At 36.7% G+C, this 65,540-nt stretch overlaps 4 protein-coding genes, 1 long non-coding RNA gene and 1 pseudogene across 6 annotated transcripts in view; 3 read left to right on the forward strand and 3 right to left on the reverse strand.

Moving 5' to 3' along the window:
• The window catches only part of LOC148848481 (filament-like plant protein 7), a 17,346-nt pseudogene extending 9,694 nt beyond the window's left edge, over positions 1-7,652 (forward strand). Inside the window, exons 2-4 of the transcript XR_016100446.1 lie at positions 3,212-3,324; positions 5,054-5,195; positions 5,336-7,652. The product of XR_016100446.1 is annotated as a filament-like plant protein 7 (transcript). The remainder of the gene's footprint in view (positions 1-3,211; positions 3,325-5,053; positions 5,196-5,335) is intronic.
• An 8,503-nt stretch (positions 7,653-16,155) lies between these two features.
• On the forward strand, positions 16,156-21,824 carry LOC148848482 (ent-kaurenoic acid oxidase 2-like). The gene is made up of 8 exons (XM_088949282.1): positions 16,156-17,036; positions 19,227-19,704; positions 19,832-20,095; positions 20,308-20,397; positions 20,505-20,583; positions 20,681-20,787; positions 20,903-21,024; positions 21,566-21,824. Exons 1-8 carry the CDS (start codon positions 16,795-16,797, stop codon positions 21,669-21,671), a joined length of 1,488 nt encoding a protein of 495 aa, XP_088805408.1. The 5' UTR covers positions 16,156-16,794; the 3' UTR covers positions 21,672-21,824.
• A 649-nt stretch (positions 21,825-22,473) lies between these two features.
• Positions 22,474-24,519, reverse strand: LOC148848483 (glycine cleavage system H protein 3, mitochondrial). The gene is made up of 4 exons (XM_088949283.1): positions 24,403-24,519; positions 24,062-24,150; positions 23,068-23,238; positions 22,474-22,959 (listed from the first exon to the last, which is right to left on the reverse strand). Exons 1-4 carry the CDS (start codon positions 24,509-24,511, stop codon positions 22,831-22,833), a joined length of 498 nt encoding a protein of 165 aa, XP_088805409.1. The 5' UTR covers positions 24,512-24,519; the 3' UTR covers positions 22,474-22,830.
• Positions 24,520-25,750: 1,231 nt separating this feature from the next.
• On the forward strand, positions 25,751-27,676 carry LOC148848484 (uncharacterized). The gene is made up of 2 exons (XR_016101381.1): positions 25,751-25,854; positions 27,444-27,676. It is a non-coding gene; the product is annotated as an uncharacterized LOC148848484 (long non-coding RNA).
• A 3,668-nt stretch (positions 27,677-31,344) lies between these two features.
• LOC148848485 (disease resistance RPP13-like protein 4) lies at positions 31,345-36,807 on the reverse strand. The gene is made up of 2 exons (XM_088952408.1): positions 36,734-36,807; positions 31,345-34,093 (listed from the first exon to the last, which is right to left on the reverse strand). The coding sequence occupies exon 2, from the start codon at positions 34,087-34,089 to the stop codon at positions 32,590-32,592; it is 1,500 nt and encodes a 499-aa protein (XP_088808534.1). The 5' UTR covers positions 34,090-34,093; positions 36,734-36,807; the 3' UTR covers positions 31,345-32,589.
• LOC148848486 (disease resistance RPP13-like protein 4) lies at positions 31,359-32,550 on the reverse strand. Its single transcript, XM_088951327.1, has 2 exons — positions 31,501-32,550; positions 31,359-31,409 (listed from the first exon to the last, which is right to left on the reverse strand). The coding sequence occupies exons 1-2, from the start codon at positions 32,548-32,550 to the stop codon at positions 31,359-31,361; spliced, it is 1,101 nt and encodes a 366-aa protein (XP_088807453.1).
• Positions 36,808-65,540: the final 28,733 nt, after the last annotated feature.

Below are 65,540 nucleotides of genomic sequence, written 5' to 3' on the forward strand. Positions count from 1 at the left end.
GTAGTGGCACGCTTTTTTCAAGTTTGAATGACCCGCTGTCACGTCCCAGCGGTGCGAATTTTTGAAATTTAAAACGCGCGCTGTCACAACCATCAACATTTATGAGGAGTAGGCACGTTTCCCGCCTTCTCGGAAACCGAAGAACCCTGGCAAAAGCGACTCGCACAGTCAAGATTCGAAGGATGGGACAAATCCACCTACCACCTCATGAAACTCCCCGCACCAGGGCAAGACCCTTGGCGCGAGGAGTGGGGGGCAATTGATGAAGGAAGATTTGGCCCGACCTCACAGTTATGTGACACGTGGCAAAAACAACAGCTCGGCAAAAAAGCAAGCCTAAGGCGTGAACACCAAGGGGAGACACCAGCGGACCGAACTCCCTACTGGGGGCCCGAACTCACCCTTGGCCCAAAACCAGAAAGTAATCCGAACGGGCCTACCTTCAGTTCGGGATATACCTCGTTGAACTGGCCAACCTTGTAACAGTTCGGGATATACCTCGCCGAATTGGCCAACCTTGTAACAGTTCGGGATATACCTCGCCGAACTGGCCTGCCTTGTAACAGTTCGGGATACACCTCGCCGAACTGACCTGCCCTATAGATACCTCCGAGCTCAAGACTTCGCCTCACTCACCACTCTGCATCACCTTTTGGGCACCAAAACCAAACAAGTCGTACCATGCCTGACACTGAGGAAGTCCGTGCCCGAGGGCGCCGCACCTGACTGACTTGGGATCTGACGCTTGGCGGCCGCACTCTAAATGGCCACCTACCACCACCACTGACACCGCCATCTCCAGTTAGAGAGACGGTTAGGCAGTGACAGTTCTGTCCCAACAGAAAGGACGACGGCCGAATTGACAAACGCAAGGGTAATCATACCCGACCTGACAAGGGCCTCGGAGCGAGTGCACGAAGTGATTATAAGAGCCCCCTGCCCCCAACAAACAAGGTATGCAAACTTTGCGCTATCTGGTTTTATCTTGCTTTTGAAGGATTCTAACTTAAACTTCGGAGCCGTTACACCGGATTCCCCCCGGAGCTTCCTCATCTCCTCAATTTCAGGTTCCCTGCTATTCAGTTCAGAAGCAAGGTCGTTGACAGCTAAGACCGGCCAGATCGCGATTCATCAATTGCTGCTTCATAACCTTGCATATTATGTCATTGTGTAGAATCTTGAAATCCAGACTCCAGATTCAGAGCAGAATGTTTATAAATTTTTCATACTTATACTTTTATCTTGTGGATGAGAGCTTGTGTGCACATGTATCATATCTGTTGCTGTGCACTAGCATATTGATGTTTTGCGTCTTTTCTCATAAACTAGCATGCAAGTCTAGACTTGTGAGATTGTGGTTTTCGTATTGAAATATGTATACTATATAAATTTGACATGGGTGCTGTATTCTTTCTCTTTGTCATATGATGATCCGTCTCAAAATGTTTGGGTCTTAAGTAGAGAGTAGAAATTTTAGCTTCTTAATTGGTTTGCTGGTTGTAGACAATTCTTGCTTTTCGATTCATTTCTTGAACTGAAGACAAGATTGTGGGCTTCCTCTTCCATGAGAATATGAGATGAGTTTCGACTAAGAAAAATATAGATAGAAGTCATTGATTTATGTTCGTATAGTCTATCACAAGAAGAATTAAAGCCATCGTTTTCCATAGACAAGCTTTTATGTATCTCATGAGTTCTCAAACTGCAGAGAGAAGTTTCCTTCGTCCTTTCTCCATTGCCTAATCGGATTCTTCATGTAATAAATATATCATAAGGAACATAGACTTGCCAAAAGTTACCTCGGCAACCCACATCAACTGATTCTTACTTTATATTACTTAGATGGTGTCAAATCAACTCCTACCAGTTTCTTAGTGAAGAAGGTAGAAGATTGAGTCTTTGATATACCGCAGGAAATACACATACTGTTATTAGAAATATATTCCTCCTACAAATCAGTTTTGCTTGGACTCTTCTAAATGGATGAAGTGTCCAGGTCAAAAACTTTTCAGATTTCAAATTCTCTGTATTCTCAAGGGATACTTCTGCATAATTTTTTCCTTTTTCTCCTAGTTATACAACATAAATAAATAGTTAATGTACATGATGGGTGCTATTTTCTCTATGAAATGTTACTTGGTAACACAGAAAACATTTTAGACCTTTATATAGTAGGCATTTAATGTCAGAATTGAGGAAAAAAAATATTGGCTAATTTTAATTGTGTGTGTATGTTTGTTTGCTTTGTGAAGTCAGACTTGAACATGTGCCTTAAAAATGGACCAATTGGACTTAAGTGTCCATCAAGAAATGTGATTTGTCAGAAATAGAAGGCACAATTCCTTCATTAGTGTTGTTAGGCATAAATAAGGACACGCCTATTAAGGGCATAGAAAAAATATGTCGTGCTTATGGAAAACAAGTTGGATGTACTATAAAGGAAAATGTAATTATTTATGACTGTAGAGGTAATTGCTTAATCCAATGGTAGACATGTCGGACTGAAAAGCATGAGAATGTGGATTCAAGTTTGAGAGCAGCCATTTCATGCAAGAAAATGCTGAAGGTTAAGTCCATATAAAGTCCACCTCTCCCAGACCAGAATAGCAGGGATCATTATTGGGTCATGGCCCTTTTATTTATGACTCTCTTTCATAGAGATATACATTCACCAAAAAGTCAGTGTTGCATATACATGGACACGTGAGTTGGGATCCAACGCATGTCTAAGAGTCTGACCCAGCAAGATGATAAACATGGACTCATAGACACCTCTATTGAAAATTACATACTACTAAACAATTCATAGTTTTTGAGTTCTAATATTATATACCTACACAAACTGTTGCCTTTGTTGCTAAAGCTGAGTTTGGGAAGAGTGTAAATGCAGATACGTTCAGTGTAAAGCCTTGCAAACAGTATTTCTAAACCTTGTATTTGCACTGTACATATTTGTATCCATACTCTTCCCAAACTGAGCCTAAGTGCTGTTTGATATAAAAAAAAAATCGCATTCGTCTTGTTAGACTCGGACACATTTCGGCACAACACAACATCCATTTAGTAGAGACCATGTAATACCAAAAAAAGTTCCAGAAAAATACATTCATCAAAAATATGCTTAACTAAAAATATAATGATGTTCATTTTTTTCTTTTAGGCTTAGTTTTGTTTTTCTCATGAAAATTTTCCTGTTTTATTTGTATGGCAGGACTTGGTGAAACCATGGACCAGAAGACATGGCTTTGGAGGAAAAAAACATCAGAGAAGACAATTGTTGTAAGTGACAAAGCCAACCTCTTGTCAAAAGGAAAAGATGAGGAGGTAATTGGTGACCTTTTATTCAATTTATATATTGATGGTTAAACTGTTCCCTTTCTGCCTTTCAACAAAAGAAAATGTTGGAAATGCAAGCAGAGCATTTTTTGCATCACATGTTATATTTTAATGGTGTTAGCGTTATACTTATATTGTTATCAATTAATAAAATTTCAACTGTTACTGATAAAAAATGGTGTTATCAGTAAACTATATTGCATCCAACTATTTGATGGATTGAAGTGAAATTTGTTCCTAAAAACCCTATGCAATCACTAAGCAAACCATTGTTACACCTCAGTAAGAAAACTACAGTTTGACTTAATTGTATTCCATTCATCAATAGAGTTAAGTAAATAGTGAGATACAGAACCAGGAGAACAACATGGTTCTTTTACTGGGAGATATCAAAACCAACATTACATGGGGGCTCAAGAGAAGGGGGAAGAAGTGTAACTTATGCAACCATTTATGTATTAAACAAGAGTTAAAGATCTAGATCTTGATTCTTCAAATCAATTAGATGCTTCCAACTACATTTTCTTTTTATTTTGTTTCTTACTTTTTTTGTCAATTAGTTGATCATACTTGGACCAATTCCTTCTTTGGTAATTGTACCAACTTTATTAATCATAATATAGTTTACCAGATAGCATCTCTAAATATGCATCTTTCTGTTATCTTGGAGAGTCATAAGGGAGGTTAGATCCCAAATGCCAACTTGCAATAGAATTGTCCATGATGATGGACGGAGGTTTTAATGTTTGAAAATCATATAGCTCTATACGCTTAAAACATATGTTTTTTAAGATTTCTCTCTTTTAATTTTTTGAAGGATTTTAAAAACATTATTTGATTTCAAATATAGTTAATGGCTTCATTTTGTGAGATATTTTGGATAAGGTCAAGGGCTCAAGACACTTCACGAATACATGCATGAGAGAGTTATCAAAGCCCATGAGTCATTGATGGACCTGTTATGATTATTTGGATCAAGGAATACCAATGACCACGTCTATATAGAACCCACTAAGAGGGCTAGTGGAGAAGTGTGTCAAATGGAGAATGATGCAGCGAATCCAGACTCCTGAAACCACCAGGAGACTGAAGTTTTTTGCTTTTCCACAATATATCTATTATTTAACAGATACATCAGTCATCTTGGGGAACTTGTTTCATCCACTCTTTGAATCCAGCAGTTCAATTCAGGAACTTGTTCCATCTCTGCATATGGCAATTCTTTTTAAAAAAAATGACTCTATGTTTTCGAATAACTTCCTGACAAAATTATTTTGACAACCTGGAGTATTTTGGACCAGAATATCATTGATTCAAAAATTCCTTGGTTTAAGTATATTTTGACAACCTATAAAAAAAGAGTATATTTTGACATATTAACTTCAACCAATTTGTCAGGAAATTGTGTTTCACATGTGATGAAAATTTTTGTTTTTTGGCTAGTTTCAAAATTCTTAAGAAATGAAATTTTATAATCTTCAGAAATTTTAAGGACAACCAAATGTTGTTAAAGAATGCACTCTCTTAGGGCCTAGATTCTTTGGGCATTGGTTGAATCTCTACATATGGATGACCATTGATTTTTGCTTACACTTGTGAGAGGATCGGATTATCTTGAAGAAGCGTCTCCATGCCATTAAGCCTTAATACTTGTAATTCCTATCAATCATTAATTTTGGAAAATTATTTATTCTATATTTTGTTTGATTGAGGACAGGCACCTGTGACAGATAAAGAAGTAGATCTTTCTAGATCTGTAAAAGATCTGAATGAGAAACTTTCATCTGCCCTCTCTGAGTGTAATGCAAAAGATGATCTTGTCACAAAGCACGCAAAAACTGTAGCAGAAGCCATTGCAGGTTATCTACTGTTGCTAATTTTTCCTTCCCAAAACTTTCTTACTTATATTCCAGTGTGTGCACTTTTTTTTCCTTAAGCATTGTTGTTGAAGGATTTTTCAGATTTTATCTTGGTCTATCTAATTGATAAATCATTCTAGGCTGGGAGAAGGCAGAAGCAGAAGCATTGTCTCTCAGGAAAGAACTGGATGAAGCTTTACAGCAGAGGATGGCTACAGAAGAAAGGTTAGCTCACTTGGATGGAGCTTTGAAGGAATGTATGCAGCGGCTACGATTTGTTCGAGAAGAACAGGAGAAAAGGATTCATGATGCTATAACAAAGACAACAAAAGAATTTGAAAAAACACGGATAACTTTAGAGGAGAAGTTAGCTGAAACAAGTAAAAGGGTTACCATGTTAGGTGCTGAGAATACTCAGTTGAGTAGGACCCTCCTGGGAAAGGAGAAGTTCATTGATGACTTGAGTGCAAGCAAGACTCAGGTGGAAGCTGATTTTAATGCACTAATGACTAGATTAAATTCTATCGAGAAGGATAATTCTTCTCTCAAATATGAGGTCCGCATGCTTGAGAAAGAAGTTGAGATCCGGAATGAGGAGAGGGAATTCACCGTCAATCAGCTGATGCATCACACAAGCAACACTTGGAGAGTGTGAAGAAGATTGCAAAATTAGAAACGGAATGTCAGAGATTGCGGCTCTTGGTTCGAAAGAGATTGCCAGGTCCAGCTGCTTTGGCTAAAATGAAAAATGAAGTTGAGATGCTTGGAAAGGATCCAACTGATTTCAGGAGAAGAAAGTCAGGTTCTTCAGTGGCAGCTCAAACAATAGACTTTGTGCAAGACAATACTCCTGAAACTCCTACTAAAAGGATCAATTTCTTAATTGAACGGTTATGTGGCATGGAAGAAGAAAATAAGATTCTCAAAGAAGCTTTAAGCAAGAAAGAGAGCGAACTCCAATCCTCAAGGATCATGGGTGCACGAACAGCCTTTAAGTTATCACAAGTTGAGGCTCAACTTGGAGTATTGATGATGAAAGGTCATAAAACCATGGAGTTGGCAAGGAGTAGTCCTAGATCAAATGGACTCTCCCTTGAGTCAGTATCTGGTGTTGGCAATGAAGATGAGTTAAGCTGTGCTGAATCATGGGCTTCTGCTTTGATTTTAGAATTGGAAAACTTCAGAAATGGAAAGCCAAAGACACCATTGTCATGTAAATCTATAGGAATTTCAGACTTCAGTCTGATGGATGACTTTGTTGAGATGGAAAAATTGGCAATTGTTTCTATGGATACGCCTTATGAAAGTTCCCTTCTTTCTTCAGATGAAAGTAGTGCACTTGTGGGACCCTTAGAAACTGAATCAGGTATTTATCCTTCAGATACTACCGGTAAGGAACTAGTTCCAGTCATGGATAGTCAGTCATTCAGGCTCTGGTCACATAAATCAAAAAATCCAATCAAAGGATGTATTAATTGGAAAATATCCTCGTTGGCTTCAGGATATCCTCAAGGTAGTCTTGGAGCAAAACCAGGTTATACAGAGAAGCCTTAGTGAGATTCTTGAGGAAGTTAAAATTGCTTTGATAAATGTGAGTCATTCAAACAATGGTGAAGTTGTTGATGCAGGAAAAAACTTGAGCAATGCAGTAGCATCAGATCACCTACATATTAGTGCCTCTCCACCAGTGCATTCATTTGATGGACCATATGGAATGAGCAAGTCATCAAAGGAGGTCACCAACCACCAGCTTCAATCATATCTTAACAAGTCAATCTCTAGACTTATTGAACTTATTGAAGGGATTAATCAACCTTCTTTAATGGATTGTGGTACCCCTCAGACCTTAACAGAAAATGATGGGAATTCTTTGCCATATAAGAACCCAGCAACACCTACAGGCTACATAGTTTGTCTCTTTCAATGGAAAAGTTCTGAACTTGGTGTTGTTCTGCAGCAGTTTGTCCACACTTGTAATGATCTGTTGAATGGAAAAATTAGTCTTGAAAATTTTGCCGGAGAATTAACTTCAGCTTTCGAGTGGGTGACAAGCCACTGTTTCTCCCTTCAAGATGTTTCAAGCATGAGGGATATAATTAGGAAAAAATTTGATTGGGATGATACCCGAAGTGAAATTGAAAATGAAATTACTCTGAACGGTTCACTTCCAGAAGCAGATAAATCCCATTCATCTGAAGAACATCTATCAAATGGCCACAGTAATTTATCCCAAATGGAAAAAATTCAGGGTGTTCTCAAAGAAGAAAATAGGATGGTTAGTGATCTTGGAGGTTGTCATTCTTTGGTTTTGGAAAATCTAATTAGTTAGAAATAATATCATTATGTGAGAATTCATTCTGAAGGCACATGAGTAGCTGGGCAAGTGTTGCCAATAGTTTGTATTGACTCCAGATTTGCCACAAATAAGGTGTTTACAAATTGGTAATTGAGTGGATGCAATCAGGGCAGTTGGGAATTTGGTAGTATAGACAACTGATAAGGAGTGGGTAAGGAGATCGACAAATGGTTTTTCTGACCTCCTAGCAAAACAAGAGACCGTAAGGGAGAGAGACTTTACTGGGCAGTGCTATAATGTTTGATGTTTTTTGGATCAACCATTTCTAATAAGGGTTGACTTCTTTATTTCAGTTTAATTTATCTCTAATGAAAGTTATTGTTTCTGACAAAAAAAAAAAAAAGGGTGTCTACAAGGGGCTACTTAACCCAATCAAGAGTAGCCAAATCTGAATCGTCCAGAATATAGTTAAAAGCAATGCTTTGTTCAAGAACAAGGTTGAACCAAGGTTAAACTATGAATTACTCAAACCAGTTATTTGGTTCCTTCCTAGTTTTCATATTTTGAGTGTATCTATTAATGATGCCATAACTATTCAAACCATGATCAGGGGACCTTTGTGGTTTGATGCATGGTCTAGTTTTCAAAATATTGGTGAGTTTGAAAAAAGGCTTATTGATTTTAGAAGCTTGATAGTATTGAATCATTGTACGATAGTGTTATGTTTTAGCCAATTCATCTTGATCTGTCATATTTCTTGTAAGTTAACATCTCAAGTTTGTATTGGGGAGGTCATCTAGCCTTTCTCAAATGGCAAACATGAGATGTGGTCTATAGCTTCCGAGATACTTTCAAGGCCACTCAGTTCTTGCACAGTTCATTGTAGAGGGGAAAATGAAAAAAGTCCTTTTCTTCTCCATCTCTATAATGTTTGAGAAATGTATGGCTGATAGTCCAAGAAGAGAATCTCAATATTACTGGCCCGACACAATTAATTGTACATTGAAAAGATGTGCTTTTTTGCTCCATCTCTTTTGTGTTTGAGAAAAAGGTATGGCTAATGATTCAAAAAGAGAATCTCAATGTATGGATGCTTAGATTATGAGATCAGGTTAGATTTTGGCATGGGACTAGGAGATCACTAAGTGGGAGACCCATTCAAATGGTGGGGTCCAACTTCCAACGTAATGAGTGTTACAGATGAATGAAACTGTCCTTCCATCTTAGTTGTATACTTGTATATTCTGGAAAATCTACAAGGATGATGTTGAATTGAGCCTACATTTTGTCTTGCTTCAGGTGTTTCCTTTCATTGAAGAGTGGAGACAGACCAAACTACAACTTTGATACATCATAGCTCTGTGATTTCTTGGCTTTCATTGAAGAGTGGAGACGGACCAAACTACAACTTTGATACATTATAGCTTTGTGGTTTCTTGGTTGGATCTCCAGTAGAGATGGCACAGCGGGTTGGATTTTCAGAATCCAAATCCTACTCGCACATGAAAATGCAAAACCCTTCCCCATCCTATCCTTTCCACATTTAAGAGTGGGGCAGGTTCGATTGGCGGATCGGGTTTAGAACCCACATCCAATAAAGTTAACAACATTTAAATTTGCAAAAATTAATAAATTTATTAAACTTAATAAAAGTTTCTTGTTATATGTAAATCAATAAACAACCAAACTAACATAAATAAATATCAAAATTTTCAATAATTGAAACGATTTCATAATATCATTCTAAATCATTTACAAAATTTTCAATAACTGAAATGATTTTTAATGAGTAATATCATTTTAAATCATCCACATAACAACATCAAAATTTTCAATAACCACATGATTTCCATTGGAAAGAAAGGAAGAGAGAAACCTATGAGCATAACATAGGGTCAAGAAGGGTTGGGTATTTTAGTAAATTTAAATATTAGGGGCATTTTAGTAATTTTAATGCATGGGTTGGGTTTAGCTAAAATCCATACCCCTACGGGTTGTAAAATCCCAAAACTCGTTCCCGACCCAAAACCCATTTTCCAACCAAAAAAACCCACCCGTCGGGTGGAAATTGCCATCCCTAATCTCCACTTTCTCTCTTTTTAGTTTCACTTTCATATAGCAAGTGCTGTGATGAGCTGCTTGGATACATGTTGCCACTTGTCGCATGTCATAAGATGTATTGAATCTGGATCCGTTTTGTCATCTTCCATGAACAGATCTTGTCACAACTGTCAATGAAATTTCATCATGTTCATTGTCCTAATTGGAAAGGTTTCCAATTCCTATAACTATAGGTGCATGTTTTCTAAAAACGTTTTGTTACAGTGATATGATAGAACAATCCATGTTCTATAAAGAAAACATTGTTTTAAAATCGGGATTCTTATAACACTTCTGTACTCTGATAATGCTACTCATGCAGCCATCGAAATGAGTATAGTTCATTTCAAGTCTGAAACTTTCAAAATTTCAAGATCAAAGAAAAAAGAGTAAAATTCCTACATCTGAACAATTATACTGAGAATCCACATCAAAGTTTTATTGGGAGCTGATATCTTGACTCCTGTCATGCCCCACTGAGAGATTTGCTGTTTATTTGATAGCGATGTTAATGAATTGGGTGCCCGTGGGTAGGATAAAAGGCACCGTGGGCCACATTGAAAACAACTGTTCTAATCCCAGAATACTTTATCTAGAAGTGGTCCACCTGTTAATTATATAACATACATTTTATTCCAATGACTCCCTCTTCCCGAGCTTACTCTTCTGAACTTCCATTCAGTGTACTATTGAAGATTCTGAATTATCACATTTGACTACAGATTAGTTATTCTGAATGTTTCCAACTTCTACCTCGGAACAGTCTTGGTGAAATGATCCCTCTTCTGCATATCCTATTTCAAAATGTAGACTAATTCATCCCCTTCCTACTGGAATTATACAAAACAATGATCATTAAATGGCACAACCGTAACTCTGATTTGACTAGTTAGATTATTGGCATGTGAACCTTCTGTAAGTGTGGTTGTTTGAGAATCAAATCCATAGGGTTGATTGGTGTCTGCCATCTAGAGCTGTAGGTTTGATTAGAAATGACTTTGGCTTAATAATTATGCTTGCTTTTAGCTCAAGGTTGGCCCTATCCCAGCTGGTCAGACCAACCTGACACAAATGACAGATTCCTGGTTTCATGTGATATACTGGAGTAACAAACAAAGTAGTTGCCAATAAAGTTACGTCAGCTTGTTTGTGGGACTCAATTTGCAATATCAGGGCTTTTTTACATGGATCCTTTCTATCTTGTCATGTTATTTGATTAGTAGAATGAAATATAGAGTAGTTGAGAGCTTGAAAAGTACTCTAATTATGTTATCCACTACATTCAAAAGTAGCCAATTGACATGGATTTAGTGAGATTATATCTTCTTGTGTTCTATATCTGCTCAGAATTAAGAAGTTTTGTTGAGGATTACATGATCAACTTTGGGCAATTGATCACTCAATTGGAAATGGGTTTTCAGCTTCCAAGAAATGAAAATAATGACCCAGCACAAAGCTCCTGGAGACATCAATCGTTCACAATTGTTTGGTCTCTTAGTTCAGTTAACCACAAACAATTCACATGATCTGAGCGGACAATCATGAAAAAGGCAATATAGGGTTGGAGACTTCTCATTTGTTGTCAACCTTATAAGTTGTGGGGTGATTAGGAAGGAATCTAGAAATTAATCATTCATTTCAACCATAGACATAATTGGAGCAATTATCTATATGTCTCATGCGGGATAAAGCACTAGAAAATGAATCCATCTATTTGTTGTTATTTTAGGAAATTAAACAAATAGGATGATATATACTAAAATATCACTCAAAAGTAATAAGCTCCACTGATTAGTTATATCAATCATATCATATTGCACATTGGAGGTTGAGAAAATAGAAACCCTTGAATCCCCCCATAAATAGAATGATACTTATAAGGTCTGTCACTGCTAGGAACCATTCTGGTGGCCACCGGTTTCCGGGTTGATGGCTCGACCATCCAATTCAAAGAGATGGTCCGTTCTTATAAAAAAAAATAATTAAAATAGAAAAATGGTCAAAAACTATTGAATGAATCGAATGGATAAACGGCTTACAAGGTTCATCCAGTGTGGCAAAACCAGGGCATCCTCTTTTCATAAAGAATGAATCAATGTTTCTTTCTACATTTCTTGATTCAGATACCTTCCTGTTTTTTCTTCACTGCCTTGGACTACTTGCATCCAGTCAGACATGGTCATCAGTTAAATTCATTCATTAGTCTGGGCTCACGATGTTTCTTTTCCTTTATACTTTTTTTTTTTTCTGTGGTCGTGGCTCACTTGATCAAACCATCGTAGTCTACTGTTTCTTATCTGGTCGCTAGTTGGTTTTGCCCCCATTTTAAATAGAATAATATCTAAATATGTCTCATGAAAATTTTCCAATAATCCATCTCAACATCTCAATCTGTCCTTCACTTTATATATATGCCTTTAATAAACTTGATTTTACAATTATGCACGGCTCTTAGAATTTAGTTCCATAACCATAATATATTCTTGTTATTTTTGGACATTGACTAATACATTCCCTTTACCCATGAAATCAAAAAAGCATTTCTCGTTTGGGTGCATGGATGGAATTGGCTCAAAACCATTATTGTATGGCAAGTTGGCAATTACGTAAAAGAAGAAAAGAAAAAAAAAGATAATTGATGTTGTATGATCTGGGCACTCCTATATGGCTCCTAGCTGGCTGTAACATGGTTCCTAGCAGTGACAGACGGCACATGAGACAGAGAGGAACGTGAAGGATTCCTAGGAATCTCTCCGTCGGGAATACTCCGATGGTTAAGTTAGAAATTTGAGGAAAACTCAAGTAAAGCACAGAGAGAGTTAAGAGTGCTGAAAGTGCTAGTTTCAATACCTTTGCTTCGCGAGGTCGAGGTCCTCTTATACCGGAGCTCAGTCACATTAGGCGTAACCGCCACTGCCCTAGCCGTTACTGACAGGGCTGAGATGGCGGGTGCAGGCTGCTGCTGCAGGGTATGGATCCGTCAGGCGTGCCATGCTTTTCAGAGATGGCAGGCACAACGCCGCCTGGCGAGAGACGTGGGCGCTACCACCAGATCCGACAGGTACGGATATCAGGAGGATCTTCCTTGTAGGCTTCCGAGCTGCTTTGCACTGAATCGCCTGGGGCTAAGTTACCTTGCACCGAGATACCGAGGTACCCCGAGGTGCTCACACTGGAGGCGAACTTTAAGCAAGTAAGAACGGGAGTGTCGGCGGTGCTCTCCTTAAGTGTTTCTCCCTCGGTATACTTGGCCAAAAGTCGGGGTGCTCTCTTCTTATGAAGGAAGAGCTCGGAACCTCTTAGGAGGAGCTCAGGCTTCAAGGGTAGCTCGGGTCCCTTTGCACGGAAGGAGCTCAGGGTGCTCCACCCTTAGGGCTTGGGGTGAGTTGGGCCTTGCTTCCCGGCGAGTTGTCACACGCACCGAGTCGTTCAGCCGAACTTCGGCGAGCTTGCTATGCCGAGTTGTGGCTAAGCTATCATGCTGAGTTGCCACTTATGCTAGATCATGTCCACATATCCACGTGCTACGAGGTCGGGCCAAATCACCCTACATCAATAATGGTTAAAAAAATCTTTGAAGAATTAAAATTTTAAAATTTTTAGCTTAAAACCTCCAGGCTGTCAATGAGTCGATTCTACCCGACTAAACCAATTATATTGGTTCTGGTTCTGAGATTTTCTCATGATTAATAATTGGTGCTGGTTTTTGTTCTTGCTTGTTCTGAATGGATTAAAACCTGAACTAATTATTGAGTTAGTAATATATACAGGTTTTACAATTTTGTTTTTTGTTTTTTGTAATTTTTGTTATAATATATATTGTTAAAGCGTTTGATTTATGAACATATAAACAATTTACCCTGCTACTATCATTTTTATTAGGATTCGACTATGATACCAGAAGAATTCTTAATGAATCAGTTGGTATAAAAAATGGTACAAGTGGTAACTGGTAACCGATCAGGTGGTATCTATCAAAAATCAACGGGAGGGTTTTGATTGGTCAAAACTGTTCTGTTATCATAGATTTTCCTTTTTATTAAGGTTATATTATCAAAAGTGAATTTTTAAGTTGTTATTAACATAGATAATTATAGATGTCAGGATAACTGGGTCTACCTGGCCCAATTAATAAACAGGGATGATTTTGAGTCTATGATTGTTTCCCGATTAATAATCAGTTTAGGACTAATACACCCTATCCTGACCTAAACCCAACCTGTTGATAGCCTAAAACCATGTTCATGTTGCTAATTTACACATAATTAAGATGTCACTAAAAGTAGTACTAAACTGTCATATTTATTTAGGGCCCATTGGGTTTGTAAGAATAGAGGTTTGGAATTGGAATCGAAATAGGCCATTTTGATTCTAAATTTCTAACTATTTGGTTGGGCAGAATTGAAATCCCATTTCAATCTTGGTGGAATGAAATGGGATAGCCCTATCCTGACCAATACCCAACCTGTTGATAGCCCTAAAACCATATTCGTGTTGCTAATTTACACATAATTAAGATGTCACTAAAAGTAGTACTAAACTATCCTGACTATTGGGAATGAAATTCCATTTTAGTTGATTTCAATTTCCATTCCGATTCCTATCTAAACCAAACAGACTATTTTAATTGACCATTCCGATTCTAACTATGAACCAAATGGACCCTTAGATATTTTACTTACATCCTCAAATTAAAGAAAAATAAATTAAATTTTAAGTTATATAAAATGAAATAGGATAAGTTGCTGAAATCTCCCCTGAAGTTTTTTATCATTGCTGAAACCTCCCTTGCAGTTTGGTAATTGCAATCACCTCTCCTGAACTTTGTAACATAGTGTTGCAAGTAGACCCCTTTTGTTAGAATTCTCTAAAAAGAGGCATGGAAATGTCCAAAATACCCATGTAGTTATTTTTAACCAAAATGTTTGTTTTCCAAATTTTCTCCTCATATGAATGGCTATCCCAAACCCTTCCAATCTCTTTTCTAAAATTGTTTTTTTTTTTTCTAAATTTGTCTTTATATCAATTACTCAAAGGTAAAGCTGCAACGTTAATTCTCTTTTTTTTTGTTTATATAGTTTGCATTGTTTTTCATTTTTAATTTTTTTTGTAGAAACCAGTCTCAGTAGAAATTACATTGACATTTTGGACATTTTCATGCTACTTGTTAGAGGATTCTAATAGAGATAATCTACTTGTAACTGTATTAGAAAATTTAGGGAAAGTGATTACAATTACCAAACTTTAGAAGATGTCTCAGCTACAGTCAAAATCATCATCGACAATCTTCTTCCCTTATCGTTTCCCTTATAAAGGAATTAGGCAAAACTGTTAGCAAATCTTTTTTCTTTTCTAATTTAGTAAGAAGTACGCATGCTTTTTTTTTCTCTTGTTTTTCTTTTCTATATTTGAAAAGAGTTCAAAAGCTTTAAGCATATGGTATGTATAAACATTTCACTATCAACTGATAATTAATAAATAAATAAGCTTTTCACTTCTCCAAAATATGGCCAATATTAAATAAAACTTTCATCAAATTAAATGACCAAGTGGCCGTTTGGAAAGTCTTTCTAAAAGGGTTTTGCAAAAGCTTAGCATGGAAACTGGTCTTTGAAAATCAAGACTATTGGTAATATGTGTTTTTAATTATTTTATAATTATTAATTATTGATCAATTTGTTTATAATATTCTATTATAATCCATTAATATTTTAATTTTTTTTCATTATTTTAAACAGATTTTATCAACTATTAAATGATTTCTTATGTTTTGATAATTATTTAATTAGTTATAAATATGTTACTAATTTAAATTATGTTTATTATTTTATTTAATTTTAAATGAACCATTTATTATTTTCAATAATGTAATATGTATTACATTTGAGCAATGCATTTTACATGTTTTATAATAATTTATTGTTAATTATTTAATTAATTTGTTATTTTTACTTTGCATTTAATAAATTATGAATTTATTATAACTCAGATGGATTTACAACCCTATTCACAAAGTTTTCCATATAACTCATCAATCATTGTGGGCCATACACAGTATCTTGGACCTGCATATGGTTCCTCCACTGCATTATATATCGGTTCATATTGTCGGGTTGATTTGAGTTTGACAACCCTAACTAGTTAACTGCTAATAGTAGTAATATCCATGGCCGGACTGGGCTGCAAACGGATTAAATTGGATCGGGTATAGGTAAATCCGAATTCGATTTGTTTCTATTTAAATTCGAAAATAGATTTTATTTATCATATTGCAATCAAATATTGAATAATAGTACAAATAGTTTAAACTTAAAATGATCAAAATATTATACAATATTAATTATTAAAGCAATGAAATAAAAATGACTTTAATATTATATTTTACAAGGGTTTTGGAATTGGAACTGCTCCAGTCACTGGTTTTTGGGTTGATGGTTTGATCGCCCAGTTTGAACCGGATGATTTGTTTCAACTAAAAAATTAAAATAAAAAACAACAAAAAATTATTGAAACCGCCTGGATCAACAAATCGTTGACCAATTCAACAGTTTTTGGCCAAAGATTGGGTTTGGGCTAAAAAGGAATCGATTGCCTGAATGGTTCCTACCAAATGCTCCGGCCGTTCTATCAAACTATGAACAGATTGGATTCGGTTCATCCTTAATGGGATGGAATTCAAATTCGAATTTTGGACAAACGCACACTGTTAGCAGCCCTGGCGAGTGAGGGCAGTCACAACAATTCACTATTTCATTATGAAAAGAAAAAAGGAGCTCAGTGTTTTCATGACTCATCCTTGCTAGCTTAGCTATGTCCTCAACTCAGTGTCTTGAATCTGTGACTGTGAGCACAGAGAACAGATTTCCTTCATTTAAATTTTTTTTTAAACTAGGAGAGAATCGAGGCTTTTGAGAAAAGGACAAGGCAAGTAAAGTGAGAGAGAGAGAGAGAGGCGGGCAAATTCCCTTGGCCCATTAAGGATAAATGGGGAGAGATTATACTTGGTTTTATTATTTTTCAATTTCATATCAGCAGACAAAGATTACAACAATACTGGACCCCATCCTCTTTCTCTTTTGCTATATATCCATATAGAGTTGAACGTTGGAGGTAAAGTGTGATAGAAGATAAACAGATCGAGCTTTGATAAAATTATAGCAGCCAAGAGGAAAAACAAGCAGCAATCAGTCAGTCAGCCTTTTAATGGAGGTGGGTTTTATTTGGGAGGTGTACTTGGTGCTGCTCTTGGTCTTGGCTGCTTCATTTGCTCTCTACATTTTGCTCAAGAGAGCAAATGCTTGGTTTTATGAGCGTAGATTGGGTGAAAAGCGACTGTCTCTCCCTCCAGGCGATCTGGGTTTGCCTTTAATTGGAAACATGTGGTCCTTCCTCAGAGCTTACAAGTCTGGTGATCCCGATTCCTTCATCTCCACCTTTCTTCAGAGGTCAGTTTCTCTCTCTCCTCTCTCTAGTTTTAAACATCAAGCTGTTGTTGTAGAGTGAGTATTCTTTAGAATGAATGATATAGCTACTTACTGACTTACTGGAATGAGAGAGAGAGAGAAGATGCCGGCGCCGGCGGTGGTTCTTGTCATTCTTGTTGGCATTACTTCTCCGTTTTTTAATTAATTAATCTTTTATGAAATGTTCATAAACAGTAAGTGATGGTCCATGAAAACCGCTACCCGATTGGCTGATCTGATCATCAGGCATTGATCGTTTTCTTTTTTATTCACATGTCCATGCGAAGTTGAGAACCAGAACCTGATCTGATCTTACCGGGATCTGCTCCTCACAAATGGGCGCCTCACAGGCACATCCACCATGCATTGAGAACATCTTTCGTGAATAATAACTAATATACGGGAGATGCTCTCAATGCATGGTAGGATGTGCGTGTGAAGTGTGAAGCGCCAGGTGTGAGGAGCAGATCCAGTCTCGATCTGATCATCAAATACTGTTAATAACATTAATAGCAAGGTTCTAATGTTACAAATTGTCCAAAATCTGATCTGATTAATCCAGATTTGCATCTCAATATATGATATTGAATCTGCATCCATCTCCTCCTCTCATCTTTTCCTTTAGTAACACAGTTAATTTATGGGAGTTATTTTTAATTAGTCTAGTAATTATTTAATACTTACATGATTTTAGATACATTTTATTATAAAATGGCAGATGAGAATTGAGATCTGCTCCTCACTAAGTGCCTCACAGTCACATTTCACCCTGTATTGGAAACATCTCTTATGAATAATAAATATAAATTTGGGAGATGTTCCTGGTGCAGCCAAAACACAATGTAACGTCCGTGTGAGGAGCAGACCTGGGCTCGGTAAATGAGGCTTTAGCTGTCAGTGAGGCAGTCCCACGTGAACAGTATAAAACAACGAGACTGGATTTATTCCTCACAGAGCATGCCTCACACTGATCTCACAAGCACATCCCATCGTGCATCAGGAACATCTTCCATACCTATATATGTTATTATTCATGGCAGATGTTTCCGGTGCATGGATAGAAATGGGTCTGATAGAATTAATTCCACAAATGTCAATTTCAATTTCAGAAAAAGAAAGAAAATATAGTATAAAATATAAAAAATACAATAATTTTTCAATTATTTTTATCATATATATGTCTTTTTATAAAAAAATTATGAAAATGTAATTTAAAGATATTTATAATTAAATAAATGAAAAAATCTATGATACAGAAAAAAAATGATATGAAAAGAATTTTGATCAATCAAAACCTATCATTGAATTTTGATAAATAACACCTGATTCACTACCACTTATGATTTTAATTTATTGGACAGTTGTTTTTCCTATATCATATCTTTTCCATATGATGGTCGATAAATTATATATGTATGTTTATACATATAGAGAAATATCCAAGTCTAACAACAATCGGATTTAAATTTGAATTGGCCTACCAATCTTGCTGCCACACGTGCTATCCATTCTAAACCATTATTTAAATTTTTTTTCTTACGTGTAAGGGCAATTCTGTCATTTAGCAACAACCAGAGGAATATGGAATGGGGCCCAGGGCCTAAAGGATGTTTCATTTGTCGTGGTATCATGTCTTTCCTGGACGTCCCCGCCCAGAGTGGACTGTCATTTATCTTCTGGACATATCCGCAGAAGAAATCTGAATGGACCCACCGGCAAAAAAACAGGAAAAAAAAATCTTATCCTATTAAAAAACAAAATCAAAAGATGCCTAACTACCTTAACTGACCACAAAGGCAAGTATTAATTGGAATTTCCATGGTCAAAGAAAACCGTGTTGACCACTTCAAATTCAAACTCTGAGTATCAGTCGGGTGGGCGGTCTATACCCGAGACTCGAGAAGGGATAATTAACCAAGTAGGTTATATACGTCTGGTGTAGTGGAACCTGTCCGAATTGTTGCCAGGTGGCAAGACCTTAGGCCTGCTGAACCCGTTCAGCATTCAGTCCTTGGTGACACGGAAAAGGTTGGAACTTTGGTGGTCCATCAAGGACCAGCCCATTAAGTCCTGATAGGAGTTGTAGCCACTGAAGGAAATCGTAGCTATTCAACTGTTAATGTTTTTCCTGATCACACTGTGAATTGTGACATCGTTTGATTTGCAATGCAGATATGGTCGAACTGGAGTATACAAGGCCTTCATGTTCGGAAGCCCAAGTATAATGGTTACATTACCAGAATCCTGCAGGCAGGTTCTAATGGATGATGAAACATTTGGACCCGGTTGGCCTAGGGCCACTTGTGATCTCATCGGAAGGAAGTCTTTTATAGGCATTTCCGACGAAGAACACCGGCGTCTGCGGCATCTAACAGCTGCTCCAGTTAATGGGCAAGAGGCATTATCTATGTATCTTGGGTATATTGAGGACTGTGTAAAATCTGCATTGGAGAAATGGGCTGTTATGGAGACAATTGAGTTCTTAACTGAGCTGAGGAAGCTTACTTTTAAGATAATCATGTACATATTTCTCAGTTCTGAGAGTGAGAATATAATGGAGGCTCTGGAGAAGGAATATACAACTCTAAATTATGGAGTAAGAGCAATGGCCATTAATCTCCCCGGATTTGCATATCACAAAGCTCTCAAGGTGACGGTGTGAAGCCTTGTTCTTCCTTATATAACAGTTGTTGTCTCTATAAGCTTCTTTTTGTTATGTTTATGGAACAATGGCTTTTTTCATTATCAAATCTGCCAACTGGTTTTCTTGGTTTCAGTCTCGGAAAAACCTTGTAGCAATTCTTGATTCGGTTGTGAAAGAGAGAAGGCAGAGGATGATGAGTTGTCCACCTCCGGCGAAGAAAGACATGATGGATGTTCTCATGTATGTCGAAGATGAGAATGGCAGAAGGCTGAGCGACGACGAGATCATCGATGTTCTAGTCATGTACTTGAATGCTGGCCATGAATCTTCTGGCCACATTACAATGTGGGCCACTGTCTTACTACAGAAACATCCAGAGTTATTCCAAAAGGCAAAGGTGAAACCAGAGAATCTAGTTTTAGAGGTTTTTCTATATGCAGAAAGGCTTAGTTAAGCTTCAACTCAGTCATATTTAGTTGGTTTAGCCCCAAGTAAGCACAAATTTTTGAAAATTCAAATGGATGCTGAGTCCAGCATTACCTCTGCAACTCTGCCAATTATATCTATTCCACCGACTGTTTTCTAACTGAATATTACCACATGTTTTAGGCAGAGCAAGAGGAGATTGTAAGGAACCGACTACCCACACAGAAAGGTTTGACGCTCAAGGAAATTAGACAAATGGATTATCTTTCCAAGGTATTTGCTCTATGACCTGAATTTCAGGCTCCTCAAATTTCAAGCAGAGTTGACTACTAGTAGGTTTATGGAATACAAATAATTACAGCAATGTCTTGACCTTGAAGGTGATTGATGAAACACTGCGTCTCATTAATATATCACTAGTAGTATTCCGGGAGGCTAGAAAGGATGTCAATATCAGTGGTCAGCTTCTTTGAACTCTCTTATTTTCTATCTTTCTGGGTTGAAGTTTCTCTCTCTGATTTATGATTTATTGAGAGAAAATGGTGTATTTCTCCAGGTTACAGCATACCCAAGGGATGGAAAGTTTTGGTTTGGTTCAGGAGTGTTCACTTGGATGCTGAAATTTACCCTAATCCAAAGGAATTTAATCCTTCTAGATGGGATGTGAGTAAGATTTTATATTTATAACTTTCTTATCTATTTCTTTTGGTACATATGTGTTGCGACGGGGTTTGTACTGTAATCTAATACATAATCTTCTCAAACTGTCTGTGTCCAGGGGTATACACCCAAAGCAGGAACCTACCTTCCCTTTGGAGCAGGAAGCAGGCTGTGCCCTGGAAATGATCTTGCCAAGCTAGAGATCTCTATTTTCCTCCACTATTTTCTTCTTAATTATCAGTGAGTTCCTCAACTTGAGTTTCCATCTCCGAGTTGGTCTAACAAAAAAGAAAGAAAAATAAATTTTAAATGCATTCTCTCGATTAATAAGAGAATATCAAGTCTCAGATTCTTTAGTTAATAGTTATAGAATTACCAAAGAAAAAAAAAATCCTCGGGAGTTGGGATGGAATCTCCATACAAATCCATCAATATTTGTGATATAAGGGTCCGTTTGGTTTACAATCGGAATCAGAATCGGAACCAGAGTGGTCCATTCCCTCACCTGTTTGGTTCAAACTAGAGTTGGAATCGGAATCAAAATTGGCTGGATTGGTTTCTCATTCCTGGGGGAGAGGGAGGGAAAGGCCATTCCCTCATATGAACGAGTGCCATTCCCAGCAATGAAAATGGGTTCTGATTCTACCTAACCAAACAGTTGGAATCCGATTCCAGACCTCTATTCCCATGAACCAAATAGTTAGTGTTCTTTTCACGTTTTAACAAATATAAGTAATTTTCTTATTTTTCTAACAATCTACTCTGAATTGGCCATTCGCAGGCTTGAGCGGCTTAACCCAGAATGCCCAGTGAGGTACTTGCCTCATACAAGGCCCATAGACAATTGCTTAGCAAGAATCAGAAAGATTTCATCACCAGCTATGTAGACTGGAAGAAAAAGAAAAGCAATAACAGCATGTGTTATGCTTCTTATTTATCCATAAAAAGGATTGAATTCTAAATAATTTTTTTTATTGTCAAGATGATTTGGTAATGGAAAGTGTAGATTATTTGCTGTTAATAAAGGCTTCTTTTGGGTATGTTCATGTTTTTTTCTTCAAGTACATACAGAAAAACAAAACAGGGGGTGAACTCTAGGCCCAAACCCAACCCATTAACGACGACCCTACAGAAAATGGTCATAGTTTTTGCTGTTGATTTGAGTATCAGTCCAGATGAGTCGGTTGAACAGGATTCAACCACAACCAATCTCATACCTCTTTTTAACCATTGGATTTTGAAGCCTTGATGCATGAAAGAAAGAGGGCACTCGATCTTTCAACAGTTTTGTTGTTGGTTGGTAAGTCTTTCTAGGTAGATCTTTTAAAAGACACATTGAGCTTTTAGGGTCTTGTCTTTAAGGCTGTGTTTGATTGCAATGCAAATAAATTTGCACTGATATAAAATCATGGCAGTGTAAATGATTTGAGTGTAAATTGTGACCTATTTTTATTTCAAAATTTAGCTTATTTTGTTTGATTACAGTACAAGTGAAGTAAATTAAGACATTAAGCAGAATAAAGTAAAACCCAAAACAAAATTAAAGAATTTACATTTTTTACATTTACACTCCCATGTATTTGTACTAATGCAAATAAAATTGCACTGTAACCAAACACAGCCTAAGGATCAAGACCGTTTGGTTCACAGCATGGTCTACCAGGTTGATAAAAACAGCTGGCAATGCTATTTTCAATGTGGAAAGATCAAAAACTTCATTTAAGTGTTCTTGATTTTTGTTTTTTTTTCCGTCTTTCCATGTGCTCGTCCTGGCATATTTTGATCTAAGCGATACCAAACGGAAAAGACCATTTTTTAATATTTTGAGCTTTCCACAAACCAAAAAGATGTGCCAAAAAAAACTCACCAAACACCACCTTACATGAAGACTGCACAACTACAAATAAAGAGACTGAGAACAGAACTGGGGAATGTAAAATAAGTTCGATGCCTGTAATTCTCTAACAATCAACAGAAATTTTTTCAAAAGTTTGGCTAAATATCTTCTTCATCATAAGAAGAGGAACCCGGAGGAATCTTCCAATTCTAATGGGCAGCATCTTCCTCCTCGCAGAATTTGGTGTACTCCTTTGGACCCATCAAGGATTCCAATTCTGATGGGCTGCTGGGCTTTACCTTGATCATCCATCCATCTTCATATGGGCTTGAATTGATCTACACATCACTGTATGCAATGAGCCCACAACCAAAGAACTAAACTAAAAGAGGCAGGAATTCAAATTCAATGGAATTGAAACCTGAAAGAGAGCTGGAATTCCTTACCAAACCGGGTGCTTCACTAAGCTTGGTATTAACCTCAACGATCTCCCCTGAAATAGGGGAGTTCACATCACTAGTTGCCTTCACACTTTCTACAGCTCCGAAGCTGCCACTTTTTGACACCGAGCCACCTGGCTCCGGCAGCTCCACAAACACCACTTCCCCAAGATGGTCCTGCAATCCAGTCCACAAAATAGATGGCTCATTTGGACCATCACCTGGGTTAACCATCTAATCCGGTAAAAGAACCCTTATTTTATTATTTATAAGAAAACATTCAGAAATCAATAGTTATGAGGATTGTTTTGATTATTTTTGGTTTATTATTTAATTATTTTGTATGTATTTTCACGGGTTTTTTAAGTTGATCAGATGGTCAAACCATCAACCATTTTGGACCAAGCGGTTCAGCACAAGAACTGTACTACTCACTAAGGAGAAAAAGAAACCCACCCACCCCCCCCCCCCCAAAAAAAAAAATAAAAAATAAAAATAAAAATAAATGTGGGACTTTGGGGACCAGCACCAAATGAAAAAACAAACCAGTGATTTGATGGACCACCAGAAGTCCAGCATTCCAGATGGTCCCCATCTCCATTACCCAACATGTGGCCCATAATTTCTGGATGGTCGATCTAAGCCCAATAATCAGATTGTCAAAGCTATGAGTTGGTGTATGCCATTTCATATACTATGTATGGAGTTGGGATAACATTGAGAACCATGGACGTCAAGAACAGAATATAATTCTCCACTAGATAAACTCACTTGTGGCCATGTTTCTTCGACAAAGAGCAAACCGAACTCCGTTCCTTTAGTTTTGAATTAGCACTGAACAGTCTTGAAATAACAGCAAAATACAGAAGAAAAGAAAAAGAGAAAATCTATACAAGAGAAAGGTGAATGAAGCTTATAGCAGGATCTAATAACTGTGGTTGATTCTGAAGAGAATTAAACTTTAAATTTCAGTTGGGTTGGCTGTTGAGGGAATGACAACCTGAGCATGGTCAGTTATGCCAATTGTTGCCACTGCGCCTTCATGCTTTACCCATTCATGTGAGGAAGCATATTTTAATCCATCCAAGACTGCATGAAATGATCGAATTAAAGCAAAGAAATTAATTAACTGAGATGGATGTCTGTGTTGGAATTTGAAACTAATCCAACATAAAAAAAAAAAAAACATCAGAAGAAACAAGCAAACCAAAAAGAAATTGAGATATTCCAAGGAGACCCATTTGATGAAAAGAATGATTTTAGTTAACAAATTAAAAGCAAAAGCTCATCTGTAATTCTTTTCTGTAGATTAAGGGAGGAGAGAAAGAGAGATAAGAGTACCAGTAGAGAAGCATCTAGAGAGAGAAAATGCTGGAGAAAGGGAGGACTTGGCAGCGCAGGAAACTCTAAGTGCACTGGCTGTTGAAGAAGCCCACATTCTGAGTGCCATATTATCTTGACTCTCTGGTTGTCTGTTTGGTTGGTTAAATAGAGAGAGCAGGTACTAAGGCAGAGAATGAATGGAAAGGTTGTGATATATTATTATTGTTGATTTATCGTGAATGAATGGATGTGTTTGTACTCAGTCAGTGGTGGTCACGTGACTATTGAGAGCCTCTCATCCTATCTAATAATTAATAAACAAAATCCAATTAAGTACCTTTTTTCCTTAGTTCCATGGGACCGTGCATGGATGTTAACCATAATTATGGATTATAATTAGATGATTATTAATTTGTTGGCAGATAAGACGATTGAGAATGCAGAGAGGCATGCTCTTTGACTTGAAACAATGGACATGTGTTTTGCCATGTTACTCATTTTGCCTTGAGAACGTTTTAACCCTTTGTTGTTGTGTGTGTGTGTCTTGAATTGTAGTTGGGTTCTTGTTTGAATAAAATTGAGAAAAATCAGAAGAAAAAAATTTCATAGTAATGTATAGATACCCCATTTTTGTGCACTTTATTCTTTATTTTTCTCTCTATAGCACTTTGATCTTCAAGCAATGTTCCAGTTTCTCAATCCATCTAGGGATATTTTTGTGAGACTTTTGTGGACCACCAAATTAACCTAATTAAACCAATAAACACATAGAGATTCAAATTCCAAATCAAATGATATCAAGATTGCCCAAACTCGGCACTGTTCACCCCTCCATTTTATGATCTGGAGCATGAATTAATCCTAAAACTCCAAATCTGACAATATCAAAATCATCCAAATCTAACACTATTTACCCTTTCATCTTAAGACCCGAAGATGAATCTAATCCTAATCATTCGATCAGAATCATTTTGATCCAAAACCTTATCTCACATTAAGATAAAGATCCAATACAATAGATACATAGAACCCAAAATTCCAAATCCAATAAACCATTTCTGACTAATCGTAACATTCAAATTGGGATCCCCTAGAATAATACCATGGGATTAGAACATCTCACCCTTTTTGAGCACTATCTTTTCTTGCAAGTTCTATCCTAATCCAAAATAAATTAGGATTACACTTTTAACTAGATCTACGTGTTCATTTTTTATAGGTGAACTTCTAAGACTCCCTTTCCCAAACTAAGAAAGACTCTAACCGTAATCATTTATCTCCCAATACCAAATTTCCGTCATTAAGATTTAATGCTAGATGAACCCAAACTTTCGTATAAATAGATGCCTTCTCTTAACACAAGAGTAGGGAAAGGAGACGCGTTAGCCACAGAGGAATCTATACAAGAGCCATCGTAGGAGTGGCCAGAAAATCCCCAAAATCTGAAGTTCTGTCTTGAAGCCAAATCATGTAAGAGAGCATCCGAACACATCCAGCGCAATGTATCCATCAATCGAGCTACATAACCACAATCCACGTCCAGTTCTGTTATCTCATTTACATATTCGTCTTTTAAATCTCTGGGTGATTTTTCATTTCGGTTTCTTGTTTGACATTTGCATCATTTTTTAGAATACTATTTTGATTTATCTTAGATTTTAATTATTTAATCTGTAATTCGATTCTTAGATTTATTTTAACAGTACGTGAGTTGGTCCTTAATTTAATCCTACCTGATGATTCCTTCTTAATTCCCCCTTTTTTTACTTTTTCCGTTTTTCTTCCTTTTACCTTTGTTTTTTTTTTTTTTTTCTTTTACATTGAAATCTATATTTTAGTCCATTTCTCTGCATTCATCATCTATCTTTCACTAATCAGCATTTTCATATTATTCTTTAATTATTTTGTTCACTTAACTTTCTTTTTTATATTCAGGCTTTCTGACATGATTTGTTTCGTCCTTTTGTTTTGATTAGTCATTCCATAAAATTGTTTCCTCATTCATTATTTCTTACTTTCAATGTTTATTTTATTTGGGGAAATAAAATAAACATTGTGAGTTTTTTTTAGTTTCACTGTAAATTTTCACATTTCTCTTAAACTCACCACAATTTTTCAAAATGCCTAAAACTCACCATGTCATTAAGTTTTTATTTTCCAAAACTCTTTCCGTTAGTGCACAGTTAATGCCTCTTAACAGAGGTGTCAATGTCAGCATAAATAATAATTTTCATGACCAAATTTTCCTTCAATGGTGAGTTGAGGAAAAAAGTGGTTTTTTTCAGTTTTCAATTTTCTTGTTTTTTTCTGCGTTTTTAGTGTTTTGTTATAATTCCAATGTTTTTTATCGTTTCTGTTTTCTACAATCTATAAATTTTCCTATATTTTTTGTTATTTATTTGCAATTTATGTGTTTTTCTATAATTTTTTGTGTCTTTTCTATATTTTTATTTTCTGATTTTGTTTTTCAATTTCTATAGTTTCTATAATTTTAAAATGATTTTTATTTTGTTTGCAATTTTTATAATTTTTTATATTTTTTGTAATTTCTATTTATATTTGAAAATATTTTGTTGAACTTTTTCCTTTTTTCATGTCTAAATATTAAAATGGTAATATATTAACACCCGTTAATTTATTTTGTATATATTTTATACTTTTCTATGAAGGTTAAAATTGTAATATATTAACATCGTTGGTCTTTTTAACGTCAAGTTAGTGACATGGTGAGTTTTAGACATTTTGAAAAGTTGTGATGAATTTAAGAGATGCTGAAAACTCATGGTGAGTTTTAGACAATTTCCCTTTTACTTATTGCTTTCCCTAAACAATTCATACTTTGCATTTTTTTTTTCATTTAATCATTTTATTATTCCATGTTATTAGTTTTTCTTTCTTTTCTAATCATTGTTTAACTTTACTATTTGAGTAGCTTGTAGCCTTCGGCTTATAATTTTAGTTGGTTTTATTTTTTAGAGTTACATCAATTCCTTTGAGAATTGTATTTAATTGTTACTGGCATCACCACTTAACTTTATTAAATTTCTGGTTTGCTATAGGTGATCAGCTCACTAAGAGGGTGTTTGGTTTCATGGGCGTTTATTTAGTAAACACTACCACATAGGCGCCACTTTTGCAGTTCCCCTCTCATGCTCTTTCGTACACGTTGAGAAAAGCAAAATGTGACTTCAATTTCTGTGCATGCCTACTATTTGGGCAAATTACTTTTTAAAGCTTACTCAAACAATTATGTGTTTTTTTCACTATTATGCTGATGTGGTGCCTAATTGTCATAAACTGTTGCAATTATTACCTTTTTCGATTTTACAAATAAATAAAGTACAAACGTTGAATGAAAAACACAAATGGAACCAAACACATACTAAGTCATAAATCAGTCATTTTCTTAGGCATTTTCCAAGTTCTTCTATTCAGTCTCGTAAGACAGGCCCGTTAATCTCATTAACATGTGTTTTGCTTCTGATCTTTGTAGTGTTGTATTGTTGTTCTTAGATATGTATGTTTCTTAGACTAATTTATTTAGTCTAACTCACTTTGCACGGTTCGTTCAGTTCACACATTTATAGCATTAGTTCATTTGTTTAAATTTTGTTCTTTGGTTTTATAGCCTATTTCATTAATTTATCATGGTTTAATTCACAATTTGCATATACTTTTAGCTTCTTTCCACATATGTGCTGCTTAATAAATGTTTTATAGCTCATGAATTATTAAAATTTCCGAAGTAGAGGTTGATTAAATTGGGCATGTGCTTAATAAATTTTAATTTCTTGAAAATTTAGATTTTTCTAAATTTCTAATTTTAAAAATTTAGGTAACAACTCTATTTTTTTTAGAAAGTGAACCAAGCCAGTTCGACCCCATCAAGAGACAACCCCACATAGCGTATGCTAAAAGCGAAGAGCCTGGGCCGTCGTCGTAACCCAGCTCTACCACTACTAGGGGTGCAAGGGCGGAGCCCCTCGTAATGTAGACCCATGTTAATATTGGATGCCATTCAAATATGGACTCACATCAAGCTAACTTGTATCTTATTTAAAAAGATAAGAGAGTGAAAGGTAGTTTGAGGTGTATTAGGAGATAACGGTTTGGTGAGAGAGAGGTCGTGAACACTTTTTTACCCTATAGGTTATATAAGTAAATTTATCTACGCTTACTTTTTTATTTTCTTCTTTCTGTTTTTCTCTACTTGTCAATGCTTTTTGAAAGAATCATGAGAGAGAGAGAGATTTATTATCCCTATACATATACATTGTTTTAAAAACTCGTCAAATCATTTGACTCAGGAAACGCGTCGATTTTCTAAGTGGACCGCTTTTTTGAAAAAGAAAAAACAGTTGACCCAATCAGAAAACCGCTGACCCGAGCAAACCGCTAAACCGTTCAACTCAAACAGTACTAAACTGTTATTTAATTTTATACGAAGTCTTAACGAAGAGAGCATATCAATAGATGGGGAGGGATTGAAATGAGATCAGTTTTGAGATCTCACATCTGAGATCATTAAGAGAGTAGAGCATGGTTTTTAAAACCGAACTGGTTAGGGGTTCGGTTACCGATTCGAACAGTCCACTGTTCGATCCAAACGGCCAGCCCATTCTAACAAAAAATAAAAATTTTAAAAAATGGTTAAAACCATTCGAATAGTTAATCAGTCCGTTCAATATTTTGGACCTGACCGATTCCTAATTTTTCCGGTCCGGTTTTGAATACCATGGAGTAGAGAGATCAGTGAGACCTGGGATGAGATCTAAGGTCGGATCTATTGTTGCTGGCTTGCCACTGCTGTTTGGCAACAATACATTTATGCGTGGACAAATGATAGACCATTGCATATTTATATTGATAATAAGATGTAAAAGTACATTAATAAAAAAGAAGTAAATTTGTATTCAAGTGGGCTTTTGATAAAAAAAAAAAGCATATGCTTTAATGAAATTCATTTTTGCATCCACAACAACTAAAAGTCTCTTTGGTAAGAAGGTAAATTTGTTGGTACAAAACTGACCCAACTTTGCAATTTATATAAACCATTTTACACTCTACATATTGGCATTCACATTTGTTTGCATCGTTTTCAAACATAGCCTAAGTGCTAATTCAATGGTCAAGATGCAATAAACACCTAAAATCTACCTTGACCGTTTTGACCTGCTCGACCCAAAAACCTCGGATTTTGCTTTTTATTTATTTTAGATATGGTGAAACGAACTCAGACTAGTAGAATCCAAATTTCACATCCATAAGATTTAAATTTGGGTTTCTAATTGGTACACCACACACCTACAACATTGTATATATAATTTCAAGTGGGTCACACAACAATATTCAAAATGTGTAGTGTAAGATGAATTTGTAAGCCATACAAAAATTAAAACGGTATAATTTATATGGCATACTTTATTTAACATTAGTTGTATTGTTGCTTGTTGGGAGAGGAACAAAAGATCTATATCAGTCAAGAATTAAGACGTAAGGTGGTCCAAAACCACACAAGATCAAACACCGATCAGGAACAAAACAAAAAAGTAAAACCACACAGGAGCAATTAATTAGACACATAGGAAGAGAGATGTTTATCATTTTATCCAATTAAACTAAATGTTATATAGTTATTAGTGGGCATTTGTATTATTTTTTCTTCTCCTATAACTAAAATACATAAATACCTTCTATATAATTGTTTATAGCTGTTGGGGAGATATTTCTGTAAAAAAAATCTCAAAAAGCTAAAACTAGCTATTGGGAAAAGTCCTGAATAGTTAATTCTCGGGTAGGCCAAGCGCGACCCACTACAGGCCATACTGTGCCGGCCCATGATGGGCCGTGCTAACTCATGGGCCGCAGGTGGCATGACACACACAGCCATACCGTGTCATATTGGACCTTGCACAGCCCACATGCCGTCGTGCTGTGTTAGGCCGGTCCAAAGTCGGGCCTGACCTAATTTACACCTCTAGATTTAGTTGATTTTGCCAATCTAAACCCCACCTATGATCAACCTAACACATACAACTCAGTCAATCCTAATCTAATTGTTCATGTTTGAAAGGCTTTTTATGAATTAATTTTAAAATAAACATACATTCAATGATCACCTTGAGCTTATATAATTTTAGTAACGCTTACATGCATTTATAAATGAGTACTTTCAAAAACATACAAGATAAATCATAATTTTTATCAATCCATAGATCTTGTATACTAGAAAAAAAAAATCAATAGAAAAAGAAAGTTGGTTAAATTTCCAGAAGAGAAAAAGGGAGTTCATTAAGTGTTTCAAGGGGCTTTGTTTCCATTAATTTCTGTGGATTTTGGGGTTTTTCCACAGGATGAGAGAGAATTCTTGTGACTGGGAAGCTCAAGGGTTGGGTTGTCATGTGGCCAGCTCATGGCCCAACAAGTTTCTAAATGAACATATGATTCGTGTAACTTATTTTGGGTTAAATAAACACAAACAATTATTTAAAATAATGTATTACTTGATACCCAAATTGCTCTATTTTTGTGTGCAAACAGAAAATAAAGCTCTACACAAGGTAAGGGGTAGAGCATTTCCACAAATCAAATAATTTAATGTTTTTTAATAAATTGTAAAATAAGATTAGAGTTATTTGACCCATCTTAAAAATGAAATTAGTTAAGAAATTATCTTCTCCATACACATGCAAAAATCTAATAATATATATTATGTCCCATCATAAGTTAAAAATTCTGGTCTACCTACAAAGCTACATGTACACAAGAAAACTCCAAATCCTGACATTTTGAAATCATGTCTCAATAATCCAATAGTATAAGAAATGCAAATCTAAAACATATTATAGAAAGGAGAACACAAATCCAACATAATTTGAGAATACCATGAAATATGTAATGGATGAGAAAAATTCAGGAAAACACCAAAGTCAAATTGCCATGTGTCTTGTTGGGAAAGGAACAAAGGATCTATATCAGTCAAGAATTAAGACATAAGGTGGTCCAAAACCATACAAGATCAAACACTGATCAGGAACAAAACAAAAAAGTAAAACCATACAAGAGCAAGAGAGAGAGAGATGGTAATAAATCCTGAAATCCTTTAAACCCACTTGCTTGTTTCCTACTCATTGTTTTCTCCCAAATCATAATGCCATCTACCACGTCGCAAGGGAATTTGCCCTCCAGCTTTGAGTTTAACGAGTTGACTTTCAGTAGTCTTAGGAATGGCATTGTCTCCGCTATTGAGTGCCAATCCGCCTCCAACTTAGGCAAGCCTTGCAGAGCTATCGCCTCCAATTTCCATTTCTTGTTTTCTCTCCCATGTCTTCCAAAGAAGCTTTGATGCAATCCAGAAATATTTATTCCACCATAAATACGAAGGAACCGCAAATTGGGAAGAAAAGCTGGATTAAGCCAAGCAGGTGTTGTTGTTCCTGGAAAGTTGAATATTTCAAACTCTTCAAGCTGATCCCAAGGGGCAGAAAATTCACAATGCTGCAGCTTACTTTCTATCTGTTCCATTTCCGTCGTAGTCATTTTAGCTTCAATAAAGAATATTATTAGGCTCTTCAAGTGTCTCAAACTTGACAACACTTGCAGCTCCCCTTCCCCGATCTGATCTGCCCAGTGTATCTTAATTGTAAGCTGTCTGAGCTGGGTCAAATTTTCCAAGTGAGAAATCCGGCATCCAACCTTACCCACTGGTGCAGGAACAAACCCTTTTAACTGTTGGAGTTTCCGCATGCTTCCAATTCCAATTGGGTGATTCTCTAGAGAATTACAGTCAGTAACCAAGATGGTTAGCTTACTTGAAGATCTCAAGTGCTCCGGTAAGTGCTTCAAAGTATGGAAATTCAATAAAAACAACATTTGGAGATTTTGAAGGTGAGCAATGGAGTCTGTGAGTTCTTCTTGTCCGGAATTACTTATTTTCAGACAAACAAGAAGTGGAAGTGATCCAATCCCACTCAACCATAACCCATTCTCCTCGTGGTGATGAACTTCTACTTCAGTACTGAAGGCAAGACTCAAGACCCTCAACCATTTCAGTTCGTATAAATTCGAAATGGAGCCTCGAGGTCTCACTATGTTATACCCAATCAATGTTCTCCACTTCTGTTGGGAACGCTGATCACCATCAAAGCATTCATCCATATTGTCCATTGTTGTATTCAGAATGCTTACTCTGCGTGACTTATCATCCTACAACCTAGAATGCTCATCACCAGCCGCTTTGTAATCAGTAAAGCAATAACTGCTGAAATTTTCCTCTCTTGCAATTCTTCTAACCATTTCATGTATCATATCATGGACTTTACACTCATAGAATCTTCTCTGGTAGATGTCTTCTTGAACGCCCAGTAACAAACATCGTTTGAATAATTCATTCCAGCATTCTTCTCCAACTTCATATGCTGATTTGCCTTGTGTTCCTCGGATAAAACCCTTACCAATCCACCAAAAGATCATGTCGTCACAGTTAAATGTGAAGCTTGGGGGAAACATAGAAAAGCATAACATACAAGTCTTCAAAACATTATTCGGGAGCAGTTCATAGCTCAACCGAAGAGTTGAGTCAACCAGCTGCTCGTATTCATTGTCTTCCTTCAGATTAAGTTTAGATATTCTTTCCCATTCCGGGACTGAATACCCTATCCTCCGCAGCATTCCACCCACAACCTTGATTACCAGAGGAACACCCTTACATGCTCCAACTATTTTCTTGCCAATATCTTCAAGATGTTGATTATTCGGACATTCACCTCCATTCTCTGCAAATGCTATTTTGGAAAACAATGACCAACTATCTTCCTCAGAAAGGAACCCGAGACGATATACACTGATCACCCCCATCAATTCTGCCACTCTCTCGTTCCTGGTTGTAACAATAACACATTTTCGTTCTGATGATGATATGGGTAAAGCTGACTCCAAGCTCTTCCACCAATTCGGACACCCTTTTCTTTCTTCCCAAACATCATCCAATATCAATAAGTAACTCTTATTTTTCAACGCTTCGTTCAGTTCACTTAACAGTACTGTTTCATCGTCTTCAGCAATATTTGTAATTTCTTTGAGTTGATTCAATATCCTTTTGATTATTTCCTTCAATGAGCTTTGTTGGGAGACGACCACATTCAAGACTGTGCCATGAAATTGATCCTTCACCTTTCGATTTTTGCATATTTTGTTAGCAAGGGTCGTTTTCCCTATCCCTCCCATTCCAACCAACCCAAAGACCTTCAAGGAATCACACGCACAAGATAGCCACTCCTGAATCTCATTTACGGCATCATCTAATCCCACTGTGTCAGCATCATTTGTTAGGACAGGATAGCTTGATGGTTGTCTACCCTCAGCCCTAACACACTCTGATGAAGAAATTCTCGCAACCAAGTATGGCATATAATTAGTTTCTCTGAGACTCTTCATCTGCTCTATTGTGTTACTGATCAACGTCTCGTTCATCTTTTGGTTAAGGATCGATTCATCCATAAGGTCGCTTGCATCATACAATAACTCTCGTATCTGCGCGGTGAAAATTCTCAGGCTCTCATCGTTTGATTTATTCCTCGCTACAGATTTTAAGAATCTTCGCATGAATAAAAGCTCTTGCAGAAGTTGCTGACATATATGCTGGGTTTGGCTTTGGATGGAGGCAATCAAGCTTTCGCAAAGGACAACCGAAACTGCATCCGTCATTCTCCTGTACGTGCCAATCACACATCAAATCAAAACAAGCAAGTCTATAATTTTTTTTATTTTTTAATTCCTTATCATTTCTTAAGTACTCATTCATTTTTCCAATAACCTAAATAATCATTTCTCCTAAATTACCTTCCCCACTATCCCTATTTTTTTCCAAAATAATCTCTAATTCCTATTTATTTCCAAAATTATCTCTAATTTACTAGAGACTAGATAGTTTTTCACCCAAATTATCTCTAATTCTTATTTATCCTCTCCCCTACTTTTTATCTATATCTATCTAAAGAATGTTTGGATGAATAAATTTAAGAATTATTTAAATATTATAACAAAATTATATAATAACTTTAAAATACTTAATAAAAACACAAAAAAATAATTTTATATTTTTACAAAATATATCAGGAAATTATGTACTAACAACTTAAATTATGTTTTTCCGGATTATCAACTTAAATGTTTTTCAAATATTTAATAATAGGTAATAGCTTTAAATAAATAAAATTTAAATATTTTATAAATTATTTAGATATTTAAATAACTAAATATGTATTATAACTACATTTTAAATAGTTAAGATAAAAAATTATGTAATAAATTAAAAAAATCTTCAAAGTAGAAAAATAATTATGACATAATACTGAAATTAATAATAATTTAGTACATTACAAAATTAATAATAAAATTATGTAATAATGGTATAAATTATGATTTTATGGATAAGTAGATTCAATAAATAATTAATATTTTAAATTTTAAATATTGTATATATTATTTAAGTATTTAAATAACAAATTTTTTAACATAATTATATTTTAAATATTTAAAATAAAGAAATTATGTAAAAATTAAAAAAAAATCTAAAAAGTATAAAAATAATTATAACATAACATTGAAATTAATAATAATTTAATATTTTACACAATATTGTAAATAACTAATTTCACTTATATCAAGTAATAATTCAAGAAAATAACTTCCAAAAAAGTTATTATTTATTAATAATAATTTTAAACTCTTAATTTGTGTTTATTATATAATTATATGTACTAAAATTAATGTTTATTGTATTTTAGTAGTTATTTATTGTTTTTTGTGATAAATGTATTTTCAACAATTATGTATAAATTTATTTGTTTAAATTTAATTTATTGTACTTATTGTATTTTTTTTATTTTTGTTATAACTTATTGATTAATATTTATTAGAGATTAAACTATTATTTGAGATTATACTATTTATTGACTAAGTTAATATATTTTTAGTACTTATTATATTTTTATAATTATTTTAATTATTGTACTTTTTTCACTATCAATATATTTTCAGTAATTGTGTATTTTTGCTATAAATTTTCAATAATTATTGGAGATTAAACTGTTGTTATTTATCAAAGATGAGACTATTAATTTAGCTGAAATTATGATTGTTCATGAGTTGGTTGGGTTTGCTTGTAAGCTATTTGACCAACTAAATTAATCTAGTCAAGTTGGTGAGTTGATCAATTGAAACTAACTAACCTTTTGTGAAAATCGACCCACTCATATTGTATTAGTTTGGGTTGATTTTTTTTTGTTTGGCCAGTAAATTCAAAAGATTTAAACATCAAAATCAAATTTAATTTTAAAAGTTACAGTGCAATTATTAAAAAATAAATTTAAAATTTAGATTTATGATATAAAACATTTTAGACTAAGAAATATTGAAAATTTTTCACTTTTCCATATTAAAAATTATATTTAAAATATAAAATATTAATATATGTCCATGGTTAGGTTATTCGATTTTGATTGATTTACAAATAGCCAAAGTGAAATGGATCCAACTTGGTTAAATTGGAAAATTTCTGAACCAAAGTCGACCTAAAATACTAGAAAACCGACCGACTCGAGTCAAGTTGATCAGGTTGGTTGGTTTCATTAGTTTGATGAATAAACCTAATTGAAATTAATTATTGTTATTTTTGCATTAGAAAAAAATTATTAAAAGTAGTATATTAAATATGAATAATTATTAATTATTTAAAAAGTTAAAAATATAAAACAATCGTATACTCTTATGTGCTTTTATTAGAGTCATTTACTAGAACACATCTTATAGTTTTACATATTTACTTAAACCTACCTTATTGTTTTCATTTTACTAAAATATCTCATATACTTTACAACTTATTTACTTAATCAACATTTCATTAAGGAGTGTTTGTTTTTCCATTAGGCCCATGATTTTTTATTCCAAAAATATCCTTAACACTTTTGTGTATAGAAAACAAAATTGACCAAATATAGCCAATAGAGTGGTTGCCCATGTCCTATTAAGGGCAAAAGTGGTATTTTTATTGTTATTTTCTTTTGGTTAAATTTATTTAAATGAACATTATGGACAACATCATCATCTAATGGAATGTTGATTAAATTCATTACAAATTATAAGTGGTGTTTTAGTAAAATTCTAATTATAAGGTAGATTTTAGTAAATCCATGAAACTATAAGGGGTATTTTAGAAAATGACCATTTCTATTATTTAGCTTTCACTTAATAAATCTATATATATATTGCATAATCACCACTAGTGTATTAGATAAAATAGTGGAAAAGAGAATTCCAAAAACGAAAAACTAAATCTTAATATACTTACCCAATTACCAAAAACGTTGAGGATCCAACAGATATAAAGTGTCTTGTACAAATGACAATTAATGTGAAATGTCCTTCAAATCTGACAGCATGTGATGAGTGAGAAACATGTAATATTAGTATTTGACATTTATACAAGAAATATAAGTATGTAAGTAGATTCAAATTTGATTAGTTTAAATTCAAACTTCAATTGGATTGTATCCATTAGGAATAACGGATTTGGATTGTAATCAGGTATTGAATAGTATTATTAAATTCAACTAAAATTAATGGAAATTATCACTAAAATGAATTAAAAATGACTTTGATATTGCATTTTATGAACAAAGTGAATGAAAATTACTTATATGAATGATTAGTAAAAACATATATATATATATATATATATATCAGTGCTCAATCTTTTTTGCCACAAGAGCGCTATACCTACAATACACTGTAGCTGCACATCAGGAACATCTCCCCTGCATGAATGCTGTTAGCCAAGGGGAGATGTTCTTGATGTGCAGCTGTAGTATCTCGTGGGTAGGCATGGGTAGCAGATCCAAAATTTCCTCATCATCTTTATCAAAAGATGGAATAAAAATTTTAAGTATATATGTGTACACATTTATATATAATCGAATTGGATTTACATTAGATCCATGTTTGGATCCATATTTGATCCAATTATAAATGGATGGAATTTGATTCACCCCTAATGGGATCAAATTCAAATTTCGAATTTGGACAATGGAATATCATTTGTAACCCTAGAAGCATCCATCATTGATTTTGAGTTTGATTATTATTTGGAAGGAGAATGTCAAGAAAACTCAAGGCAACATGCATGGAATATAGAAAGCAAAAGCCTTCATTTACCAAAGTAGCCTAGTGCATCATGGGAAGATTTTGGTGGAATGGGAAAGGATGAAATGGGATGGGATGAGAAAGGAAAAACGTGTGGAAATTTTTTATGTATCATTGTTTTGGTTTCAAAAGTGAAAATAATGGGAAAATCAACAGTAACAACAATTATTAATTGGTTAGGTAATTAGTAATATTTTATTATTTTATACTATACTATATAATAAATTATTAATATATTAGTCATTAATTTTATAATTATTTATTTAATTAATTTGTATTCATAATTAGTTAATCCATTATTAATTGAGAATTGATATCTTAGAGTTTATTTTATAAATGTTTTCTATTAGTTACTTAGTGAATTATTAACTATTCTGTTCTTAATTATTAATTCATTAATAATACTTTTCATTATTTATATTAAAATTAGATATTAATTATTTAAAATTAATTGTTGACATTAATTAGTATTCTAATTTTTATTGGTTTATATATTATTGTTGTTGTTGTTATTATTGTTATTATTATTATTGTTGTTGGTGTTGTTGTTGTTGTCATATAGGCATTTTTAGGGATGGCCATGAGCCAAACTTTTCACAAGTTATGCTCGTGAGACTTGCAAGCTTAATCAAAATATATGTATGTAATATTCTTAATTTTTTTATATGTCAAATAAAAATATTTTTTTAATTTTATAAAACATTTGGCCCATAATCAAATTTAATTACAAGCTTTTAACTTGAGCCAAACTCAAACACAAGTCTCTAGTTTAAATCTAGCTCGAGCCTTATACTTTATTAACAAACCGAGCTCAAATAGTTAGATATTTGGCTCGAATCCACCCCTAGGCATTTTGGCTTTTTATATTCTAAAAATCCTATTTGGTTGAACAGAATTACTACCATTTGCATAGAATTATGTGCATAGATGTATTGTAGGAGAATCCAGATTTACTCTTCACAGAGTACACCTGGCATCAATCTCACAGTGCTTTCAGTGATGCATTGAGAAAATCTGATTTTATTGAAGAAAATTTCAAAGGCTGTTACCCAAGAAAGGAGTTTTTGTAGGAGAATCCAGATTTGCTCTTACACCTAGCATCAACCTCACAGTGCTTTTAGTCATGCATTGAGAAAATCTGATTTTATTGAAGAAAATTTCAAAGGTTGTTACCCGAGAAAGGAGTTTTTCACTTTAGATAATGGTTTTCGAACTACCATTGATCCGGATGGTCGGAGCATTCGGCCCAAGAACCGTCCAAGTAACTGATTCTGTTTTACTCCAAACCTGGCCCCTAGCCAAAAACCATTGAAAATGTCAACAACCCATCGATCTATTCAACGGTCTTTGGCCATTTTTTATTTTTTATCAGAATAGGCCATCCGTTCAAACCAAACAATCAGACCATCAACCCAAAAACCGATGGCCAGAACAATTCCATTTCTGCTTCCGTGTCGTTTTTAAAAACCATGCTTTAAGGTTATATTTGGTTTGAAGGAAAATGCAGGGAAAGGTAAGAAAACCTTTACAAAGCTTGTATAGGTTTTCCTGTCTTTCCCTTCCTTTCCCTATCTTTTCTTTCAAACCAAACATAGCTTAAGTATCTTATATGGCCTCTAGTCGAGTCGAATGCATCTATGCATGTGTTCAAAACAATAATAAATTATTTGCATCGTATAATAAGCCAAAATAATTCAATCTCCCAAAATCCACTAAAAAATCAAGTACAAATACTGAAACTAGAAACACAGCCATGCCAAACACCAACCGGAGTAGCATGACAAGTTAATCAGAATACTCAGAACCAAAGAATTAGCAGGAAAAACAGAAAGAGAAAAGGCAGCACATATAACAATTGAAATCGAGAAAGTAAAAAATAAGAAAAAAAAAAAGGATATACAAAGCGAAAGAATACCAAGAGCATTACATTATGTGGCATTACCTCTGTACAGAACTTGTCTTCTTCAAACAAGATCTGGGTAAGAACTAAGAAGGAAGAAGATAGAATATTTATACCAATGGAAAAATGCCCAAGTGGCAAGTTGAAGTTTGAACGAGTCTGCAAATGGGCCTCACCATACTTACTCTCAATATCTGTCTGTAGTCCTCCTTATCCTTCCAATGTTCGTACTATAGATTTCAACTCATTTTTTTAATGATTTTTATTTCATTTCATTTGATATTATACGATACAATCTAATTTATTTATACAAATTACTATCCAATTGCTATCCAATTTCACTTGAATCCAATATAAATCAGTTGGATAATATCTAATCTGAAATCAAATTCAAATGATATGTCCAATTGAGTCCAACCCGTTTTGCAACCTAGCTCAACTCAAGTAGGTAGTGAGAAACCAAATTCCAGAAAGATTATCTAGGGTTAGTGATGTCAAAGGGTTGGGACATGGTGTCCCACTCCCAAAATGATATAATCAGGATAAAATCATAGACCTAGAATCATCCTGATTAATAATAATCAGGATAATCAGGGCGGAATGCTATGATATAATCAATTATACTGGTAGCTGTATTTATTTATATAAATAATAACTTTATTTTTGATAATATAATCTTAGTAAAAATAACAGTAAATTAGCAAAATATTTATATGTTAATATTGTCTATCATATTTACTATTTTATACGTAAATTAAAATAAAATTTACAAAAAAAAAAACTAGAAAATCTTTATATATTATTAAGAAAATAATCAGTTCAAATCTGAAGAAGTTCACAATAAAAAAAAATAAAAAACTACTACCAAGCCAATTATTAATAGGGACAATCTTAAAATCAGAACCGACATAATTGATTTGGTCTATTCCATTCTGTCAGGTAGACCGGACCCATTGACAGCCTAATGGATAGGTTGGTGTGATAACTTTAGGCTATGTTTGGTTGTATGTAAATAAATTTGTATTAATGCAAAATTATGGCAGTACAAACGATTTGGGTGTAAATTCTAATTTATTTTTGTTTCAAATTTTAGTTTATTTTATTTAATTGTAATATAAATGAAGTAAATAAAGACATGAAGCATAATAAAGTAAAACTTAAAATAAAGTTAAATCAGAATTTACATTTTTTTTCATTTTCACTCCGCATTTGTATTAATTCAAATAAAATTGCACTGCAACCAAGCACATAGCCTTAGGAGTGAAAAATGTCTACGGTTGGTTGGTCATTTGTCAACGAAGTGGATGGAAAATTAATTGAAATGATAAATGTAGCATTTTTTTAAATTCCAATAATTTGTGTCTTCTGTTTTCATACTCTGAACCCGATATTAGTAGGCGCTACAGCTTGGGTGGGCTTGGTTTGATGAGAATTTATCAAAACTTAAATGGGCGCGGTTCAAGGGCCCAGTCCATGAGTGAAAATTAATAGTTGCAGCCTGGGTTCCTCATAGTTACAAAATCCATTGTATCTGGATTCTCAACCATCACAACTAAACCATTAATTACAAAAACCAAGTATCCATTGTATCTGGATTCTCAACCATCACAACTAAACTATTAATTACAAAAACCAAGTATGCAGTCACCCAAGCCGTTGATTATCACATTTTGAAAATTTAGGTATTAGGTTGTCGCATTTTAAAGTTTGGGGATCAAATTGTCACTTAAACCAAATTACAGGGTACTGATCGGAAAATTTCCCTTTGGGAGGAGTTCAAATGTTTGAAAAGGGAAATTCTGCCATTATCAAACTCCATGAAGCTCGAATGGAATCCCACTTCATAGATTGACTCCACAAATCAACATCTAGGGGTGGCAAATGGGTGGGTTGGGTTGGGTAAGGCTTGAATATCAACCCACCCATATTGACCCACCAATCCACCATGACCCATCATCAATCCTAGTGAAAGGGTTATAACCCACCCTAACTCTAACCTACCCTGACCCACCCATATTGACCCACTTGACCCATCATATTGATCTTTAACCACCCTCACCCATTCTAACCCACCTACCCTCACTTATAAATATCAAAATGGATAGGGGGCCCGTATACGCAAAATAATAAATTTTGAGAGAATAATCTCTCTCAAGACTATCACTTGACAAAAACGAGTTAAGTCAACCTGTATACCAAAAAAAGTAAAAAATGTAGATAAATGTAGAAAATTGGAGAAAATTTGTAAAAAAATGCAATAAAAAATACCAAAAAATTGTAGAAAATACAGAACATTACAAAAAAATACTAAAAGGTATAGAAAATTTGGAACTTTTGCAGAAAAATCAGAAAATGTGCAAAACAATACATGAAAAACACCAAAAAATGCAAAAACTATGCAAAAAAGCGCAAAAAATTGTAGAAAATGCAGAAAAATACTAAAAAATTGTAGAAAATGCAAAATTGCATAACTTTTATAAAAATACTTTTGCAAAAGTAGTTTTGTGAAAGTGCTTTCATAAAAGCACATTTTATAAAAGTGATTTTGTTACTTTTATGCTTTCATAAAAGTGTTTTCGTAAAAGTACTTTAATAAAAGTGCTTTTGTGTCAAAGTACTTTTCTAAAAGCGATTTCATAAAAGTACTTTTATAAATGTTTTTATGCTTTCAGAAAAGTATTTTTGTAAAAGTACTTTCATAAAGTGTTTTTATAAAAGTATTTTTATAAAATTATATTTGTAAAAGTGATTTCATAAAAATTCTTTTCATAAAGTGCTTTTGTAAAAGTACTTTTATAAAATTACTTTTGTAAAAGTGTTTTTGTATAAAATTGCATGCGAACACAAAAGTTAATAAAATCGATTTTATTTCCCTTTTATTCACAAAATGAAATTTGGCATAGTGGGCCGGAAGTGTAATGAAATGTTTGCACAATAGGAGGTTTAGCTTCCAATCACTACAACTTCTAATTTTTGAGATTTGGCAAGTATTGATAGAGTTGACTTTGACCCAACCCATCTTGACCTGTGCGACCCAACCCATCCTGACCCTAATGGGTAGCTTCAACCCAACCCACCCTAACCCTAACCCTTTTCCACTAACCCTAATGGGTTGTTCGACCCATATTGACCCATCAATAGATTGGGTGGGTCAAATAGGTTGGGGTCAAGATTGCCAGTCGACAACATCCATCGATTTCTCCCCTCTCTCTCTCTCTCTCTCTCTCTCTCTCTCCATTCTCCGCCATTGCACCGTATCCTTTTGTTATTGTCCTTGAAAATGCTAGAGACGAGATTGGTAGAAAATGTCTTCATCAATAACCACACCAGTACACCACACACATCCATTTGTAGTAGTGATGAACTTTGGTTCCAAGCAAAATTGAACTCTGAGAGTCACCTTTGTTTCTTCACCTTGATGTAGGTAAGTTCTCAGTTTTCACATTGGCCTTGGCATTTTGTTCTTCAGGAGTTTTGCCAACTCTGATCAATTCTAAAAAAGAGAATAAGGAGGTCGGGCTAAGTAGGCATCCCCTACTAAGTAGGTGACCAATTCCAAGAGAGGTGTGCATCCCACTAATTGGACTTGTGTTTGAAGAGGGGAAATTTCAAGAAGATGAAACCTCAATCCCCTTACTCTTCGGCCCAATCCGTACAAAATGGATCGGGTAGGATGTGCCTAAGTTTCTTTCCTAACATAAAATTTACATTTCTTTTAATTTCTTAACTAGCGAGGGGTGTCCGTGGTCAGCACGGGCTCATAATAAGAATAATTTCTTCTATTACAAACATCGTGTTCATTACAACTCTCCTGACATGGTCTTATAGAAACTGCATTCATTATTTATGATACAATTAATTTGGCAAGATTCTATTCATAACCATCTTTCTTTTTTGTTATATCACCCAGAGTCACCTAAACACCTTGTCAACTATGGGATTTACAAACATATAGAAATATTTACATAAACTACCAAAGTGATATAAAAATATCAGAATGTCTGTCTAACTGGTACAGAATGGATACATGTCTCACAAGGACAAGAGTTATAAGACATCACTTACTCTTCAAAACTAGTTTTACCAACAAACTCTACAACCGCCTCGACTGCCTTATTTCATCTTTGGCTGCTACTTTTGATTGTAGGTGCTTTTATCAATCTTGAAGGATGATTTCCACCATCAAGCACATGCAATTTATTGATGGAGATTTCATCTTTTTGCAAACTACAAACATCTTATCTAGTGCCTAGTGGACAAAGCCCAATCTTTGCTACCTTCCATCAAAATCAAACAAATATTTATGTAAGAAGATAGTAAGAATGGAAGAGGACACTGGGAAAGGAGAGGAAGACTCTCAAGTCTCGAATACCCATCAAAATTCACATGTTCGAATTGTTGTCACATGGAGCCATCGGAAACAGTGAACCAACAAAAACCAAATCTTACTTTTTCCACTCAGAAAATTGACTATATGTTAAAGAACTTAAAATGCAACAAAATATTTGAACTGTAATTAGCAACATTCAAGGAAGAAAGTGTAGACTATAATAAGAGAAGATGACTATCCATCTAGGAAAAAATATACCCACTTTTAATTTATATTCCTCCAAATACTTCATATCTTACTCTCTAAGATGCAATCTGATCTAATTTCCACGTCCAAGTGGTTTATTCCATGCATTTTCAGAAATTGCAAATGACTCATCAGCTGTGAATTCCCATATACACCTGAAATCAACAAAGAAAATATAAATATATATTGGTTTTCCATGTCCGCAAAGGATTCAGTTGAGAGACGAGAAAAAGATTTTCCAAATTAATTAGTCAAAACATCAAAATATTACTATCTATACCAATGACTCAACGTAGTCAACAACAAGATGCACAGAGTAAAACCCAACTCCAAAACTGCACCATTGATGTTAAGGTCACCTCTAGTTTGCATTTTCTCCACAAAAGTTGCATAAGAAAGAAAAATCTAACTTCATACAATCCAAAACTAAACAATAAACATCACAATGTTTTCTTGTCTAGACCAATTAAAAATAAAGTTACCTGAAGTTCCATATTTTGCAATGGTTCCCATCAAATGCAAATCCTGACAAGAAGCTTGGAATACCAATGAGATTCACCTAACCAAAACCAGCAAACACGAACCATTATAACCAACAAACAGAAACTTGGTTGGTCACCAAAACTGGCAAACACAAACTATAAACCCAAAATTGGGAGAAAATAGATAACTTAGACTTACGAAAACCCCCCTTTATCGAGAAACAGAAATTGACACCTACAAAAACACAGACAAATAGAAAACAACCCGTTAGGATTAGAGAAAAAGAGAGACGGAGGGAGATGTTACCTGCATTTTTAGTGTTGAATTGTTGGCAAGCTTCGATGGCGTTAAACATAGATGATGCTAAGAAGTTCACAAACCCTTTCCTCTCAACAACCCCTCATGAGGTGGTGATTCGTTGTGCCTCCACCTCCTGCAAACAATGTCAAAACGAGAAAACCCTAAGGAGAAGTTGCATATCAAGAAAAGGGGAAAGTGTTGGCATTGGGTTGTTGCATCAAGAAAAGGAGCAAGTCACTCCTGCTACACGAGATAGAGAGAGGATGAATGAGATAGGGTGATAGAAAGGAGTTTTCAGAAGAAGAGAGAGTGATGTTTCAAAAGAAGCGAGAGGAGGACGATAGAGAGGCAGCGAGGAGAGGGAGGGTAGTGAGGAAGCAGGAAGAGAGGCAAAGAAGAGAGAGGAGAGTGGGAAGAGGATGTGGTGAGAGAGAGAGAGAATAGGAAGATAGACAGAGAAGCTGGGAGAGAAAGAAGAAGTGTGTTGAAGCAAGAAAGAGAGAGAAAGAGAGAGAGGAATAGTGAGATGTGTGTCACACATGCAATGAAAGTAGTGAGAGATACGCTTGGTTTTTTCTCTCGTAGCAAGAGAGAAGAATAGTGAGATGCGTGTTACACAAGCAATGAAAGTAGTGAACAGACACGCTTGATATTGCACGAGTAGATTCAAGATTCAGTGGAAAAATGCCGTGGAGATTGGAGAAAGATCAAAAGAGAGAAGTGGTCAGAGGAGAGAGAGAAAAATACTTGTCTCTCATGCAATGAAAAAATATATTTTTTTTTCATTAGAAATGTTCACACGGGCAATGTATTCATCTAAAGTGAACTATAGTGTAACAATAGTAAGATTCCAAATAGCGAAAGGGGAAAGCACCCCTTTCGCTTTAATATATATATATATATATATAGGGAAATTGTCCAAAACCCACCATCACTTTTTATGAATTCTCTTAAACTCACCATAACTTTTCAAAAATCACCATGTCAGTGACATTTTATTTTCTAAAACTCACCATTTATTAGAACACCGCTAAAGTTCAATGGCCCAAGTTGTCCATGTCAACCTAAATGCATATTTCATGACTAAACTGCCCCTGAATGGTGAGTCAGCCTGTTAAACCTTTTTTTTATAGAAATGCCCTTAAGCGCCCAATTCTATTTCATATATAAGATTCCTCACTGAAAATCTTTCTTACTCTTAACCAGAGTGTTCTTGCTCTCAACATCAAAGGAAGGATCTTCTTGTTCTCAACGTCCAAGGAAGGGTGCATAAACGACTTTTCCTGGTTCTTTTTTTCTCCCAAGTTTTTTCGGAGGACAATATAGAACAATATAACTTAACCGGCTTTGTTTGATTGTCAGAAACCAACATAAATGTGTTAATATTAATTAAACAACTTTCAGGCGAATGATGAGCCAAAGCTGTCGTTTCTTCTCTCTGCTCTCTAAGCAATCACATCCAACTAAAGGCAACAAGACTAACCACAACGTGCTTCCCGTTCAACCACTTGAGACGAGTGAAGCTAGTCATCCCCGATGGCATCGAACCCCCATTGATTGTCACCGTATATGTTTTCTTCTCATTTGGTTGACTGAAGGCCAACGAATCTGGCTCGACCAAGATCTTTATCGACTCCACCTACGATGTCACAGATGCCTTACACGTCGCCGGAGTGCCCAGGTTCATCAGTGTTTGCGTATACTTCACTGTGGTGATTGCAGTGGCAGTTCCAGAAGGGTAGTTGAGATCAATGACGTTGTATTTCTTGGTAGCGCCTCATGTGAAGTTTCTCCTCGCTATGCTATTAATCTGTAGGGAGGTGTATTGTAATGCACAAAGGAGATTAATAACATAGCAAGGAGGTATACTGTAATGCCCATTATAGTACATGGATAACCCGGTTGGACCTACCGCACCAGACCAACCTAATATGTTCACACCTGGCGTGATTAGATGGGGTTTGAGTATTTCCGACGTAATCGTGTTCGGGCCTCGGGAGCTAAAGGATGCCACCACCAGTGATGGTTGAATCCCAACCTTTGTTCCTCGTGAATTTAAGAGAATAGTTATGGTGAATTTAAGAGAATTCATAAAAAGTGATAGTGGGTTTTGGACAATTACCCATATATATATATATATAAGATGCTATTCACTACCACCGTATTTTGGAAACATCTCCCATGAATGACAATGGATATATTCTCAATACACAGCTGGAGTTAAGTTTGGGTAGAGACACCATAAGAGTTTGTACTTTGTTAGTAGGGGATGTGACCTTGGGACATTTACATATATATATATATATATATTAAAACTAATCCTGCCATATCAACAGCCCTCTCCTTGCTTCAAACCCCCTTCCTATTTATCTCCTAAATTATCTTTAACTCCTATTTATCTCTAAAATTATCTCTAATTTAGTAGAGAAATTCTCTCCTAAACTATCTCTAATTCATATTTATGCTCTCCCCCACTTTTTAGCCATATCTATCTAAAGAAAGTTTCAATTAAAAAAAAAACTCAAAATTATTTAAATGTCATATACTAAATTTAAAAAATTTATTCAAAACACAAAAAATTAATAGATTTAATAATAGTCATATTATTAATAATTCAATACTTTTACAAAATTCATCATGAAATTGTGTAGTAACAATATAAATTATAATTTTATGAATTATTCAATTCAAATGTTATTCAAATAATAAAATTTTAACATTAAAAAATAAAACATTATTTAAATATTTTAATAACTAAAAATCTTAAATAAAAACATTAAAAATAGCTAAATAATATAACAAAATATTTAATATTATGTAATAACATTAAAATAAATAAAATTCAAATAATGAGAATTTTTAAATATTTTACATATTACTTAAATATTTTACATATTACTTAAATATTTAAATAACAAAATATTTAACAAGACAAAATTTTAAATAGTTAAAATAACAAAATTATATAATAAATTTAGAAAAAAATCTTAAAAGTAGAAAAATAATTATAATAGAATTCATAATATTCATATTAACAATAATTTAATATTTTATAAAATTAATAACGAATTATGTAATAATAGTACAATTCTTATTTTGTGGATTATTAAATTCAATAAATAATTAATATTTTAAGAATTTAAATAACAATATTATTTCAATAACTAAATAAAATTTTAAATAACTAATTTCACTTATATCAATTAATAATTATAGAAAATAACTATCAACAAAATTATATTTATTAATAATAATTTTACATTCATTATATATTTATATATACTATAATTAATATTTATTTTATTTCTATTAATTATTTAATGTTTTTTTATAAATATGCTTTCAATAATTATTTATAAAGGTATATTGATTTTTTTTATTTAATAGAAAATTATCAATAATTATTGGAGATTAAACAACTATTATTTAACTTTTGAAATTTAATTTATCGTATTTATTGTATTTTTGTTATAAATTTATTTTTAGTAATTATATATTCTTTATAATGTATAGATTAATACTTATTAGAGATTAAACTATTATTGAAGATTACACTATTTATTGACTAATTTAGTATATTTTCAGTATTTATTATATTTTTGTAATTATTGTATTTTTATTATATATCTATTATGTATTCATTATAAACTTATTTTCAATGATTGTGTATTTTTGCTATAAATTTTTAATAATTATTGGAGATTAAACTTTTGTTATTTATTAGAGATTAGACTATAAATTTAGTTGAAATTTGGAGTGTTCAATGATTGGTTCGGTTCATATGCAAGTTGTTTCGCCCAAGGTTCAAAGTATCGGAAATGCAAGGTGTATCGGAAAGGAAATTTTAAGAAACATATCGGGATACGTTCTAGATACGCATGGATACAGACAAAAAATCAAGATACACATAAAATATGATAGGAAATTCAAATAAATCGTAAAAAAATATATATTAGTGATAATACTTACAAGTTTTATATGATTGTAAATAAGTCATTTAAATGTAAAAAAACATATTTTAATGTTTATATAAAATGTGACATATCAAGATATAATTAGTAACATTTGAAAAATGATGGAACAAATAAAATGTGAAAAAAGAAAAAAAAACTAAAATGTGAATATATATATATATACATCAATTTTCAAATAACCAATATAATTTATCTTAATATTTATTAGTAAATAAATTTTAATAATTAATTTCAGCATTTATTAATAAGCACCACTAAGAAAAGATAAAATTTACTTAAAACTAAAAATGTATATAATTATAACAAGCAAATTGGAGTGGCTTAGTGGTGCAGTTGTGAGTGTTAACATTTGTAGATTTTATATTAACAAAGCGAAATTAATGAAAGAGAGGATCATTAAGTAATTGAATTAATGAAAGAATTGGAATTTGGCGCTAAAATTCAAATTTGAATTTAAATTTGTTTTAAATATAGGACTAATTAACTAATTAATGAAGAAGAAGTTAGATATAAATATTGGAGTTACAAATGACATTAATGAGAGAGATTTGGTATTAAATATAAATTAACCAAATTAATGGAAGAAGGGGAACCGAAAGGATTCGGTTTGTATTGGCCTATTTCGGGTTTGTATTGGCCAATACATATCCGAAACAGCCCGATATGGGCCCGTATCGACCGATACATACGAAAATAAACAAAATAAATGATTTAGTCACGTTTTGTGTATCGAGTTCTTATCGGAACGGTACGTATCAGGTTGTATCGATTTGGGTCTATTTTCGGTTTAATTTGTTTGTTCAAAATATTTAAACTTAAAAATTAACTTTAAATTTCATAAATTATAATGATATTATTAAAAATTAAATTACAAAAATTAAATCTATGATATAAAATATTTTAGACTAATGGGAATTTTCCTACTTTCCCATATTAAAAATTTAAATTTAAAATATAAATTATTAATATATATTTATTAAACCAAAGTCGGTCTAAAATACTAAAAAACCAACTCGGATTGAGTTTGATTGGATTATTTATTAAAAAGATAAAATATAAAACAATTATATACTCTTATGTATTTCTATCATTTAACATTCCCTTAATAAAGCACGGGTCCCTATCACCATGCCTCTCCTTGTTCCATTATCCCTACCCTACATTCTCTTTAACTTTCTCTCCTCTCCCCTTCCCACCCCTCCTATTAAGCCATGTCATCCAACTACCTAAAAATATTTCTATAATCTCTCTCCTAAGGTATCTCATTTAAACCAATAGTAAAGTATCATGTTGCCCCACTCCTTAATCAATTCCTAAAATGCATTCCCCCAATCTATATTCACTATTCCTCATTTAAAATATTCATATTAATTAATAAATAGTTAAATATGGTTAGTATTTAATCCCACCCATATTCAATGAGTATTAAATAGTGATATTACCAAAAGTTAATAAATACAGTTAGTAAATTACCAAAAATTAAATATTCTTATTAGTATGGTTAGTAAATTACCAAAAGTTAATAAATATTGTTATTAATTAACTCATTAACAACATTTTATAGAAATTGAAAACTCTTTAACTAATTCCTATAAAATTGAGAATTATATTTAACAATTATCAAAAAGTATAAAATTTTAGTTATTGTTATTATTATAATTAATAACTGGTGGAGGATGATTTGACCCGACCCCTTAAGACAATGAGACGTGGACCTAACTCAGCACAAGCAACAGCTCAGCCCCGCAGCCTGACTGCGACTAAGTAACGAGCCTGCAGGACAGCTCGCTACGTCATAGCTCGCTATAGGGGGAGCTCGCTACAACGCGAGCTCGAGCTCCCCCAAGCTACTGAAAGGGAATACTCCAAGACTATCCCAACCCGCGAGCTAGGGTAACCAACTCGCTCCAACACTTAGGCAAAAAGATTGCCCCAAAGGCAATCCTAATGAGGGTAGCTCGTGACAAGATAGCTCACTACGTGACAAGATAGCTCGCTGTGTGACAGGGTAGCTCACTACAAGGTAGCTCGCAACTAAGCAACGCGACACTCTCAAAGAAGCTTCTATTTGACAAGACCGTATCCGTCAGGCTGCGCCGTGTCTCTTGACTGACGGCGTAGTCCATGTCCATTCGGTAGACTACACCCACGTCTCTCGACAGATGGTGGCGTGCCTATCCTCCCGAGATGTGTCACCCATCCAATTGGGTAGTACCCTGCAACGGTCACCTACGTAGCCATGGCAGGTAACGGTTACGACAAAAGCCCAGTGGCAGTTAAGCCCGATTTGACAAGAACACCTATATAAGAGCTCCCTAGTTAAAGGGAAGCTCTCTCTTGAACATCTGAGATCCTATCTAAAACTTACTTGCTCTCGAGCTAATCTTGAGAACTTAGTGATCCAACGTGACCTACACTCTTAGCCTATTTACACTCTTCGCTTTCTCCCCCAGCATTCTAACTTAAGCTTCAGAGTATTCCCGCCGGAAAAATCCCCCAGGAATCCTTCATCTTTTTCCTCTCAGGTGTCGTCCGTTGCCAGCTAGGAGCCAATCAGCAGCTAGCTAGGAGCGCCCAGATCATGTCGCATCATTTGGCGCCATCTGTAGGAAACACTTCAAGAAGCCTTCCTCTAAGCTTTTACAATTTCCTTTTCTGAAAACTTAGCATTCATGGCTTCCTCCAGCAATGCCGGACGTGGTGTCAGCCAAAACGCTCCTGGGGAGCAGCCCCAACTTCCTACTGTCTGTATTGGGCAGTTCACCGTCCCCCTCTCTGTGGACGGAGTTCCCAATTTGAACGTGCTCTTACAGTGGCACCCGCGGTCGCTCCACTCCCTTCCATAGTTGAAACAACCTTTGCTGAACCCTCGGTTGTGCCTCCAGCGGCCAACCCAAACCAGTTGGAGGACTTAATGCAGTTCATTAGAGCCATGTAAGCTCAAATGCAACAATTTCAACAATTCCAACTCTATCAACAACAAGTGTTGCACCAGGTTTCCTAATACCAGTATTAGCAGCAGTTTCCTTCTTTGCCTTAGGTCCAGTCGTCACTTCCCCCTCGGCATCCGGTCATGAAGCAGACCAAACCCTCCCGCCGGAGTGAACGACCTCGCTGGGGAGAGGCCTCCCAGGTCCAGGATCCCTCCAAGAGTCAAGCCTCTTCCTATAGCCAGAAGGAGAGGCCAGCCACCCCCGCCTCATAGCCTGTGGGCAGGACGGGGCCTCCCAGCCAACCAAGCCCATATCGCCCCGGCATTTGCGGTTAGAGCTCCCGCTCTCAGAGAACCTGTTCGAAGTCCTAGCCGTAGACTATAGACAGGGCCCTTCGGTTCAAAGCCACCACCAACAGTCTGAGCCCGTCGAGCTCGGTGACACTAAAGCATCAAGCACCAACTCCGAGCCAGCAAAGCAGCAACGAAGATGCCGACAATCTCGCCGAACTACTACCTGAGTCTCTCTCGAGCTCAAAGGAAAAGAGGAGGTATGCTAAGGTGAAGTGAAAGCTACCCCTCTCCTCTCAATTTCTTCCCCATTATCTCCAAAACTCCTTGTTGTCCCCATGCCAAGGGACTTCAAGCTCCCTCCACTGGAAAAGTATGATGGATCCTTCGAACCAAATGACCATGTGGACGCCTTCCAGTCCCAGATGCACCTGGCAAGAGCCAGTGAATCCTGCATGTGCGTGGCCTTTTCCACCACCCTCAAAGGGGTAGCCCGCACATGGTACCGTAACCTCACTGGTTTGATAAGAAGCTGAGCGTAGTTCATGCAAGTTTTCTCCTCCCACTTCGTCATCAGCAAAAGGTGCCCGAGAACTTAAAAGCCTCCTAGGCATAGTTCAAAAGGAAGGGGAGTCCATTTGGAGTTACATCAAGTGGTTCAACAATGCTTTTACAGATACCTGACCTAGATCCCGTAGTTCACCTCACCGCAACCAAGCGAGGTATCACCCACAAAGAGTTCAAGTGGCACGTAATTGTCAATCAACCCAAGACCGTGACTGAGTTCCTCAAGCTCGTAGACCGGTTCATAGGGACGGAGGAGCAAATCAAATAGAAGGGTGAGTAGACCCTTGAGAAAAGGAAGAGGCAACCAGAGCCCCCATCTCAAGGAGACAACAGGAAGAAGAATGACCAAGCTCGGGGGGCAAAGCCAAATCAGCCTTTCCGAGCTCCAGCAGCAGAAAGGGACTGTACACCCCTCAACACAAAACGGGCCGAGATCCTCATGGTGATCAAGGACGCTCCGTACGTAAAGTGGCCACCTCGACTGAAGGCAGACCCTAATGTTAGAAATAAAAATATGTATTGTAGGTTTATAAAGATCATGGTCATAGCACCGAAAGTTGTAAAAATCTCCGCGATGAGATAGAAGAACTCATCCAGCGCGGATATTTGAGAAATTTTGTACAAAATAATAATAATAATAATAATAAAGTTGGTCGACAAGGGGAGCAGAACAGAGATGCTCCCGAGTCCAGCAGACAAGCGGAACAGCCACAGAAGCAACCCCCCCCCCGAAGAGAAACCAGTTCGGGGTACCATCCACGTCATAGTTGGAGGCTCGATTGTGGCGGGTTGTACCTCAACTGCAACTCGCGCATCAGCTCGCGAAGCCGCTAGGGAAGAGCAAAACCCCCCAAAGCGGCCAAGGTTGGAAGACCCCATCTTCTTCATAGAAGATGATGCGCACGGGGTCCACTACCCCCATGATGACGAGCTCGTCATAAAGGTGAAGATCAACGACTTCAAAGTCAGGTGCGTCCTCATCGACTCAAGCAGCTCGGCGGACATCCTTTTCAAAGCAGCCTTCGACCAACTACAGCTCCAAGAGAGCGACCTAAAGCCCACAAACACTCCTCTGGCAGGCTTTAGTAGAGAGGAAGTCAGGCCCTTGGGAAGGATTACAATACCCGTGGAGGTCGGCACTTGGCCTAGCATAGTGAGGCTCAACCACGATTTCTTAGTGGTCGCAACCCCCTCCCCATATAACGCCATAGTAGGTCGACTGATTACCCATGCCTTACGGGTTGTGGTGTCCACTTACTACTTGGCCACGAAGTTCCCCACGGACTTCGGAATCGGGATAGCACGAGGTGACCAGCTTGAGTCTTGCAAGTGCTACGTTGCCACCCTTAAAGGGAAAGCCATGGCGGCCGATGACCTCGAGTTGGAGTGACCTACGAAGCAGAGCGAGGAGCGAGCTGCACCTGAAGAAGAGATCGTCTCCATCCCAGCCTCGACGGAGGACCCAACCTAAACTCTTCAGATCAACGCTTCCATTGAGGAGCCTCTACGATCTAAATGGGTACGCTTTTTACTTGAAAATTTAGATGTTTTTGCATGGTCTGCGGCAGAAATGCCTGGCATAGACCCTAGCATCATAACTCATAAGCTTAATACCGATCTTGTAGTTAGGCCCGTTAGACAGAAGAAACGCAACCTAGCCCCAGAACGATGGAGGTCAGTCGACGAGGAGGTCGGGAAGCTCCTTGCAGCCGATTTTATCAGGGAAGTCCACTACCCGAGCTGGGTGGCCAACCCCATTCTGGTGAAAAAGGCTAACGGTAAATGGTGCATGTGCGTTGACTACACCGACATGAACCGAGCTTGCCCAAAGGACTGCTTCCCACTCCCCAGAATCAACCGTCTAGTGGATGCGACCTCAGGGCACGAGTTGCTGAGCTTTCTAGATGCTTATTCGGGCTACAATCAGATCAGGATGGACCCGGCAGATGAAGAAAAATCTGCCTTCATAACCGAGCTTGGCCTATACTGGTACAAGGTCATGCCCTTTTGGCTAAAAAATGTCGGGGCGACCTTTCAAAGACTTGTAATTAAACTGTTTGAGCCATTGATTGGCCAAAAGGTAGAATGTTATGTAGACGACATGGTCATCAAAACCCAGTTCTCATGTGATTTAATACAAGACTTAAATTTAGTTTCTGAAATCCTGCATAAATTCAATATGAAGCTAAACCCGAATAGGTGTGTCTTTGGTGTCACCTCGGGTAATTTTCGGGGATACATCGTAAACCGGCACGACATTGAAGCCAACCCGGACAAAATAAAGGCCATCCTAGATATGAAACCACCTCGAAAAATGAAGGAAGTTCAAAGGTTGAATGACCGAATAGCCGCTCTAAGCCGCTTCATGTCCAAGTTAGCAGATCGTTGCCTACCTTTCTTCAAGCAATTAAAAGCAAAGGGCTTGAATGGACCCATGATTGTCAGCTCGCATTTGACGAGCTCAAAAAGTACCTCGCTAGCATACCGGTCTTAACCCGGCCCGAAGAGGGCGATGTTTTAGAGCTGTACCTCTCGGAAAGTGACGAACTAGTCAGCTCGGTACTAATAAAAGAAGTAGATTGGGTCCAATGACCTATCTACTATGTTAGTAAAGTGTTGTAGGGAGCAGAGACAAGATATCCGGAGATAGAAAAACTGGCCTATGCATTGGTCATTGCATGCCTGAAAGCTCCGTCCGTACTTTCAGGCTCATACTGTTATCGTCCTCACCAACAAGCCTTTGAGGAAAGTCCTACTCAAGCCAGAGGTCTCTGGTTGACTGACGAAGTGGGCTGTTGAGTTCAGCGAGTACAACCTCCAATACAAGCCACAAACTGCTATCAAGGCCCAAGCCTTAGCAGACTTCATCGCGGAGTGCACTTTTAGCTCTGAAGTCCCCAAGCCAGTTGAGCACGAGGCCCCCAGTTCGGGCGAGCCCGGAGCTCCCAAGCCGGTTGAGTTCGAGCACTGTGAGGTAGCAGCCAGCACGGTGTCTCTCCTAGTTAAGCCAAGCGCGAACTGGGATGAGGAGTCCTGGATCCTTCACGTAGATGGCCCCTCAAACCAGTAGGGCAACGGAGCCAGGATAGTTCTACACGGCCCAAGTGGCACGAAACTAGAGTACGCACTATGCTTTGAGTTCACGACATCCAACAATTAAGCAGAGTGCGAAGCGTTGATAGCTGGGCTAGCTCTAGCCAAAGAAATGAAAGCCAAGCACATTGTCATCTGCAGCGATTATCAGCTCGTGGTCAATCAGGTTACAGGCGAATACAACGCTCGGGAATCGACTATGATGGACTATTTATTCAAAGTAAGGAAGGTTTTGCTCAACTTTCAGTCACACTTCATCAGGCATGTCCCGAGGTCTGAGAACACTAAGGCCGATGCCTTGTCCCGATTAGCCAGCACCAGTGAAAACACCATGAGAACCATATACATAGAGAATCTGCCTCGGTCTAGCATTCTCGAGGGGGCAGAGGAGGTCGCTCCTATCGATCAAGCAGAGCCGAGCTGGATATACCCGCTCGCGAGCTTCCTACTATACGGGACCCTCCCTACAGATCACAATGCCACTAGAAGCGTAGAGCGTCAGGCGGCCAAATACATCATGATAGACAAACGGCTATACCGGAGATCCTACACGCTCCCCTACCTACGCTGCTTGTGACCTTCCGAAGACGAGCTCGTACTCTACGACACTCATGAGGGCCTGTGTGGTAGACACTTGGGGGGGCAGGGCCCTCGCCTAAAATGCACTATGACAGGGATATTACTGGCCAACAATGAATGCAGACGCTATTGAGCTCGTCATAAAGTGTGACAAGTGCCAAAAGCATGCCAATATCCACCATCAACCCACTGCCAATATCAAATATCTCACAAGCCCGTGGCCTTTCGCGCAATGGGGCATCGATATACTTGGACCATTTCCACTAGCGACAAGCCAGAGGAAGCTTTTAGTGGTAGTAGTGGATTATTTCACCAAGTAGGTAGAAGCCAAATCTCTTGTAACGATCACAGCCCGAAACGTCCAGAACTTCTTTTGGAAGAATATAGTGTGTCGCTTTGGGTTACCTCGGGTATTGACTTTTGATAACGATAAATAGTTCGAGGACATCAAATTCTAGAACTGGTGCAAAGACATGGGGATCCGATAGAACTTCACTTCGGTCGCGCACCCCCAAGCAAACAGTCAAGTAGAGGTCACGAACAAAGCTAACCTCCACGGACTGAAGGCACGGTTAAACCGAGCTAAAGGACTATGGGCAGATGAGCTACCCAGTGTTCTGTGGGCTTAACGAACCACCTAGAAAACCGCCATAGGAGAGACTCCCTTCAACCTCACCTATGGCACCGAGGCAGTCATCCCAACTAAGATCGAGGTTCCCTCACTACGATTGGAAGCATATGATGACAAGGCAAATGAAGATGAGCTACGTACCAATCTCGACCTACTCGACGAGGTAAGGGACCTCGCGTATATCAGGACCGCAGCTTACCAACAAAGAGTAGCTCGGTACTATAACGCCAGGGTCAAGAAGCGGAACCTCCGCATCGGCGACCTGGTCCTTCATAAAGTTATGGTACCTGAGCCCAGCGTTGGTAAGCTCGGACTAAATTGGGAAGGACCCTACCGGGTGAAAAGGATGCTCGGAGAAGGAACATACGAGCTCGAAACCCTTGAAGGGAAACAAGTACCTCGAGCATGGAATATTTTCAACTTAAGGCAGTATTACCTGTAACTATTGAGTAGACCACGAGTCACTCCCAAAGCCTAAAGGCCGAAATGCTGAGCTAACACGATCTCAGTGCAATAAGACCCAGTCGCCTCCATGGCATGGGTGAACTACTGAGTAGACCATGGGTCACTCTTAGAGCATAAGGGCCAGAATGCCGAGCTAACACGACCTCGGTGCAATGAGACTCAGTTGCCTCCATGGCATGGGCAAACTCTAAGGGCAGACTATAAGTCACCCCCTCAGCCTAAGGGCTAAAACACTGAGCTAACCAAGACCTCGACACAATGAAATACTTAGCCACTTCGCCAGCGAAGGCAAAGTATGAAGTATCAGAGGCGTAAGCAGTTTGGGGATGAACCCTACAAAGCATAGCTTGTCTCAACACAATAGTTGGATCGGATAAGGTACAACCTACAAACATACAGTTCGGGCATGCATGGTAACTACTTTGTAACATACTATCAAAATGCCTCGAGACACTAAGGGATAGCTCGGGGTAATAATTACCGAAACATCCTATTTCGAGTATGTAGCTCTAATAGCTCGAGTGATGAGATCGCTTTGGCAAAAAATAAAAGAGCGCACCATACTTAGAAGAAAAAGAAAAATTCCATTACTACTTCATAAATAAAAAACCGAGTTAAGCAGCTCAGGAAAGTTCACAAATATTTAAAAAGGGCACAACTGCCCAAGAAGAAGATTTTCTGAAAACCGGGATCTGGCACCCGAGAACCATCAGAAGTTAGTCAGAAAAGCAGAAAAACAAAGCCGCTAGCCTCAAGGGTTCACCTCCTCCGCCTTGTCCTCATCCTCCGGGGAGTCGGGCTCCTCCTCCTCCGCCTGGTCCACCGTCTCGGGAGCTAGGTCCATCATTGTGATGCCATCGAGGTTGAGCCCATATAACTTCTTTCGGACTAACCAACGACAGAGCTCGAATCCGGAGCGGTACGAGCTTGAGCCGTGCTCCACTTGGTGGTCATGATATTCCTAGGAGTCCTTGAAGTCCCAGACTGCCTTAGCCCGCTCGGCCTCCACCATGGTGTCGAAGTTTCGAGTTCGGTCCAGAAGTGTAGACTCCAAGTCCCGGACCTATTGGCGAAGGAGCTCCCTCTCCGCTGCCACCCTCGACGACTCCTCCCTATAGCACGCACTCTCCTCAAAAAGTCTGGCGATCAGTGCCTCCTAGTCACGGGCGAGCGCTCCTGGGCCTCGCTCCCCTTGTGAGTTTGAAGGAGCTTGGCTCGGGCCTGGTCGAGCTCACCCTGGAGCTTTTGGACGATGGCTCTCTGATTGCGAGCGTTGCTGGAGTAGATGTTGGTCTGGAGGGCCATGGCGTGGATGGCGGTGTTCACCTGCCAACAAGAGACTAAGGTCAGAGAACAACAAAAGAAGGGAAAGAACGAGAAGAAAAGGAAAAGACTACTTACCACCATACAGTGGGAGGCGGCAAACACGGCAACCACCTTGGGCTCCATCTCCCCCCACCTAGCGACCTACTCGTGGCAGATTGCCCTTCGGCTCTTTTGGCCAGCCACGATGTAGTCATTGACACCCTCCCAGTTCCCTACCGGGAACTGTGGGTAGGGGAATGGGCGAGAGGGACCAGAAGGAATCACCCCTTGCCTCGGGAGCTCGCCCTCCTCGAGGCCACATTCTCCGATGCCTCCTTTGGATGAGGCCGGTGGAACTTCAGGCGGTGGAGAAACAAAGTTTGGCTCAGGAGACCCAAATTCAGTGCCCCCAGAAGTGGAAGTTCAGTCAGGAGGCGACCTCTTAGCCTTATGCTTTTGGTTGCCGGAAAGAAGGTGGCGCGCGTCAACACTAGACATGATGGATGCCAAAAAACCACAAGGTATTAGTCTAGTAAAAAAGAAAATATATATGTATACACATGATATATTTTTACAAGGCACTACGCGACCTAAAAGGCAACCTACCCAGGCTCATGCCAGCCTACGCGAGCTTCTCCTCGGTCAAGTAATCTAAACAGAGAAGGCCTACAACTGCCCAGGACAACAGCGTTTTCCATGTTTCAGAGTCCAACTCAGCCCCAAGGTCCTAGATGGCGCCCCTCCAAGAAGTTGGGAAGGGCCACCCCTCGGGATTACGGACCACAAAGTAGTCCCACTTCCAAGCGGTGTGCAGAAGCTTAAAGTTGTGGCGGGTAGAAAAGTAATAAGAACGCCTTTCTAGAGGCGCTCCGGGAGTGGCATTCTTAATACAGAGGATGGAAGAAAAGATATCGAGATCAAGGGGGAGGCAATACTCATAGCACAGGGAAATGGTCCCAACTACATTCCAGATGGCGTTGGGATGGAGCTGGTCAATGGTGACGCTAAAATGATTCAACACCTCCACTATTAGGGGGTGTAGGGGAAGAAGCAGACCAGCCTCGAGCTGTTCCTGGAAAATTATTATATTATTGGGAGCATGTTCTCAAGGAAAGTTACCAGAGGGGAGACCGTAGATAAGGTCCCTGGGAAGGTGAAAATGGCGGACTAGAGATCTGAGTCTCCCCATCGTCATAGACGAGGGACCGAAGGTGTCGGGCTCTCTACCCCGAGAGGTAGAAGCCACATCGTCGGAGGCCTCCCGAGCCTCCGGAGCCTACTCCCAAGCTCCCCCCAAGATCAAGGGGGCTTCATCATCCTGGTCACCATCCCGGGGATAAACATGGGACGGATACCCAGACATGATTGACAGAATGAATGACTCACCGGAAAGATGAAACGGTGTGAACAGAAGAGCTCGGGCAGACAAGATGGATGCGCAGCCTTAGAATCCGAAGAAAAAAGTTAACATGAAAAAAAATGAGGCCTGGGGGCCCTCCTATTTATAGCCACTATGCCCCTAGACCAACGGCCTAGATTGAGGCAGATCTGACGGTTTGCAGTCAAGTTGACCGCACGTCTTCTGAAACCGAAATATGAATGGTTGCACGTCTCCCATGATTGAGGTAATGACGGCTGCACGACATCCAGAGTTAAGAGCCGCTTCGATGCGTTTCTCGACATTCGAAACGTCAGAAATCTCTTGACTTCTGTGCACACATTTAATGCGAGCAATCAATCAAGTTTGAACTCCAGTCAAATCCACCAATCCCACTTCATGAACTCCTCACGCTAAGGTAGCACTCTTAGCCCGAGGAGTGGAGGGCAATTGATGGATGATGATTTGACCTGACCCCTTGAGATAATGACACGTGGACCTGACTCAGTATGAACAACATCTCAGCCCCGCAGCTTGACTGCGACTAAGTAACAAGCATGCAGGACAGCTCGCTACGTCATAGTTCGATGTAGGGGGAGCTTGCTACAACGCGAGCTCGAGCTCCCCCGAGCTACCGAAAGGGAATACTCCAAGACTATCCCAACCCGTGAGCTAGGGTAACCAGCTCACTCCAACACTTAGGCAGAAAGACTGCCCCAAAGGCAATCCCGATGAGGGTCACCTCGAGAACCCCTGGGAGCTTGCTACAAAGTAGCTCGTGACAAGATAGCTCGCTGTGTGACAGGGTAGCTTGCGACTAAGCAACGCGACACTCTCAAGGAAGCTTCTAACTGACAAGACTGTACCCGTCAGACTGTGACACGTCTATTGACTGACGGTGTAGTCCCTGTCCATTCGGCAGATTGCACCCACGTCTCTCGACAGATGGTAGTGTGCTTGTCCTCTTGGGACGTGTCACCCATCCAATTGGGTAGTACCCTGCAACGGTCACCTGCGTAGCCCTAGCAGGTAACGGCTGCGACAGAAGCCCAGTGGCGGTTATGCCTGATTTAACAAGAATGCCTATACAAGAGCTCCCTAGTTAAAGGGAAGCGCTCTCTCGAACATCTGAGATCCTATATGAAATTTACTTGCTCTCAAGCTAATCTTGAGAACTTAGTGATCTAGTGCGACCTACACTCTTAGCCTCTTTACACTCTTTACTTTCTCCCCCAACATTCTAACTTAAGCTTTGGAGTATTCCCGTCGGGCAAATCCCCCGGGAATCCTTCATCTTCTTCCTCTCAGGTGTCGTCCGTTGCCTACTAGGAGCCAATCAACAGCCAGCTAGGAGTGCCCGAATCATGTCGCATCAATAACCAAATACAAATGGGGGAACAAAATATTATAATGTTAGAAAATGAAATTAGTAATAAATTTATATTGAAAAATAAAAGATAAATTAGTGTAATTTTGTTAGTAAACTACCAAATAAAAAATATATTTAACAACAATTAAAAAATTCATTAAATCTCTATAGTTAAACAAATGTAATAAAATTTTCAAATATTTTCATAAAACTACATTTAAGTAAAATAATATTTTTGAAATTAAAATATATAAAGTATTAAGTTATTTAATGCATTATTAAAATGCATTAAATAATTATTGAAAATTATTAGAATATTTTGGAAATTTTAGGAGAATTTATTACATTTGATAGATTTTGGAAAACCATTGAAAAATTATGTAATTTTCATTGATTATGGGAAATGGAAAACTATAATTTGAACAAATAATTACATATATTATTAAGACGAATTAGTATAATATTGGAAAAAGGAAATTATTGGTTAGTTTATATTAGAAATTATAAGATAGGTTAGTATAATTCTGTAAGTAAACCATTTAAAAAGAAAATAAATTATTTAATAAAAATTTAAATAAATTTGAATAAATTTTCAAAATTACACAAGTATAATAAATTTTTCAAAATTTTCATAAAATTATATTTTTGAATATTAAAGACAATTTACTATACTTTTAAAAATTTACCATGTGGTTGATACTCAATATATCATTTTGATCATTTCTATCATCAAATTGAATATTGGGTTGACGGGGACAGTGTTTTCAAAACTGGATCAAACGAGATGGTTAGATCGGAAAAATTGGGAATTGGACACTATTTCACTTCAAAACCGCTTTTTGTCCAAAAATTGCTTATTTGGTTAGCGAATCACTGACCTGGTCGGTTGAATTATCAATCCGGACAACAGTTTTTGGTCTGTTTTTGTTGTTAAAGTGGGTCATCCGTTTGGACCGAACAGTCGGACAATTTGACCCCATAGTGGTTCCCTCTCCAGTCCAATTTTAAAAACCTTAGACGAGGAGTGGGTGCCTTGCCTTGAGCTTGGCTTGGTGTGCGACATGGCCTGGCCCATGGACTAGCCTGACCCTCGGCATGAATTGGGCCCATGCGGGCTTGGGCCATAGGCTGTGCCAAATTATCCTAGAAGAGGGAGGCATGGCCTGGAACGGCTTGTGGGCCAGCACGACATGACTCGCACTTTGTGCGGGCCACATGCGAGTTGTGTCGTGCCGACCTAGCACAACCCAATTTACACCTCTACTTTAACCTGCACAATACTGGGGATGGGGCAGAGAAATTCAAGGATTCTACATCCTTGATGAGGAGTGGGGTGCCTTGCCCCTAAACTCGCCCGACATTGAGGAGTGGTTACCTTGCCTTGAACCTGCGTGACACTAGGGACGGGGCCAGGATGGTTTTTTTTTTTTGTGAAACCTGAATCCATTTCATTAAGACCAGAGAAAAAAATACAACTAAGACTGACAAGGAAAACAAAACAAAAAATACAACAACTACTGACTCAAGAAGCAAACTACTACAAACGATCACAAAAAACTCAATCCAACTTTAATACATTCGATAGACATAAAGGACTTGCAATACTAGACTCAAAACTTCCCGACAAACCACATTTGGCTGTAGCATAGTTTGCTTCCCTCGGGCAAAATTGTACTCTGAAGTTTCTTCTTGTTGTAATTTCTTGAATATCCTTAAAGCAAAAGAGAACATCCAGGTCTTCACAACCATCAAAATCATTTAACAATTTAACTAAGTATTCACAATCTGATTCAATACAAAGGTTTGATTTGTTCATTTTGTCAGCAAAAACAACTACTTCTAAAAGGGCTTGAGCTTCTGATTTCAAAGGTGATGATGTTTTAGCTGGTCCATAACCCGCACCCCAGGAGCACCCCAAATGATCTTTAATAATAAAACCAAAAGAAGCCTATCTAGATGACTCCAAAAAACCACCATCAACATTAATTTTCAAATGGCCTTGATCTAGTGGGATCCAAAAAACATTCTTCTTTCCCTGACTAGTCTTGGAAGAGCTTTCTGATCTTTGCTGCCAGAGATGGTATCTCTCCCTAGCAAGAGTGTCTTGACTATGGGACAGGGAAAGAGATGGGTTGCCTTGCCCTAAATCCACCACATTGTCATTCTAATATAATTGTTAATTATTAGTGGAATTAATAAAAATGTTAGCTTTTATAATTATTTTTATTTATTTAAAGTTAATCAAAGTTTCATTTAAAAATAATAAAAATGATTAAAATTACTACAAATTATCAATAAAACTAAATTTATTAAAAAATATTTGTTCATATTCAATTAAGTGAAATTAGTGATTTACAATAACATTTACTTATTTAAATAATATTGTTATTTAAGTTCTTAAAATATTACTATTATTACATAATTCATTATTAATTTTGTAAAATATTAAATTATTATTAATATGAATATTACGAATTCTATTATAATTAATTTTCTACTTTTAATATTTTTTTAATTTATTACATAATTTCGTTATTTTAACTATTTTAAATTTTGTCATGTTAAATATTTTTAGTTATTGAAATATTTAAATAATGTTCTATTTTTAATGTTAAATTCTTATTATTTGAATAACATTTAAATTGAATATTTGTAAAATTATATTTTTTATTATTACTACATAATTTCATGATGAATTTTGTAAAAATATTGAATTATTAATAATATGAATATTATTAAATCTATTAATTTTTTGTGTTTTGAATAAATATTTTAAATTTAGTATATAGTTTCGTTATAACATTTAAATAGTTCTGATTTTTTTTAATTGAAACTTTCTTTAGATAGATATAGATAAAAAGTGGGGGAGAGGATAAATAGGAATTAGAGATAGTGTAGGATAGAATCTCTCTACTAAATTATAGTTAATTTATGAGATAAATAGGAGTTAGAGATAATTTAAGAGATAAATAGGAATTAGAGACAATTTAGGAGAAAGTGGGGGAAAGTGGTGCCACTTGGCTAAACATTATAAAAGCCTTATGGTTGTTAGAAATAGTTAGGTGTATGTGATTTCCTTATTGGTTTAATGGGTAATTATATGGAATTAAAAAATAAAAATTCAAAAAAACAGAAAATTAGGAAGGGGGATTTCCTGCAAGGAGAGCTATGATATATATATATATCTATAGAGAGAGAGAGAGAGAGAGAGAGAGAGAGAGAGAGAGAGAGATTATAAGATAAACTAGTATAATTTTATAAGTAAACCATTTAAAAAGAAAATAAATTATTTAATAAAAATTTAAATAAATTTGAATAAAATTTCAAACTTATACAAGTACAATAAATTTTCCAAAATTTTCATAAAACTACATTTTTGAATATTAAAGACAATTTAGTGTACTTTTAGAAATTTGCCATGTGGTTGATACTCAATATATCATTTTGATCATTTCTATCATCAAATTGAATATTGGGTTGACAGGGACAGTGTTTTCAAAACTGGACCAAACTAGATGGTTAGAATGAAAAGTTGGCAATTGGACTCTGTTTCTCCTCAAAACCTCTTTTTGTCCCAAAACCGTTTATTTGGTTAGGGAACTGCTGACCTGGGCGATCAAACCGTCAACCCGGACAACAATTTTTGGCCTTTTTTTGTTTTTCTAATTTTTAATTTTTTTGTTAGAGCGGGTCATCCGTTTGACAAACAGACCGTTTGACCCCAGAACGGTTCCCTATCCGGTCCAATTTTAAAAACCTTGGATGGGGAGTGGGAGCCTTGCCTTGAGATTGGCTTGGTGTGCGGCATGTCCTGGCCCATGGACTAGCCCGACCCATGGCATGGCATGGACCCGTGCAGGCTCGAGCCGTGGGTATGCCGAACCGACCCCCAAATTATCCTAGAGGAGGGAGGCACGACCCGGGATGCCTTGTGGGCCAGCACGACACGACTCACACTTTGTGCGGGCCACATGTGGGTCATGTCTGCGGACCTAGCACGACACAATACTGGGGACGGGGTAGGGAAATTCGAGGATTCTCCATCCTTGATGAAGAGTGCGGTGCCTTGCCCCTGAACTCGATCGACATTGAGGAGTGGTTACCTTGCCCTGA

Source organism: Nelumbo lutea, chromosome 6 (assembly GCF_056320005.1).
Source record: "Nelumbo lutea isolate HS-2025 chromosome 6, American lotus-T2T, whole genome shotgun sequence".
NCBI classification, from domain to species: domain Eukaryota; kingdom Viridiplantae; phylum Streptophyta; class Magnoliopsida; order Proteales; family Nelumbonaceae; genus Nelumbo; species Nelumbo lutea.

Bases quoted from the DNA above. Each gene is read 5' to 3' on its own strand.
- LOC148848482 (XM_088949282.1), top strand. From the start codon at position 16,795: ATGGAGGTGGGTTTTATTTGGGAGGTGTACTTGGTGCTGCTCTTGGTC. The intron at 17,037-19,226 runs GTCAGTTTCTCT...TTTGCAATGCAG, and splicing joins ATCTCCACCTTTCTTCAGAG to ATATGGTCGAACTGGAGTAT. The intron at 19,705-19,831 runs GTGACGGTGTGA...TCTTGGTTTCAG, and splicing joins CATATCACAAAGCTCTCAAG to TCTCGGAAAAACCTTGTAGC.
- LOC148848485 (XM_088952408.1), bottom strand. From the start codon at position 34,089: ATGACGGATGCAGTTTCGGTTGTCCTTTGCGAAAGCTTGATTGCCTCC.
- LOC148848486 (XM_088951327.1), bottom strand. From the start codon at position 32,550: ATGGACAATATGGATGAATGCTTTGATGGTGATCAGCGTTCCCAACAG. The intron at 31,410-31,500 runs GCAAGTGGGTTT...GTTCCTGATCAG, and splicing joins AAACAATGAGTAGGAAACAA to TGTTTGATCTTGTATGGTTT.
- LOC148848483 (XM_088949283.1), bottom strand. From the start codon at position 24,511: ATGGCACTCAGAATGTGGGCTTCTTCAACAGCCAGTGCACTTAGAGTT. The intron at 23,239-24,061 runs GTTGTCATTCCC...ACTGGATTGCAG, and splicing joins GCATAACTGACCATGCTCAG to GACCATCTTGGGGAAGTGGT. The intron at 22,960-23,067 runs GTAAGGAATTCC...AGTGATGTGTAG, and splicing joins TTAGTGAAGCACCCGGTTTG to ATCAATTCAAGCCCATATGA.